At 47.7% G+C, this 72,089-nt stretch overlaps 1 protein-coding gene and 1 pseudogene across 1 annotated transcript; both read left to right on the top strand.

Moving 5' to 3' along the window:
- Positions 1–20,938: 20,938 nt before the first annotated feature.
- Positions 20,939–39,829, top strand: LOC109779785 (anaphase-promoting complex subunit 2-like; annotated as a pseudogene).
- Positions 39,830–42,032: 2,203 nt separating this feature from the next.
- On the top strand, positions 42,033–44,280 carry LOC109779777 (F-box/LRR-repeat protein At4g14103-like). Its single transcript, XM_020338402.1, has 4 exons — positions 42,033–42,932; positions 43,090–43,233; positions 43,830–44,067; positions 44,249–44,280. The coding sequence occupies exons 1-4, from the start codon at positions 42,033–42,035 to the stop codon at positions 44,278–44,280; spliced, it is 1,314 nt and encodes a 437-aa protein (XP_020193991.1).
- The last annotated feature ends 27,809 nt before the right edge of the window (positions 44,281–72,089 follow it).

Below are 72,089 nucleotides of genomic sequence, written 5' to 3'. Positions count from 1 at the left end.
ATCATGAAACTTCGGATCAAGTCACTACCAAACCTCGTAGGACGACGAGGATGCATACTACTTCAGAGTGGTACGTGATCCTGTCTTGGAAGTCATGTTGCTAGACAACAATGAACCTACGAGCTATGGGGAAGCGATGGTGGGCCCGAATTCCGACGAATGGCTCGAGGCCATAAAATCCGAGAGAGGATCCATGTACTTGATGGTCGTAAGGCTGTTGGGTGCAGATGGATTTTAAAAGGAAGACAGACAATAATGGTAAGTGTCACCATTAAGAAAGCTCGGCTTGTCGTTAAGATGTTTTCCGACAAGTTCAAGGAGTTGACTACGATGAGACTTTCTCACTCGTAGCGATGCTAAGAGTCTGTTGGAATTGTATTAGCAGTCTTGCAGATAGGATGTCAAAACATTGTTTCCTCGAAGATTTTCTTGAGGGAAGGTTGTATGTGATACAACCAGAAGGTTTTTGTCAATCCTGAACGATGCTAACAAGTGTGTAAAGCTCCAGCAATCCTTCTAAGGACTGGAGTAAGCATCTCGGAGTTGGAATGTACGCTTTGATGACATGATCAAAGATTTTGGGTTTATACAAAGTTTATGAGAAACTTGTATTTCCAAAGAAGTGAGTGGGAGCACTACAACATTTCTGATAAGTATATGTGAATGACATATTGTTGATCCGAAATGATTTTCTGGAAAGCATAAAGGGTTGTTTGAAAGGAGTTTTTCAAAGGAAGACCTGGATAAAGCTGCTTACATATTGGGCATCAAGATTTATAGAGATAGATCAAGATGCCTGATGATACTTTCAAAGAACGCACACCTTGACATGATTTTGAAAGAGTTCAAAATAGATCAGCAAAGAAGGAGTTCTTGGCTGTGTTACAAGGTGTGAGTATTGAGTAAGACTCAAGACCTGACCACAGCAGAAGAGAGAGAAAGGACGAAGGTCGTCCCCTATGCTTTAGACGTAGGCTCTACAGTATGTTGTGCTGTGTACCGCACATGAAGTGTGCCTTGCCATGAGTTGGTCAAGGGGTACAATAGTGATCCGGGAATGGATCACATGATAGCGGTCGAACTTATCCTTAGTATCTAGTGGACTAAGGAATTTTCTCGATTATGGAGGTGAAAAGGAGTTCGTCATAAAGGGTTAAGTCGATGCGAACTTTGACACTAATCCGGATGACTCTAAGTAGTAAACCGGATTCGTATAGTAGAGCAGTTATTTGAAATGGCTCCAAGTAGCGCGTGGTAGCATCCACAAGATGACATAGATATTCGTAAAGCACACACGGATCTGAAAGGTTCAGACCCGTTGACTAATAACCTCTCTCACAAGCATAACATGATCAAACCAGAACTCATTGAGTGTTAATCACATAGTGATGTGAACTAGATTGTTGACTCTAGTAAACTCTTTGGATGTTGGTCACATGGTGATGTGACCTGTGAATGTTAATCACATGGTGATGTGAACTAGATTATTGACTCTAGTGCAAGTGGGAGACTATTGGAAATATGCCCTAGAGGCAATAATAAATTGGTTATTATTATATTTCCTTGTTCGTGATAATCGTTTATTATCCATGCTAGAATTGTATTGATAGGAAACTCAGATACATGTGTGGATACATAGACAACACCATGTCCCTAGTAAGCCTCTAGTTGACTAGCTCGTTGATCAATAGATGGTTACGGTTTCCTGACCATGGACATTGGATGTCGTTGATAAACAGGATCACATCATTGGGAGAATGATGTGATGGACAAGACCCAATCCTAAGCCTGGCACAAGATCGTGTAGTTCGTTTGCTCAGAGCTTTTTCTAATGTCAAGTATCATTTCCTTAGACCATGAGATTGTGCAACTCCCGGATACCGTAGGAATGCTTTGGGTGTACCAAACGTCACAACGTAACTGGGTGGCTATAAAGGTGCACTACAGGTATCTCCGAAAGTGTCTGTTGGGTTGGCACGAATCGAGACTGGGATTTGTCACTCCGTGTAAACGGAGAGGTATCTCTGGGCCCACTCGGTAGGACATCATCATAATGTGCACAATGTGACCAAGGAGTTGATCACGGGATGATGTGAGTTACGGAACGAGTAAAGAGACTTGCCGGTAACGAGATTGAACAAGGTATCGGGATACCGACGATCGAATCTCGGGCAAGTAACATACCGATAGACAAAGGGAATTGTATACGGGATTGATTGAATCCCCGACATCGTGGTTCATCCGATAAGATCATCATGGAACATGTGGGAGCCAACATGGGTATCCAGATCCCGCTGTTGGTTATTGGCCGGAGAACGTCTCGGTCATGTCTGCATGGTTCCCAAACCCGTAGGGTCTACACACTTAAGGTTCGATGACGCTAGGGTTATAGGGAAAGTATGTACGTGGTTACCGAATGTTGTTCGGAGTCCCGGATGAGATCCCGGACGTCACGAGGAGTTCTGGAATGGTCCGGAGGTAAATATTTATATATGGGAAGTCCTGTTTTGGTCACCGGAAAAGTTTCGGGTGCTATCGGTAATGTACCGGGACCACCGGGAGGGTCCCGGGGGTCCACCAGGTGGGACCACCAGCCCCAGAAGGCTGCGTGGGCTAAGTGTGGGAGGGGACCAGCCCCAGGTGGGCTGGTGCGCCCCCCACCAAAGCCCAAGGCGCAGGGAGAGTGGGAGGGGGCAAACCCTAGGTCCAGATGGGCCTTAAGGCCCACCCTAGTGGCGCCCCCCCTCTCTTCCCCCCTTGGCCGCCCCCCTAGATAGGATCTAGGGCTGGCCGCCACCCCTTGGGGTGGGAACCCTAGAGGGGGCGCAGCCCCCTCCCCCCCTATATATAGTTGAGGTCTAGGGCTGCCCAACACATGAGTTTTCCTGTCTCTCTTGGCGCAGCCCTACCTCTCTCCCTCCTCCTCTCCCGCGGTGCTTGGCGAAGCCCTGCGGGATTGCCACGCTCCTCCATCACCACCACGCCGTCGTGCTGCTGCTGGACGGAGTCTTCCCCAACTTCTCCCTCTCTCCTTGCTGGATCAAGGTGTGGGAGACGTCACCGGGATGCACGTGTGTTGAACGCGGAGGCGCCGTGGTTCGGCGCTTAGATCGGAATCAACCGCGATCTGAATCGCTGCGAGTACGACTCCTTCATCCGCGTTCTTGCAACGCTTCCGCTTTGCGATCTACAATGGTATGTAGATGCACTCCCCTTCCCCTCGTTGCTAGATTACTCCATAGATTGATCTTGGTGATGCGTAGAAAATTTTGAATTTCTGCTACGTTCCCCAACATGCGCGAGCTTATTGCCCAACATTACGAGACAAAGTGCATTAAATGCGCTACTTAGGTGTCCATTAGCTTTATCGGGGACGGGAACGAGGCCCGTCCCGTCCGTCGCCGCTCCGGCTTGCTTCGACACGCGCCCAGGCCAGCGATGCGTGCAGCGCCATGTAGGCAGGCAGGCTGCTGAGGTGGCGCGATGGAAGGATCTTCACGAAGATCTGCATGCCACCACGCAGGTGCTTGCTGAGTTGGTCTGGAAGCCGCATGTTGCCACGCAGGTGCCTACCCAGCTGGTTGGGATGGCAGCTGCATGCGAACGGCGGTGGAGTCTTGGCTGGTGCGGGCCTGGCAGTGGCCCCGCTGATGCCCTCGGCAAGGGTCTTGCCGGGGGCCCGGCAAGGATCTTGTCGTGGCGTCGCGGTCGTCCACGGCAAGGCGCTTGCCGGGGGTTTTGTGGATTTCCTCGGCTAGGATCCCGCCGAGGGTTGTCGTATTCTGATCCTCATCTGATCTTGCGTGTTCATGATCTTGACGAAGATATGCATGCCACCATAGAGGCGCCTCCCGAGCCCTGGTTCCAATGTAGTTGGTTAGCTGGTGTTGGAACCCACGAGCTCAAAGGGTGGCCTGCTCTGCTGGCATCGGGCAAGTTGCCCCGGCAAGGCTCTTGCCGGGGCTACGGAGGCCGCCCCGGCAAGGGTCTTGCCGGGGGAGTCCACCTCACCCCTTTGCTCTCCTGTGTTTCTGGTCTTGGCGTTGCCTCGGTTGTCTTGCGCTTCAGCTTCTCTCCGGCTTCCCTCCTCTGCCCTGCTAGGTGTGGCCGTGGCGCGTGGCTCTGACTGCCCGTGCACAAGTAAAGGGGTCAAAAGGAGAGCCCCTACTTTTGTACACCGACAGGGAGTGATGTGCTTTGTGCACTTCACAATCCTATAAATGTGTGTACATGAGGAATACCACCTAGTTTTGATATTACAAGATTATCTAGTCTCTATGTGGTATGTCTTCTCGTGAGAAATTCAAATTCTAAATAGTCCATTAATTATCTCTTGTTGGATTCTTATTACCTGTTGTGAAGTTTTCTTTGGTATCACATTATGGGGGAGTAATGTGCTATGTGCAAATTACAAGCCTAGAAAATGTGTACATTTGAGATATTATCACCTAGAATTGATATTGTAAATTATCTTGTTCCTAGGTGGCATCTTAGCTCTACAAGTTGCAATTTGCTTTTGTTTTTGTTGTGAAGAAGATGATGGATATCTTTGAAATCTACCACCGGGAATTATTTCCAAATACTTGAAATTGGTAATCATTTATGTGGTAGAAAATGTTGATCATCTTTACATTGGCCTTTGCTTTTATTTACCTTATCTCTTGCCTAGGATTGTGTCAACTCTCATTGTATTCCATACCACTTGTGGATCTTGTTAATTCCTTGATCTTGTCTAGTGTTTTATAGATATAGTGAAAGTGGTGATCCCATCTTGTGCATTTTGTATTCAAATGCAAATTCTCTATAATGCACAATGCTTGGCGGAGCTATCCTATTTTTCTTAGAACGCTCACCTTGTGATCCTTATCAAGTGTGTGTTGGTGGAACGCAAATTGTTTCTTTTTGGTACTTTGTGCCATCATGAAACTTTGTAGAGCGTTTGGTTTGTTTGGAACCATTCTCTCTATTGGGAGTTCGACATCTTTCCTTTTACGTGTATCAATGGATATCTCATTCCTTGATGTATCTTTTAATTGGTATCTTCCAAGTGATGATTTCTCCATTTGGTGTCTTGTTCACTTGGTATTCCTTTTTCATTTGGTGTTGGTTCTTGAAAGTCTTTAGCATGCATTACTTCATGTATTTCTTTGGCATGCTTTCTTTCTTTGACCCAATATATAGGGGAAACTCCACCAAGTCTCAAATTGGATGAGATGTGCATGATATTTATTTTCATATCTTTGTGCACATATTTATGTGGAGTTTGTCCTATGTATTGGCGTTTCTAACTCTTTGGTCCCAATGAGTTTGGGTACCATTTTGTTTGTGATGATTGTTCTAGGAACAATTGGAGATGCATTGGATGCTCGGCTCACTCACAAGGAAGGTGGTGTCACCATGTGCTTATTGGAATCAAGCTAGGATGATCAATGAACTACTATCTACCTTCAATTGGTATCTACTACATCATTCCAAGGCTATCTCGGTAACAAGTATCATCATCTATGTCATGCATACATTTCTTGCATCAACCTTGTGTAGGTTATATCATGGCATGTAATTCATTTCATATTGTGATACTTATTTCCTTTCTCAAAGCATCCCAACGATGATCTCTTGTTGCTAGTTGTGATGTATTTGATGGAGGTGTGGTAGGAGTTCATTTATATAGAATAAGACCATATGTAGCCATGTGCTATGCTTTCAAGCAAACCTCTTGTTGGTATATTTATGAATTCCTTGTGGATATCCTGTTCTTTCCTTTGTGTAACTTTTTCGTGTGTCCATCCTTCTTTGTGGATTGATATCATCATGATTTTGATCTACCTAGAATCTTATACACTTGAGAGAAGCTACATCTCTAGTTGATATATTTATTCTTTCACGCCCACCTTTTTCCTTGGTGGTTTCGTGAAAGGATTTATCTTGAGTGCGGGTCTTATATCGTTGCACCTTGATGCACTCTTTTGTGGTGAAGATTCATTTTCTCTTGCTTGTCTTGATGAGGCTTTCCATTTCGTTTGGTATCCCTCCTCTTGACAAAGCCATCATTGTCTATCTTCACCATGGGTTGTCACAAGCTTTGGTTTTTAAGTTGCTTTTTGGAGAGCTTGTGAACCCATTTTCTAGTTGAGTGTGTGTGTGGGAAGGACATGTCTTGCACCTTGTATCTCATTATTTAAGACTATGTTGATGCTTAATGCTCATCCATATATTAGTCTTATCAAGTGCTTTGCCATGACTCACACACATCCTTTTGGTTGAGCCCATTCGTTAGTTTCCTTTTTACATGTTGCTCAACCATGTGCTTGTTGCAAGAGCTATGCCTTATCTCTTATCTTAGCCCACTTGCACTTGTTGTGAGTTTCTATTGATTTTGGGGGAGTGATGATCCTATTTTGTGCACTTGGTACCATAATGCAAATATTCTAAGTAGTGCACAAACCATGGGGAGCTTCACTAGTGTATTTAGAACACTCCGTTGCTCTCTTGCAAGTGTTAGGCTGAGATTTTTCTATTTGCTCTCTTGCACTTGTCGTGTGGTTCTAGTGATTTTGGGGGAGTGACGATCCTATTTTGTGCTCGTTGTATCCAAATACAAAACTAAATAATGCACAAAACATGGGGAGCTTCTCTAGTTTCTATATAACGCTTCTATGCTCTTATCATAATATCTTTTTTTCTTGTGGCTTGTAGGATCATTGGTTTAGTTGGTTCAATTGGTATCTTTAGATTGCTTGTTTCAATTGATATCTTTTGACTGCTTGATTGCTTGTTTCTCTCTTTGTTATGTCTTTTTGGCATATCATCCTTTTGCAATCTTTGGGTCCTCAATATAGTTTGTCTTCCTCCAAGTATTTATATTTGGGTATGTGTATTGCATTCCTCTCTTCTTGAGAAATACACAATTTATGGAGAAACACTTTTTTATATTGGCCTCCTAAGCTTTTTGCCCATTTTGGCAATCGATGCGGGGGAGAAGTTTCAGAGAGTTTTGTGGAGAAATTTACAAAGTTATTTCTTCTTGCTTTGGTTTTGTGCCTTAGCACTTGCATCTCATACGCATGCATTATTGGTTGTTGCATTGCATGGTGATGCATAATTCCTTATATAAACTCTCTTGAAAGTTATTGTCATCAATTACCAAAATGGGGGAGATTGAAAGAACATGTGGTGCCCCCATGTGTGGTTTTGGTAATTGATGACATTCTCTATGGACTAATGGTTGCATTGAGTTATGTTTGAAGGATTTGTCCACAGGCATTTCTTGAAGTCCACGTGTTGGTTTCAAGGAGTTTATGAGTTGACAAAGGTGCTATTAAGGAATTATCCAAAGATTGGTCATGTGAGTGTTGAGCTTATTGCAAGCATGTCTTGAAGAAGAAGATTGTGTGATCATTCATGTTTACCTTGAAGACATCATCCAAATGAATAGAGTTGGAAATATTCAAGGTTGATCAAGACTAAGTACAGAGAGTGATTCAAGTTGATCAACACACAAAGCATAGAAGATGTACCGAGAGGGATCAAGTGCGAAGGAAATATGCCCTAGAGGCAATAATAAAGTTTTTATTTATATTTCCTTATATCATGATAAATGTTTATTATTCATGCTAGAATTGTATTAACCGGAAACTTAGTACATGTGTGAATACATAGACAAACAGAGTGTCCCTAGTATGCCTCTACTAGACTAGCTCGTTAATCAAAGATGGTTAAGTTTCCTAGCCATAGACATGTGTTGTCATTTGATGAACGGGATCACACCATTAGAGAATGATGTGATGGACAAGACCCATCCGTTAGCTTAGCACTATGATTGTTTAGTTTATTGCTATTGCTTTCTTCATGACTTATACATGTTCCTATGACTATGAGATTATGCAACTCCCGAATACCGGAGGAACACTTAGTGTGCTATCAAACATCACAACGTAACTGGGTGATTATAAAGATGCTCTACAGGTGTCTCCGATGGTTTTTGTTGAGTTGGCATAGATCGAGATTAGGATTTGTCACTCCGATTATCGGAGAGATATCTCTGGGCCCTCTCGGTAATGCACATCACTATAAGCCTTGCAAGCAATGTGACTAATTAGTTAGTTATGGGATGATGCATTACGGAACGAGTAAAGAGACTTGCCGGTAACGAGATTGAACTAGGTATGGTAATACCGACGATCGAATCTCGGGCAAGTAACTACCGATGACAAAGGGAGCAACGTATGTTGTTATGCGGTTTGACCGATAAAGATCTTCGTAGAATATGTAGGAACCAATATGAGCATCCAGGTTCCGCTATTGGTTATTGACCGGAGATGTATCTCGGTCATGTCTACATAGTTCTCGAACCCGTAGGGTCCGCACGCTTAACGTTCGATGACGATTTGTATTATGAGTTATGTGATTTGATGTACCGAAGGTTGTTCGGAGTCCCAGTCTCGAAATGGTCGAGACATAAAGATTGATATATTGGACCATGTTATTCAGACATCGAAAGAGTTCCGGATAGTTTCGGATAAAACCGGAGTGCCGGAGGGGTTACCGGAACCCCCCGGGGAAGTAACGGGCCTTAGTGGGCCTTAGGGGAGAGAGAGGGCAGCAGCCAGGAGGTGGCGCCCCCCCCCCCCAAGGGGAGTCCGAATAGGACTAGGGGAAGGGGGCGCGGCCCCTCTTTCCCTCTCCTTCCTTCTTCTCCTACTTGGACTAGGAAAGGGGTTGCGATTCCTACTTGGAGTAGGACTCCCCCCCTTGGGCGCGCCCTCTAGGGTTGGCCGGCCTCCTCCTCCCCTCCTTTATATACGGGGGAGGGGGCACCCCATAGACATACAAGTTGATTGTTAGCCGTGTGCGGTGCCCCCTCCACAGTTTTCCACCTCGGTCATATCGTCATAGTGCTTAGGCGAATCCCTGCGTCGGTAACTTCATCATCACTGTCACCACGCCATCGTGCTGACAAAAATCACCCTCGACCTCAACTGGATCAAGAGTTCGAGGGACGTCACCGAATTGAACGTGTGCAGATCACGGAGGTGCCGTGCGTTCGGTACTTGGATCGGTTGAATCACGAAGACGTTCGACTACATCAACCGACTTACTAAACGCTTCCGCTTTCGGTCTACGAGGGTACGTGGACACTCTCTCCCCACTCGTTGCTATGCATCTCCTAGATAGGTCTTGCGTGATCGTAGGTAAATTTTTTGAAATACTGCGTTCCCCAACAAAGTGATCCCATGGTATGGTAGGCATTGTCCATTACGCTTTGTGTACTAACCCATGGTCTACGTGAGATTTCCATGTGGGGTTAGGTATGTTTCCATGGGCTTGCGTCAAGAGGAAGATATCATACAACCCATGAAGAGGATGACATCAAGTGGTGATCGTCATCAAGATTGCGGTGTGCAAGGTCAAGTGGAGCATCATGAAGAGATCAAGTGCTTGAAGCTTGCCGTCCATTGTGGTGTCAATGGACTTGTGAAGATGTGCCAAAGAGTGGCTCACCCATAGTGGAGTATGGGGGAGCAATCAACTAGTCTTCATCGAGCCAACGCAATCAAGAAAGGTCTTCCAACTTGAGGGAGTCAAGATCGTCATCATCTAGCTCAAGTGGACTATGTGCAAGGCAAAGGTTTGCCCTTGATAGGTTTTCTACTTTACCAGTCTCATGGTGGTAGTTGGGAGACCGGGTTATAGGATCGATTGTCGTACCATCAAGGGGGGCTCTCGATGAGTAGCTTGATCGTATCATTCGTAGAGAGTTCAAACCATTGCATCCTTGCATCATCTTTCTTGGTTCTTGTTTGGTAATTCTCGGTGAGTTTTAGAGCTTATGGTCATTTTCATGACAAGCTTGAGTTCTTCGAAAACGGAGTTCTCATGCTTCTTCTATGATGTTTTCGATGTTGGAGGTTATGCCGGTTCTTCTCTATTGGAGGTTTCTCTCTTCTATATATTGGCATACCTCCCCTGCCTCTTCTTACCATATCTAGTCGTTGTTGGATGCTACTCGTCGTTTGCTATCCAACAAGCTTGAGTTTGCTCATTTCGGAGCTCATTTGCAAGTGTTGTGACTGTTTCGGTCCAACCTGTTTCTTCTATTTTGCTTGGGCTATTTTGCAGCACCCAAGCGGTAGTACCGCTTAGTACCACGGTAGTACCGCTTGCGGTACTTCCGTTGTGGACTACCGCTGCCACTACCGCTTGGGCAAAGTCTTTTGTGCTTGTTTCTGTTGCCTATTTTCTCTAAGTTGTAGTAGAGCGGTGCGGCACTACCTCACTGGCAGATCTACTATTCGTGTTTTCTGCCTCCTTGGGCTGTTTTGGCCGTGCTAAGAGGTAGTACTGCTCCTCCAAGCGGTAGTTGTTGGAAATATGCCCTAGAGGCAATAATAAATGGTTATTATTATATTTCTTTGTTCATGATAATTGTCTATTGTTCATGCTATAATTGTATTGTCCGGAAATCGTAATACATGTGTGAATACATAGACCACAACGTGTCCCTAGTAATCCTCTAGTTGACTAGCTCGTTGATCAACAGATAGTCATGGTTTCCTGACTATGCACATTGGATGTCATTGATAACGGGATCACATCATTAGGAGAATGATGTGATGGACAAGACCCAATCCTAAGCATAGCATAAAAGATCGTGTAGTTTCGTTTGCTAGAGCTTTTCCAATGTCAAGTATCTTTTCCTTAGACCATGAGATCGTGCAACTCCCGGATACCGTAGGAGTGCTTTGGGTGTGCCAAATGTCACAACGTAACTGGGTGACTATAAAGGTGCACTACGGGCATCTCCGAAAGTGTCTGTTGGGTTGGCACGGATCGAGACTGGGATTTGTCACTCCGTGTGACGGAGAGGTATCTCTGAGCCCACTCGGTAATGCATCATCATAATGAGCTCAATGTGACTAAGGCGTTAGTCACGGGATCATGCATTGCGGTACGAGTAAAGAGACTTGCCGGTAACGAGATTGAACAAGGTATTGGGATACCGACGATCGAATCTCGGGCAAGTAACATACCGATTAACAAAAGGAATTGTATACGGGATTGATTGAATCCTCGACATCGTGGTTCATCCGATGAGATCATCGTGGAACATGTGGGAGCCAACATGGGTATCCAGATCCCGCTGTTGGTTATTGACCGGAGAGGCGTCTCAGTCATGTCTGCATGTCTCCCGAACCCGTAGGGTCTACACACTTAAGGTTCGGTGACGCTAGGGTTGTAGAGATATGTGTATGCGGAAACCCGAAAGTTGTTCGGAGTCCCGGATGAGATCCCGGACGTCACGAGGAGTTCCGGAATGGTCCGGAGGTAAAGAATTATATATAGGAAGTCAAGTTTCGGCCACCGGGAAAGTTTCGGGGGTTACCGGTATTGTACCGGGACCATCGGAAGGGTCCCGAGGGTCCACCGGGTGGGGCCACCTATCCCGGAGGGCCCCATGGGCTGAAGTGGGAGGGCAACCAGCCCTTAGTGGGCTGGGGCGCCCCCCATGGGCCTCCCCCCTGCGCCTAGGGTTAGAAACCCTAGGGTGGGGGGACGCCCCACTTGCCTTGGGGGGCAAGGCACTCCCCTTGGCCGCCGCCCCCCCCCCCCCCATCAGATGGATCTTGGTCGGCGCCCCCCCCCCTCCCAGGGGGCCTATATAAAGGGGGGGAGGGAGGGCAGCAACATCTCAGCCTTGGGCGCCTCCCTCTTCCCCTGCTACACCTCTCTCTCTCGTAGAAGCTCGGCGAAGCCCTGCCGGCATCCCGCTGCATCCACCACCACGCCATCGTGCTGCTGGATCTCCATCAACCTCTCCTTCCCCTTGCTGGATAAAGAAGGAGGAGACGTCGCTGCACCGTACGTGTGTTGAACGCAGAGGTGCCGTCCGTTCGGCACTCGGTCATCGGTGATTTGGATCACTGCGAGTACGACTCCGTCATCCACGTTCATTGGAACGCTTCCGCTCGCGATCTACAAGGGTATGTAGATGCACTCCTTTCCCCTCGTTGCTAGTATACTCCATAGATGCATCTTGGTGAGCGTAGGATAATTTTAAAATTATGCTACGATTCCCAACAGTGGCATCAGAGCCAGGTTTATGCGTAGTTACTATGCACGAGTAGAACACAAAGCAGTTGTGGACGTTGAGTTTGCCAATTCTTCTTGCCGCTACTAGTCTTATCTTGTTTCGGCGGCATTGTGGGATGAAGCGGCCCGGACCGACCTTACACGTACGCTTACGTGAGACAGGTTCCACCGACTGACATGCACTAGTTGCATAAGGTGGCTAGCGGGTGTCTGTCTCTCCTACTTTAGTCGGAACGGATTCGATGAAAAGGGTCCTTATGAAGGGTAAATAGAAATTGGCAAATCACGTGGTGGTCATACGTAGGTAAGAAACGTTCTTGCTAGAAACCTACAAACCACGTAAAAAAAAACTTGCAACAACAATTAGAGGACGTCTAACTTGTTTTTGCAGCATGTGTGATGTGATGTGATATGGCCAGAAGATGTGATGAATGATATATGTGATGTATGAGATTGATCATATTCTTGTAATAGGAATCACGACTTGCATGTCGATGAGTATGACAACCGGCAGGAGCCATAGGAGTTGTCTTTATTATTTTGTATGACCTGCGTGTCATTGAATAACGCCATGTAAATTACTTTACTTTGTTGCTAAACGCGTTAGCCATAGAAGTAGAAGTAATCGTTGGCGTGACGACTTCATGAAGACACAATGATGGAGATCATGGTGTCATGCCGGTGACAAAGATGATCATGGTGCCCCGAAGATGGAGATCAAAGGAGCATAATGATATTGGCCATATCATGTCACTATTTGATTGCATGTGATGTTTATCATGTTTTTGCATCTTATTTGCTTAGAACGACGGTAGTAAGTAAGATGATACCTTATAATAATTTCAAGAAGTGTTCTCCCTAACTGTGCACCGTTGCGAAGGATCATTGTTTCGAAGCACCACGTGATGATCGGGTGTGATAGATTCTAACGTTCGAATACAACGGGTGTTGACGAGCCTAGCATGTACAGACATGGCCTCGGAACACACGCAATACACTTAGGTTGACTTGACGAGCCTAGCATGTACAGACATGGCCTCGGAACACGGGGGACCGAAAGGTCGAGCATGAGTCCTATAGAAGATACGATCAACATGGAGATGTTCACCGATCTTGACTAGTCCGTCTCACGTGATGATCGGACACGGCCTAGTTAACTCGGATCATGTTTCACTTAGATGACTAGAGGGATGTCTATCTGAGTGGGAGTTCATTAAATAATTTGATTAGATGAACTTAATTATCATGAACTTAGTCTAAAATCTTTACACTATGTCTTGTAGATCAAATGGCCAACGTTGTCCTCAATTTCAACGCGTTCCTAGAGAAAACCAAGCTGAAAGATGACGGCAGCAACTATACGGACTGGGTCCGGAACCTGAGGATCATCCTCATAGTAGCCAAGAAAGATTATGTCCTAGAAGCACCGCTAGGTGAAGCACCAATCCCAGAAAACCAAGACGTTATGAACGCTTGGCAGCATCGTGCTGATGATTACTCCCTCGTTCAGTGCGGCATGCTTTACAGCTTAGAACCGGGTCTCCAAAAGCGTTTTGAGAAACATGGAGCATATGAGATGTTCGAGGAGCTGAAATTGGTTTTCCAAGCTCATGCCCGGGTCGAGAGATATGAAGTCTCCGACAAGTTCTTCAGCTGTAAAATGGAGGAAAATAGTTCTGTAAGTGAGCACATACTTAGAATGTCTGGGTTGCACAACCGCTTGACTCAGCTGGGAGTTAATCTCCCGGATGACGCGGTCATTGACAGAATCCTTCAGTCGCTTCCACCAAGCTACAAGAGCTTTGTGATGAACTTCAATATGCAGGGGATGGAAAAGACCATTCCTGAGATATATTCAATGCTGAAATCAGCGGAGGTGGAGATCAGAAAAGAACATCAAGTGTTGATGGTGAATAAAACCACTAAGTTCAAGAAGGGCAAGGGTAAGAAGAACTTCAAGAAGGACGGCAAGGGAGTTGCCGCGCCCGGTAAACCAGTTACTGGGAAGAAGTCAAAGAATGGACCCAAGCCTGAAATTGAGTGCTTTTATTGCAAAGGAAGTGGTCACTAGAAGCGGAACTGCCCCAAATACTTAGCGGAAAAGAAGGCCGGCAACACCAAAGGTATATGTGATATACATGTAATTGATGTGTACCTTACCAGTACTCGTAGTAGCTCCTGGGTATTTGATACCGGTGCGGTTGCTCATATTTGTAACTCAAAACAGGAACTGCGGAATAAACGGAGACTGGCGAAGGACAAGGTGACGATGCGCGTCGGGAATGGTTCCAAGGTCGATGTGATCGCCGTCGGCATGCTACCTCTGCATCTACCCACGGGATTAGTTTTAAACCTCAATAATTGTTATTTAGTGCCAGCTTTGAGCATGAACATTGTATCTGGATCTCGTTTAATTCGAGATGGCTACTCATTTAAATCCGAGAATAATGGTTGTTCTATTTATTTGAGAGATATGTTTTATGGTCATGCCCCGCTGGTCAATGGTTTATTCTTGATGAATCTCGAACGTGATGTTACACATGTTCATAGTGTGAATACCAAAAGATGTAAAGCTGATAACGATAGTCCCACATATCTGTGGCACTGCCGCCTTGGTCACATTGGTGTCAAGCGCATGAAGAAGCTCCATGCAGATGGACTTTTGGAGTCTCTTGATTACGAATCATTTGACATGTGCGAACCATGCCTCATGGGTAAGATGACCAAGACTCCGTTCTCCGGAACAATGGAGCGAGCAACCAACTTATTGGAAATCATACATACCGATGTGTGCGGTCCAATGAGTGTTGAGGCTCGGAGGATATCGTTATGTTCTCACTCTCACTGATGATTTAAGTAGATATGGGTATGTCTACCTAATGAAACACAAGTCTGAAACCTTTGAAAAGTTCAAGGAATTTCAGAGTGAAGTCGAGAATCAACGTGACAGGAAAATAAAATTCTTACGATCAGATCATGGTGGAGAATATTTAAGTCACGAATTTGGTACACACTTAAGGAAATGTGGAATAGTTTCACAACTCACGCCGCCTGGAACACCTCAGAGAAATGGTGTGTCCGAACGTCGTAATCGCACTCTATTGGATATGGTGCGATCTATGATGTCTCTTACCGATTTACCGCTCTCATTTTGGGGCTATGCTTTAGAGACTGCCGCATTCACTTTAAATAGGGCTCCGTCTAAATCCGTTGAGACGACACCGTATGAATTATGGTTTGGGAAGAAACCTAAGCTGTCGTTTCTAAAAGTTTGGGGATGCGATGCTTATGTCAAGAAACTTCAACCTGAAAAGCTCGAACCCAAGTCGGAGAAATGCGTCTTCATAGGATACCCTAAGGAAACCATTGGGTATACCTTCTACCTCAGATCCGAAGGCAAGATCTTCGTTGCCAAGAACGGGTCCTTTCTAGAGAAGGAGTTTCTCTCGAAAGAATTGAGTGGGAGGAAAGTGGAACTTGATGAGGTGATAGTCACCCCTTCCGAACCGGAAAGTAGCGCAGCGCGGGAAAATGTTCCTGTGGTGCCTACACCGACTGGGGAGGAAGTTGATGATGATGATCATGAAGCTTCGGATCAAGTTACTGAACTTCGTAGGTCCACAAGGACACGTTCCGCACCAGAGTGGTACGGCAACCCTGTCCTAGAATTCATGTTGTTAGACAACGGTGAACCTTCGAACTATGAAGAAGCGATGGCGGAACCGGATTCCGACAAATGGCTAGAAGCCATGAAATCCGAGATAGGATCCATGTATGAAAACGAAGTATGGACTTTGACTGACTTGCCCGATGATCGGCGAGCCATAGAAAACAAATGGATCTTTAAGAAGAAGACGGACGCGGATGGTAATGTGACCATCTACAAAGCTCGACTTGTCGCTAAGGGTTATCGACAAGTTCAAGGGGTTGACTACGATGAGACTTTCTCACCCGTAGCGAAGCTGAAGTCCGTCTGAATCATGTTAGCAATTGCCGCATACTATGATTATGAGATATGGCAGATGGACGTCAAAACGGCATTCCTTAACGGCTTCCTTAAGGAAGAGTTGTATATGATGCAGCCGGAAGGTTTTGTCGATCCTAAGAATGCTAACAAAGTATGCAAGCTCCAACGCTCAATCTATGGGCTGCTGCAAGCATCTCGGAGTTGGAACATTCGCTTTGATGAGATGATCAAAGCGTTTGGGTTTACACAGACTTATGGAGAAGCCTGTGTTTACAAGAAAGTGAGTGGGAGCTCTGTAGCATTTCTCATATTATATGTGGATGACATACTATTGATGGGAAATGATATAGAATTCTTGGAAAGTATAAAGGCCTATTTGAATAAGTGTTTTTCAATGAAGGACCTTGGAGAAGCTGCTTATATATTAGGCATCAAGATCTATAGAGATAGATCAAGACGCCTCATTGGTCTTTCACAGAGTACATACCTTGACAAGATATTGAAGAAGTTCAATATGGATCAGTCCAAGAAGGGGTTCTTGCTTGTATTGCAAGGTGTGCAATTGAGCACGGCTCAATGCCCGACCACAACAGAAGATAGAGAAAAGATGAGTGTCATCCCCTATGCCTCAACCATAGGGTCTATTATGTATGCCATGCTGTGTACCAGACCTGATGTAAACCTTGCCGTAAGTTTGGTAGGAAGGTACCAAAGTAATCCCGGCATGGAACACTGGACAGCGGTCAAGAATATCCTGAAGTACCTGAAGAGGACTAAGGACATGTTTCTCGTTTATGGAGGTGACGAAGAGCTCGTCGTAAAGGGTTACGTCGACGCTAGCTTCGACACAGATCTGGATGACTCGAAGTCACAAACCAGATACGTGTATATTTTGAATGGAGGAGCAGTAAGCTGGTGCAGTTGCAAGCAAAGCGTCGTGGCGGGATCTACATGTGAAGCGGAGTACATGGCAGCCTCGGAGGCAGCACAGGAAGCAGTCTGGATGAAGGAGTTCATTACCAACCTAGGGGTGATTCCCAATGCGTCGGGCCCGATGACTCTCTTCTGTGACAACACTGGAGCTATTGCCCTTGCGAAGGAGCCCAGGTTTCACAGGAAGACCAGGCATATCAAGCGTCGCTTCAACTCCATTCGTGAAAGTGTTCAAAATGGAGACATAGATATTTGTAAAGTACATACGGACCTGAATGTAGCAGATCCGTTGACTAAACCTCTCCCTAGAGCAAAACATGATCAACACCAGGACACAATGGGTGTTCGATTCATCACAATGTAACTAGATTATTGACTCTAGTGCAAGTGGGAGACTGTTGGAAATATGCCCTAGAGGCAATAATAAATGGTTATTATTATATTTCTTTGTTCATGATAATTGTCTATTGTTCATGCTATAATTGTATTGTCCGGAAATCGTAATACATGTGTGAATACATAGACCACAACGTGTCCCTAGTAATCCTCTAGTTGACTAGCTCGTTGATCAACAGATAGTCATGGTTTCCTGACTATGGACATTGGATGTCATTGATAACGGGATCACATCATTAGGAGAATGATGTGATGGACAAGACCCAATCCTAAGCATAGCATAAAAGATCGTGTAGTTTCGTTTGCTAGAGCTTTTCCAATGTCAAGTATCTTTTCCTTAGACCATGAGATCGTGCAACTCCCGGATACCGTAGGAGTGCTTTGGGTGTGCCAAACGTCACAACGTAACTGGGTGACTATAAAGGTGCACCACGGGCATCTCCGAAAGTGTCTGTTGGGTTGGCACGGATCGAGACTGGGATTTGTCACTCCGTGTGACGGAGAGGTATCTCTGGGCCCACTCGGTAATGCATCATCATAATGAGCTCAATGTGACTAAGGCGTTAGTCACGGGATCATGCATTGCGGTACGAGTAAAGAGACTTGCCGGTAACGAGATTGAACAAGGTATTGGGATACCGACGATCGAATCTCGGGCAAGTAACATACCGATTAACAAAAGGAATTGTATACGGGATTGATTGAATCCTCGACATCGTGGTTCATCCGATGAGATCATCGTGGAACATGTGGGAGCCAACATGGGTATCCAGATCCCGCTGTTGGTTATTGACCGGAGAGGCGTCTCGGTCATGTCTGCATGTCTCCCGAACCCGTAGGGTCTACACACTTAAGGTTCGGTGACACTAGGGTTGTAGACATATGTGTATGCGGAAACCCGAAAGTTGTTCGGAGTCCCGGATGAGATCCCGGACGTCACGAGGAGTTCCGGAATGGTCCGGAGGTAAATTATTATATATAGGAAGTCAAGTTTCGGCCACCGGGAAAGTTTCGGGGGTTACCGGTATTGTACCGGGACCACCGGAAGGGTCCCGGGGGTCCACCGGGTGGGGCCACCTATCCCGGAGGGCCCCATGGGCTGAAGTGGGAGGGCAACCAGCCCTTAGTGGGCTGGGGCGCCCCCCATGGGCCTCCCCCCTGCGCCTAGGGTTAGAAACCCTAGGGTGGGGGGACGCCCCACTTGCCTTGGGGGGCAAGGCACCCCCCTTGGCCGCCGCCCCCCCATCAGATGGATCTTGGCCGGCGCCCCCCTCCCAGGGGGCCTATATAAAGGGGGGGAGGGAGGGCAGCAACATCTCAGCCTTGGGCGCCTCCCTCTTCCCCTGCTACACCTCTCTCTCTCGTAGAAGCTCGGCGAAGCCCTGCCGGCATCCCGCTGCATCCACCACCACGCCGTCGTGCTGCTGGATCTCCATCAACCTCTCCTTCCCCTTGCTGGATCAAGAAGGAGGAGACGTCGCTGCACCGTACGTGTGTTGAACGCGGAGGTGCTGTCCGTTCGGCACTCGGTCATCGGTGATTTGGATCACGGCGAGTACGACTCCGTCATCCACGTTCATTGGAACGCTTCCGCTCGCGATCTACAAGGGTATGTAGATGCACTCCTTTCCCCTCGTTGCTAGTATACTCCATAGATGCATCTTGGTGAGCGTAGGAAAATTTTAAAATTATGCTACGATTCCCAACAGTAGTACCGCTTGTGCACGACCAGTGGGCATAACGGTTGGATTCGGGGGTGCCTATTTAAGGGGGCTTTCTTCCCCAATGGACCTTATCCTTTGAGCTCGCATTTGCCCCCCATTGTTGACCTTCTTTGAGCTTGCTATCTCTTCACCCCTCCATGGATTCTTTCTAGTTTTGGGGGGAAAAGAGAGAGTATATCTAGATCCACATTTTCACCAATCACTTTCTCCTCTATGTGAGGGAACCCCTTGGATCTAGATCTTGGAGTTCTTCGTGTTGTCTTCTTCGTTTTTCCTCCCATTTTCCTCCCTAGCATTAGTTGCTTTGGTGGGATTTGGGAGAGAAGGACTTGGGCACTCTGTGTGCCCTTGCTCTTGCATTTGGTGCATCGGTTTGAGTTCTCCATGGTGATACGTGGAAGTTACAAGTTGAGAAACTTATTACTCTTGGGTGCTTGGTACCCTTGAGCTTGTTCCTCTTAGGTGCTTGGGCGCCCTAGACGGTTGGTGGTGTTCGGAGCTCAATCATTGTGGTGTAAAGCTCCGGGCAAGCGTCGGGGTCTCCAGTTAGGTTGTGGAGATCACCCCGAGCAATTTGACATGTACCAGTGACCGCCCCCAAGGGTTGCCAAAGTGTACGGGTTCGGTGACCGCCCCCAAGGGTTGCCATTTGTACGGGTTCGGTGACCGCCCTCAAGGGTCCCTTAGTGGAATTACGGCATCTTGCATTGTGCAAGGGCATGAGGAGATTACGGTGGCCCTAGTGGCTTCTTGGGGAGCATTGTGCCTCCACACCGCTCCAAACGGAGATTAGCATCCGCAAGGGTGTGAACTTCGGGATACATCGTCGTGTCCGCGTGCCTCGGTTATCTCTTACCTGAGCCCTTTACTTATGCACTTTACTTTGTGATAGCCATATTGTTTCTTGTCATATATCTTGCTATCACTTATTGTTTATCTTGCTTAGCATAAGTTGTTGGTGTACACGGGTGATTCTAGTTGTTGTAGGTTTTGTGCTTGATAAATTAACCGCTAGGTTTATTCCGCATTTGTTCAAACCTAAACCGTAATTATTTTAAAGCGCCTATTCACCCCCTCTAGGCGACATTCTCGATCTTTCAAGTGATATCAGCAAGCGCCCACAGAGGTGAATGAATTGTCAAAGTTGCTGCTCATCTGTGCAAGCCCCCTGACCCATGTCTCATCACGCAGCTCCATGAAGACTGTCCTCCGCTTCCTAGAAGCGATCTTGTAGGGCTCAGGGGCGAGGCGGCGAAGGGCATCCGGCCCGTCCAGATGTCAGCCAAAAAGAGTGTTTCTCTTCAGTATGAAAATAGAAGTCGAGACCTGGAACAGCCCCGTCATCTGGAGCAGTAGAAGGTGATGAGATAGATTTCGATCAGAGTGACCTTTGCGGTGCCTGAAAAATGTTACTCCATTCTAACCAAATTAATTGTCGCAGCTCTAGTATCTCGAAAAGAAAAACATTGCAGCTTTAGTAGTAGCACAACTTTAATTCTCGTTTCAGTCCGGAAGCTCGGCCGGATGCATTTCATGGTCTTTTTTTTTTCTGAGGGAAGCCGGTGGCCGCCGCTAGGATGCATTTCATGGTCAGCCGATGGATTCGTGTGGCGGTGTGTGGGAGGAGAAATCACGTAAAAAAAAGATGGATTCGTGTGGGGTGCCTTGGCGCGGCCTGCTGGCACGGTAACCGCGAGCCCAAGCCACAAGCCAGCATCGCGCCGTCGTTGTTCGAACCGAATGGCCACGGGGTCCGACCGCACGCACACACCGAGAGAAGCCAAGCCACGACAAAACCAGCCAAGCCCACTGCCCACCTCGCGATTTTCTCCTGCCCACGGCGTGCCCCTTTCCCCCCACCCCACTTTCGACTTTGGAGCTTTCGCGCTTTCGCCTCCTTCCCGTTCCCCGGTCCCCCTCGCGCTCCTCTCTCGGCCGCGGCCGCGGCCGCCAGGCGATGCAGCTGGACGACTCCGACGGCGCCCTCGACTCGTGGGCCCGCTTCTGCGCTCTCTCCGGCGAGCTCGTCGGCGGCGCCGGCGATCTCTCCGTCGGCCCGCGCCTGGCGCCCGTCGTGGCGGACCTCTGCGCCCGCGGCCTCGCCACGCTCGTCCGCGACTACTTCCTCCACAACCTCGAGGTCCGCGACTCCCGTTCCTCTCTCCCTCCCTCACGCCCACACTTCATACTGCTCTGTGCCGCTACTTCCGAGTCGGACGGGTCGGGAACTTGGGATACACATTGCGTTGCGTGCTGGGTGTTCGCGAGAATGCCTGCGCCGAATCGCAGAGGCCGCAGTGTGGGAGTACGGGGCTGAGATCAAGGCCCCCGTGCGTGTTTGTGTAAATGCCCGTGCGAAATTCCGGAGAGCAATCAGCGTAGGGATGCGGGATTCGGGATTGGGCCAGTCTGCATTGGGTTTCTGGATGAACTAGCTTGCCCCCGGCTCTCCTCTTGGTATAAGAACGGTGGTTGCTGCTCTTAGCGTCTTAGGCCAGTTCTTCAGCACACTGAACTGTACATCTAGTTGACAGTTATGACTGGAAGCGTCACTGCAAATCTGTAATAGGCTAACATTGGTTGTTTTAGCAATGTGAAGTTCATGAGCTGCGCCAGCTTCATGTTTAACCTTGTCGCGGGAGCTATTCTCCTTGAATCGAAACATGAAACTGTACATGTAGCGAGTCAGGGATTTGTTCAAGTTGTAAATGTGATCCTGGTTGAATCCGCATCATGCTTGAACATCAACGAATAAGTCGTCTCCATTCCCTCAAACGCTCAACTCTGTTAATTTTTAGGACTCTGATATTTGGCACAGGTGTGCCATATAAGCAAAACTGCCACACCTCTCCTTCTTTCATTTTGAAGTACCACACGATCCCCCGTCCTTTAACCTCGCCTCCTCCCGAACGACCCCGCAGGCTCACCCGAGAAACCTGCTTCTCCCGCACATCTCGCGCGCCCACGCCCGAGAAAACTGCCACTTCTTCACGTCTACCACATGATAAAAAAAATATTGCACATGTGGGATTCGAACCCACACCTCCATGGCACCAAAGCGTGCCACCACAACCAACTCACCCTTAGGTATTTGTTGCTCAAATTAAAGAAACTAATCATTTTGACCCCTTTTTGTACAATTGTGTTATTACAGAAAAGTACTGAAAATTACCATGATTTCTCCTCAGGACAAAGTTACCATGGTATTCGTATGCAAGTTATCAGGCCTGTGTTGCGTAACTTACCGTGCTATTTATATAGAACCTACCAGGTACTATGTTTCAACAACTACACCCCTTTCAAAGTTACCACTGTGTTTTGTACACAAGTTATAAGGTCTTCGATGTGTAAAATACCGTGATACTTACACATAAGTTATTAGGGTATGTGTACATCAACCTCCCCCCGGTCAAAGTTACCATGGGGGATTGTACACGAGTTACTGGGCCTACAGTTCGTATATTATCATGGTACTTGCACCTAAAAACCTGGGTGTGTTTCGGTAGCTTTTTCCATAGGTCAAAAATTACCACGATGTTTTTGCGTAACTTATCAAGCCTATAGCGGGTCAAAGTGGGCCGTTTTTCTAGGCCAACCCACGAGCACGTGTGCCCCTCATGACACTAAACATTATGTGACTTTCCCGTGGCACATCATGTGTTGTGTTCATCCAAGAGGCCCCGCGTGCGAGGCGAGTGTATGTTGTTAACAACTTGTTTTCCTTTGTTAAAAAAGTTACCATCATGTTTATATTGCAAGTTATCGGTTATGCGGTGCTTATATTATCATGTTATTTACACAAAAATTATCGGGGATGTTTTGAACAACTTTTTCCCGGACAAAAAGTTATCATGGTGATTCTAGGTAACCTATTAAAGGCAAAACATGTGAAATAAATCCTGACGAGAGAATAATGCGGAGCTCCCACCCCGCCCCGCCTCTCCCACCTAGCTCTGCGTAGCCTCTCAGCCTCGCCGCCGTCGAACCCCCGCCGGTAGCCCACCTCCTCCCTCCCTCCCCTGCCCTCCAGCCCCATGGCGTCCCCCTGCGCTGACTCCGCTGACCGCGGCGTGACCCTCTCCGACGAGCGCGTGTCCTCCGGCGACCGCTGGCTCGACTCGGGGAGCGAGTCCTCCGCGCGCTCCTACTGCGAGGTCGTGCGCCGCCCCGCGGCTCCCCCTGCGTCGCCGGCACCCCTGCCTCCCCCTGCGTCGGCTCCTCACCGTCAGCCCGCCAAGACCCGGCTCGGCCCCCGTTCCGAGGTGCACCGCGTCTCCGGCGCCACCACGGTCGACGCGGACGGTTTCCAGCAGCCAAGGCGCAGGAACCGCCGCCGCCGCCCACGCCAGGTCGACGCGCCCCGCTCCCCGCCACGACGCCCGCGCAGCCCTTCCCCTGAAGAGGTGGCCGGACTCTGTTTTCGGTGCCTGGACCCCGGCCATCGCGTGCGGGACTGCACCAACGAGATCCGATGCCGTCGCTGCCTGACTTCCGGCCACGACTCCCGCTCCTGCGACACCCCCAGCCAAGAAGCGGAACGCGGCCCCCGCTCTCAGGGCAGTTCCCGGCGGACCGACGCGGCACCCCCCCGCCCTCAGGCCGCCATCCTGCTGCCACCTCCCCGTGTCACTCCGGCTGCACCATTGCCCAACGCTCGCCCGCTTGAGCCAGAGCGCGTCATCGTGTCGCACACCGTGGAGATGGAGGAGGCGGAGCGGGTCCTTGCCCGCGCTCTGATCGCCTCGGTCACGGGCAATCGCCCGCAGGTCTCCGCCGACGAGGTCGCCGCGGCGCTCTACGATTCATTCGGGCTGGTCGAAGGGGACTTCACCGTGCACGTCCACCACCCAGAAGACTTCCTGATTCTTTTCGGATCTCAGCCCGCCATGGATCGTCTCGCCGGCGAGCACTTCATTTGCACGCCCCGCTTCTCCCTGTCGATGCGCCCGTGGAGCAAGCTGGCCCACGCAGGCTCCGGCAAGTTCGAGTACCACGTCGAGCTCGAACTCCGTGGTATTCCCGCCCAAGCCTGGCACCTCTCCGCCGCCGAGCACATTCTCCGGAGAAGCTGCTGGATCGAGCGCCTCCACCCCCACACCCGCTCTCGCGCCGACCTCGCCACGTTCCGGCTATCCGGACGCACGCACGACCCGGCAGGCATCCGACGCGCTGCCGCCTTGGAGGTGGTCGAGCAAATCCCCGCGCGTACCAGCTCCGACGCGCCATCCATCAGAACGCTCACGTTCCCGATCTCCATCGACATCGTCCGCGCCGAGAAGATCCGCGCCACGCTTCCTCGCGCTCCGGCAGCACCGGGTCCTGACCCGGATCGAGGCGCCGGAAACGGCAACGACGAAGGGCCTGGCCAGGGCCCTGGCCGTGCTCGTCGACGCGGCCGCAAGCGCCGGCGCTCGGAGACGTAGCCTGCCGGCCGCATCGATGGCATGGCGGTGGACTGCCTTGGATGGCGCTCCGGTGACCTCACCACCCGCGCGGACGGCCTGGCCATGGCGACGGGCTGGCCTGCCCCACCCGGCACGGCAATGCGTACGGCCAGCACGGCGCGGCATGGCATGATGCCCTGGCCTGGTCAGCAAGGTGCCCCACGCCGCCGTCATCGCGCCAGAAAAGGAAAGGGTAAAAGGAAAGCAAAGAGCGCTTTGCCCGTGGGCCAGGCCTGCAGCGCTGATGAAGCCCCAGTGGGCGCGCGACCAGGCTCATCTGGGACAGCTGGCGACCAACCATTGGCACTGGCGGCCACGAACCACCCCGGTATTTCAAATCCGGCGGCCGCCCTGCCTGAGGACGATCACGCGGGGCCACCAGCTGCCATCCCTGCCCCCTCGGATCCCTTGGCCACCCAGCCCAAGGACGATTTGGCGGGGCCACCTGCAGCCGCTCCTGCCCCCTCGACCTGTCGGGATCTGGCCGGGCCTAGCGAACTCCCTGGCCTGCATCAGTCCTCGCCAGCGCTGACGCCCACTTTGTCGGGCCAAAGTGGCGTATCCCCCGCACCTGCTCTAGTGGGGGCGCCAATCCCGTGCGGCGACCAGGTCTCGACCCCGTCGACCCCGTCCGCGCGCGATGGATTGGACCGCGCGGAATCCGCGCCTCGCGCCGCATCTCCCGCCCGCGCTGTTTCGCCCTCTCCGGTGCCGCGGGCCCCGCCGACACCCATGCAGAATCCTGCGGCCACCGCCACTCCAGGGCCCGCCACGACCGCCCCGGCCAACCCCGAGTAGACACGTCCGAGCGTGCATGGGTCTGGGACTGGCTGTTTCGCCTCCCCACCTATCATCATGCGCTGATCGCGCGGGACTCCTACCGCTCGCTCGTGGACGCTGGGAGACTTCCTAGCCGCTGCCACCAAGGAGATCAACGCCGCTTTGCCGGCGCCCGGGAAGAAACCTCGCCGCCCCCTCAACTTCGCTCCTCGCCGTGGCCGCTCTGCCTCAGCCACGCCCACGACTGCTGCTCCCCCCACGGCCGCCAGACGCGCACAAGTGCAGGTCCTCCGCACACTCGGGATCGTCGGGACTAACCAGACAATATCGGCCGCTGAGATGAAGGCTTACGATGATCTGTTTGCGGCACCCATCCCGATGTCCGTGCTGTCGGCTATCGCCGCGCTGGTCGATCGCGAGATCCCAGCTTGCTTGGCGGGACAGCTGACCGCACCGGCGCACGTCGACCCGGTGTGCGTGACTTAGGTCCACCCCTAGACGTAGCCTCCCGTCGATCCAACCTCCATGGATCACGGCCTCAAGGTAGTTGCATGGAACGTCCGCGGTCTCAACGCCCGGGCGCGGCGTCATGCCATCCGCACGCTGCTCGACACGGCCGGCGCCTCCATTGTATGCTTGCAAGAAACGAAGATTGAGTTGCTCTGCTCGTCCGTCGTGCTCGACACGCTTGGCTCGGAGTTCGACGATTACACGTACCTCCCGGCGCAGGGCACACGCGGCGGCATACTCCTCGCGTGGAAAAGCAGGGCCGTCTCCATCTCGGACCCCCTGTTCACCAACAACGCCATCTCGGCCCGCGTCGCTACCGCCGGCGGCACGCCATGGTGGATCACGATCGTATATGGGCCACAGGACGACGCGGCCAAGATCGCCTTCTTGGAGGAGCTCCGCGAGATTAGAGCGGATTGCCACGGACCGTGGATGCTTTGCGGCGACTTCAACCTCATCCTCCGCTCCGAGGACAAGAACACAGACAACGTCAATTGGCGCATGATGGGAAAGTTCCGACGCCTAGTCAACGACCTCGCGCTCAAGGAAGTCTACCTCAACGGGCGTCGGTACACATGGTCGAACGAGCAATCGCCACCGACCCTCGTGCACCTCGATCGCGTGCTATGCACGTCGGACTGGGAGGATGGACACGGCGAATGTCACCTGACTTGCTTGGCATCCGTCGTGTCAGACCACGCGCCTCTACTGCTGGACTGCGCCCCCGCTCCTACGCTGCACCGCAGGTTCCATTTTGAGGAACATTGGATGCGCCTAGACGGATTTCACGATACGGTGGCTGCGGCTTGGGTCTCCATTCATGACCCCGACCCATTCTGCCGCATAATGCTGCGCCTCCAGGCCACGGCGCGCTGCCTGACTAGTTGGAGCGCCAAGGCTGTAGGCAACGTGAAGACTAAGCTGGCCATTACTGGCGAGCTCATTGCACGCTTCGACAAAGCTCAGGAAGACCGCATCCTCACCCCCCCGGAGGACTGGCTGCGCAAACAGCTCAAAGTCTCGTACCTTGGCCTCGCCTCCCTGGAACGGACGATCGCCAGACAACGCGCTCGCATCGCCACCCTCAAAGACGGCGACGCCAACACCGCCTTCTTCCACCGGCAGTGCACGTTCCGAAGGCAGAAAAATCGCATCTTCCGCCTCTCCGCGAACGGCGCTCTCCTCACCGACCACGGCGAGATGGCTGAGGCGGCTTTTAGGCATTATGACGCGCTCCTGGGCACGGCTGCCGAGCGCGAACACACGGTGGACCTGACGCAGCTCATCGAGGGGAGCGACCTGTCCGACCTCGACGCGGCCTTTAGCCCAGAGGAGATATGGGACGCGGTGAAACGCCTACCTGCGCACAAGGTGCCCGGGCCTGACGGATTTAACGCCGAGTTCCTCCGCGCGTGCTGGAGCATCGTGAGGCAGGACTTCATGGACGTGTTCCAGCAGCTCAAAGGTCGTGGCTTCTGCAAGCTTAACCAGGCCCTGCTCACTTTGTTGCCAAAGCGCGTCGACGCCCTGGAGTTGCGAGACTTCAGCCCGATATGCCTCATCCACATCGTGGCCAAGGTTTTCGCCAAGGCCCTCTCGCTCCGGCTCGCACCAAAGCTTGATCACCTTGTCAGCCGCAACCAGAACGCATTCATCACCGGACGAAGCCTCCACGACAACTTCGTGCTTGTCAGGCAATCGCTCAAGATGCTAAGCCAGCTCGGGGCACCCAGGGTGATGCTCAAACTCGACCTCACGCGCGCCTTCGATTCCATATCCTGGCCGTTCCTCTTTGAGGTTCTGCGCCAATATGGGTTCGGGAGTCGATTCCTCGAATGGATCGCCATCCTGCTGTCCTCGGCGAGCACCCGGGTTATGCTTAACGGCGTGCCAGGACCTCCGATATGGCACAAGGAAGGGCTGCGTCAGGGCGACTCCTTGTCCCCACAGCTGTTCGTGCTCGCGGTCGACACACTTGGCCGGCTGATTTCGCGCGCCCACGAGACCGGCATCCTCAGGCCGCTGCACCCACGTTGACTGATTCCGGCTATATCTCTATACGCCGACGACGTCATGCTCTTCTGCCATGCCACGGAGAGCGACGTGACCGCCGTCAAGGAAATCCTTGACCTGTTCGGAAGAGCGTCGGGCCTCAAGGTGAACTACACCAAGAGCTCAGCCACCGTCCTGCATGGAGACCAGACCACCCACGAGACCATTGCCAGCTTGGGATGTGCAACTGCCGCGCTCCCGGTCACCTACCTCGGCATACCTCTGACGGTGCGTCGCCCTTCCGCGGGACAGCTGCAGCCCCTCGTCGACAAGGTCGCTGGACACCTACCCACCTGGAAAGCGTGGCTGATGAACCGGGCCGGCAGGCTGGCCCTGGTCAAGTCCGTCCTCTGCGCCATCCCGGTGAACCAACTGCTTGCTTTCGCCCCCCCGAAGAAGACGCTGTAGCAGCTCGCGAAGATCCAGCGAGGCTTCCTCTGGGCCGGACGAGCCGCCGCCAACGGCGGGCACTGCCACGTTAACTGGCGTCGCGTCAGTCGCCCCCTCGCCCTGGGCGGCCTCGGGATCCATGACCTGGAGCGGACTGGCCTCGCGCTTAGACTGAGGTGGCTTTGGCTCTCGCGCACAGACGCGGAGCGCGCCTGGCAGGGCTTGGACCTCCAGTTCTCCAGCAGCGAGCGTGCCTTGTTCTTCGCCTCCACATACATGTCCATCGGCAATGGCATGAACGCTCTGTTCTGGGAGGATCGATGGCTCAATGGGCGCTCGGTTGGCGAGCTCATGCCGCTGCTATACAAATGCATCAACACGCGCCGACGCAAAGTGAGAACGGTGGCCGAAGGTCTCAACGGCAACACATGGGCCCGAGACATCCAAGGTGTCACGCCCAATATGCGACCCTATCCGCGAGGAACTCGAAGGTCCCACCAAGGATAGACCCGCATATTGAAACGCTTTTGCAAGGTGGATATCATTACATCAACATTACATAATAGTTGGGGATACATACAAGGCATACAAATGCCGCAAGAATACATCAATACATCATACATAAGATCAACATCCGACTACGGATGAAACACAAACAGAAGCTCAAACGACATCCACCCTGCTAGCCCAGGCTGCCGACCTGGAACCTATCCCCTGATCGAAGAAGAAGCAGAAGAAGAACTCCAAAACAAGTAACATCGCTCTCGCGTCATGATCATCGCATAACCTGTACCTGCATCTGTTGTTGTAGTAATCTGTGAGCCACGAGGACTCAGCAATCCCATTACCATGGGTATCAAGACTAGCAAAGCTTAATGGGCATGGAAAGGATAAGTGGTGAGGTTGCAGCAGCGACTAAGCAATGTATGGTGACTAACATACGCAAATAAGAGTGAGAAGAGAAGCAACGGAACGGTCGTGAAACTAGCAATGATCAAGAAGTGATCCTGAAACTACTTACGTTCAAACATAACCCAAAAACCGTGTTCACTTCCCGGACTCCGCCGAAAAGAGACCATCACGGCTACACACGCGGTTGATGCGTTTCAATTAAGTCAAGTGTCAAGTTCTCTACAACCGGACATTAACAAATTCCCATCTGCCACATAACCGCGGGCACGGCTTTCGAAAGATAATACCCTGCAGGGGTGTCCCAACTTAGCCCATTATAAGCTCTCACGGTCAACGAAGGATATTCCTTCTTTCGGGAAGACCCGATCAGTCTCGGAATCTCGGTTTACAAGACATTTCGACAATGGTAAAACAAGACCAGCAAAGCCGCCCGATGTGTCGACAATCCCGATAGGAGTCGCACGTATCTCGTTCTCAGGACACACCGGATGAGCTAAGTGTACAGGTACCGACGTAACCCAAGTTGCCAAGGGATGGTCCCGCACGGTGCTCTAGTTTGGACCAACACTTAGACAAGCACTGGCCCGGGGGGGGGAGGGGGGGTAAAAATAAAGATGACCCTCGGGATGCGCGACTCCCAAGGGAAAAAGGCTAGGTGAGTTAAATGTAAAACCAAGGTTGGGCCTTGCTGGAAAAGTTCTATTCAAAGCGAACTGTCAAGGGGGTCCCATAAATCACCCAACCGCGTAAGGGACGCAAAATCAAGGAACATAACACCGGTATGACGGAAACTAGGGCGGCAAGAGTGGAACAAAACACCAGGCATAAGGCCGAGCCTTCCACCCTTTACCAAGTATATAGATGCATTAATTAAATAAGAGATATTGTGATATCCCAACATAAACATAATCCAACATGGAGCAATCTTCATCTTCACCTGCAACTAGCAGCGCTATAAGAGGGGCTGAGCAAAGCGGTAACATAGCCAAACAACGGTTTGCTAGGAAGGGTGAAATAAAGGTTAGAGGCTATCATGGCAATTTGGGAGGCTTGAAAAACAAGTGATAGGTAGCGCAGCATAGCGATAGAACGAAGCAACTAGCATAGCAATGATAGTAGTGAGATCCAGGGTAACGGTCATCTTGCCTGAAATCCCGCTAGGAAGAAGAACTGAGTCCATGAAGAAGATGAAGCCACGAAGACGAACGAATCCTCACGATCGCAACGACACGGGAACTATCGAGAAGAAGCACACAACATGGTAAACACACCACACATGAACAAGGCATGATGCTCAACCAAGTATGATGCATGACAAGGCTATATGATGCTACTCATGGCAAGAGATGATGCATACAAGAGCAGCACATCAAAGCAAGTTTAAATGAGGCCGGAAACAACATATAACAATTCCGGTAAGTCCTCATATGCAAATTTCGAAATTGGTCCAGATCTGATTAGAACACAATGTTGAAGTTGTTAAACAGCAAATTAAGATGCAACAAGATGATCTACACGAAAATCTAGTCAAGTTACATATAAAGTTCATTAGATTCGAAGCTATGGCCTAGAAGATATGAGCAACACAAGATAAACATGACATTGATGCAAAATGCATTCAAACATCAAGCAAACACCTCAAAACAAGGATGCAACATGATAAGATGAAACTACATGCAATTCTAAGCAAGTTTCATATAGAGCATACTCAAAACGGAGCAACGGTTCAACACATACAAATGAAACAAGTTTAAAGGACAAAATGTCCAAAACAGCAACTACGCATCTAGCAAGCATCAAAACAATATGCTACAACACCTCAACATGAAAACAAAAGGCATGGACGTGATGTATAGGTAAAGCATTACAAAACACGAGCACTGAGCTATCCCCGAAAACCACTAGAACATGCTCAAAAGGACATGGGAAGATTACAAATAATAACAGTTTTACAGACTTGGCAGAAATCACTGGACATGGCAGAAATAATATCAGGTTGCTAAGTTTAGGGCTATCAAACAACAGGCTACAGGAACAGATCATAGATACCCAAGGCATGGAATGAATCTACTAATTGCATAGAACAAAAGTCCCTTACTGGTCACGAGCCAAAAAGGCACAGAAGATATGATGGCACCCATGTAAACATAGCAAGTTTCATAAACAGATTCAGACTTAGCAGAAAAACTGAGCATGGCATAAACAGACTTATGAAGGCATCTTTGCGGGCTCAAATCACTCATCACAAAGCATTTCATGGCATGTGAAGGCAACCAACAGCAAGATGACATAATTATGAAGCTAAGCATGTCAAGAGCAAGTTCATAGGGTGCATGGATCACTAGCAAAACACATGTCAAAACTGAACTTCATGTTAACAGGCTGACAACAACATTATTTAGCAATTTTGGAGCAAGATTACAACAAGCTATTGCACGATATAAATGCAAACAAGGGCATGAATGGATAGAGCATAACATGTATAACAAAACATCCTTAGTGAACATCTTCAGATTATGCATAGAACTCATGGTAACAGCAGGTTTACATGGCATCACAATTTTACAGCTACAGACTTAGCAGAAATGACCAAGTCACAGAAATCAGCAACATCATGGAGCCTACTTTGCATGCTTGTGCTAGTCACCACAGAGATCACAAAAATACAAGACAAGTACTCCTGTAAAGATGGCATGATGTAGATCAAAACACATGTAGAGCTCATGCTCATAGGATGCACACAAAATGCAATGAAAAAGATAAATCAGCAAGTTCTGTTAAACTACAACAGACAACATCATATAGCACTCTTGCAACAATGATTAGGGCATCAAGATGAACTCAAACAAGCATGGTACAATGGATTGGAATGAAGAGCATCTCATGATGAACATTTTGATATATAATGCATGCAAAACGGAGCAGTATGCAAATAGTTATGGTGTCTCAAACATGCACACATGAAAAGATTTCAGGGAAAGACTTAGTAAAAAAACAACCTCGAGGAAAAGGCTGGACGGGGACGTGTGGGGACGGAGCGGTTCGGGATGGCGCAGGCGCCGCTTGGATCGGGGACCGAAGGGGTCCCGGGACGGCGTAGTGCGGATCGGAGGCGATGAGCTCCGGCGAGCCCGCGGCGGCCGGAGCGAGCGGGGAGACGACCGGAGGAGGCCGGGGCCGACCAGATCCGGTCCGGCCCGGCCGGATCTGCGGCGGGGCGAGCTGGAGGCGGCCGGCGGCGAGGAAGGAGGCGGCGGCGCGGAGCTGCGGCTCCGGCGCGGGAGGCGGGGCGGCACACGGCGGCTGGAGGCGCCGGGCGCGATGAAGGGGAGGCGCGGGGCGGCGCTGGAGAGTCGGGGCGCGGGCACGCGCGGAGGAGGCGCTCGGCTCCGGCGAACGGGCGGCGGAGCACGCGCGGAGGCGGCGGGCTGGCGCGGGCGGCGGCGATGGGCCGGGAGGGCCGCGGCCGGGCCCAGCGGGCCTGCGCGGTGGAGACGGCGGCGAGGACACGTGGAGGATGCCACTGGCTGCGGGCTGTGGGCGGCGGTGGGATTTCGTCCGGCGGCGCGGAGGGAGGTGGAGCTAGGGTTCATCCGCGAATTTTCGGGGAGGGGCACATATTTATAGGTAGAGGGAGCTAGGAGAGTCCAAATGAGGTGCGGTTTTCGCCCACACGATCATGATCGAACGACCGAGAGCATGGAGGGGGTTTGGATGGGCTAGTGGGCTGTGGTGGAGGGGTGCTGGGCTGCAAAGAGAGAGGGGTTTCGGGCTACGCGGTTAACCGTTGGGGCATTAAACGACCTCCAAATGGAACGAAATTTGACGGGCGGTCTACCGGTGCTATACCAAGGCCACTCGGCAAATCTCGGGCCATTCCGAGAACGTTTTTCTCCCGCTCACGAAACAAGGTCTGAGAGGGGCGACGGGCGTGGCGAGTGGTTGGGCTCAGAACGGACAACGGAGAGAACCGGCGGGACCCGAACGGATGCAAGTTTTGAAAAACATGCAGATGAAATGCCGATGATGACATGGCAAAATGCAACACGCAAGCAAATGACAAGGCAACGACGACGAATAACTGGAAGACACCTGGCGCATCGGATCTGGGGCGTTACACAAGGCGTCCTTGGCATTCATGAGATTGGTCAGTACCTGCAACTTTGGCAGCTCAAGCAGCAGGTCACCCTCCACGACGCCCCTGATCGCCTGATATGGATGTGGACGGCGAGTGGCACATACACAGCGCGGTCTTGCTATGAGGCCACCTTCCAGGGATCCCTACAATCCTACTTTTGGAAGCTGATTTGGAAGGCTTGGGCCCCCCCTCGGGTCAAATTCTTCCATTGGCTCGCCGACTTGGATCGATGTTGGACTGCTGACCGGCTGGCCCGCCACGGATTGCAGCACTATCCGCGCTGCCTGCTTTGCGACCAGGAGCCTAAAACGATGCAACACCTCATGCTCCACTGCCCCTTCTCCAGGCAGGCATGGCACGAGACTTTTGCATGGCTACGCATACCGGCGCCAATCCCCAACCAGGAAGCTTCACTCATGGATTGGTGGCAGCACGCCAGGGACGGCACTCCGCACGCACAACGCAAGGCCCTGCAATCCGCGGCACTACTCGTACCATGGTTGGTCTGGAAGCATAGGAATAGCTGTGTATTCGACAACGCGACGCCCTCCCTAGGCACTCTGGTAGACCGGATCAAGGAGGAGGCCGGCTCCTGGGCCAAAGCAGGAGCGACAGGTCTTAGAGTAGTCCTGCCCCCCTCATGGGATGTGCACTGAGCATTGTATTCATCTGCTGTTTAACCGTCCTAGGACGACTGTAACAAACTCCCCACCTTTTCAATGAAAAGAAACGCAAAGGTCTTTTGCGTTTTCTCGAAAAAAAAGGCAAAACATGTCAAAAACAATATTTCCCTTAGCTTGTTCAACAATGAGTGTCATAGGTGAGGTGGTTAGCTCCCTTTGTTGATTACCTGCAGACCAGTGATCAAATCCCAGTCCAAGCATTATTTTTGCCTGAAAATCGGGAAGCGCGTGGGGCCATAATTGACGATTACGAAAATTAGGAAGTCACGAGCGGGTGTGCCCGATAAAATCGGGGAGGACGTGCGGGAAAGGAAAGAAATCGGGAGGGAGATCGGGGAGGATGTGCGGGAAAGGAAGGAGATCGGGAGGGCGGTCGGAACTGACGGCGCTGGATGCGTGTGGCAGTTTCGTAATCTGCCACACGGTTGCCATTATACATATTTCGTAATTTTTAATGTCAGAACTCAAACTCTTAACAAACAACCCAAAAAGTTTCTTAGCTGTATATTGCTAATCTGAGGTGACTTTGAAAACTGTCGGTGCCATTTCCATTTTCTGGGAACCCTCCCTGTGGCATAAGCCATAAGAGGAGTTTCTTGTGGGGGTATACCACCAAATGCAAGAACCAGTAGTGTAATAGTGTGTACAATTGGATTAGCCAAGTAGCCCTATTGCAGTGGCTGATTTGATTTACGAACTTTCTTTAGCTTTCTGAAGTTTTTGGTTTCTTGTTTCATTAGTTGGTAAATGCAGATAAACGAGCTGTGTATCCTAATAAGCTATAGCCAGTGAGGCCATAAACCTTGAAGCTTGAGTTATCCCATATTATACACTTGGCACGATGAACTACTGATACTAATACTTGCTTCCAGTTATATTTGTAAAGACTCGTTGCTTCTGACTCCCCTTCTGTCATCTGTGTATGAGGTAGTTAACCCGTCTTCCTTCCATCCATAATTTAGTTAAAAAAGAGAAAGAGATAGATAAAATACAGGGGTTAGGTAGGTTGTATGCTCGATCATCCCTGTAGAATAAGGGTATTTTTGCCAGACTGATTAGGCAGACATTGGTCTAGCTACCTCTTTTGCAGAATCAGTAATGAGAGGCTGCAGGATAGATCTGCAACCATAATGCTTGTTATTTACTTACCTCTGTTGTTCCTTCAGTTGTAGTTGAGTTAGCAACGAGTAGCAGGCACCCAATCTTGAGATGCCATATTAGTTGATGACTTGATGCTAGCCTGTTAGCTTTGCTAAATTTCTCAACTTGCACTAGTACATTGTTTCTGATAATATGGATTTTTAATTCAACTTCACTTGTTAACCCGCCCCTGTGCAGGAAACATTTAGAAACAATGCAGTCAAGATGTTCTGGCAGAAATTTCATCCCTATAGCAGTTCTTCTGCAGTAGAAAGAATTAAATTCTGTGTAAGTTATGGAAAACCTAGTTATTGTTTGTTCAAGGCCTTTGTTTACAGTTTTCATTTTTCTTCAGAGTTGGAGTCTATTTTGCTTATACAATCAGGACGCTCGCTCATGCTTGACATTTTACAGAGATTCTAAATGTCTATTTCAAGAAGAAACTGGAAGAACTAAATACCATGGTGGATGCATCTGATGAGAATGACCAACTTGCTAGTAATGAACTTTATGGAAGGAGCAACGTTTCTGCTTGGGATTCTAAAATGGACATTGATAGTCAAGAAGCAGTTATTTCAGAAAGTTGTAATTTGGTTAAGAACATTGGAAAAGTTGTTTGTGATCTTAGATGTCTTGGTTTTACATCTATGACCGAAGATTCTTATTCCTCTGCAATAATCTGGCTTTTAATGGTCCATACACCCTACCTACTCCATCTCTTATTTTGGCATAGATGCCCTTGAATTTCTGGAAGTAACCTTAATTTATTCTCATCTGCAGTCTAAAGTTTATGAACTAGCTGGTGATGATTACAGAATCCCTGTCCTTGGGTCTGTCAAGAAGTGGATTCAAGTATCCGTTCATATCACCATCTTGTTGAGTTTATCCATTTATAAGCATGACTATTTCCATGTCAATTTCTTCTTTATATATCAGTATATCACATGCTTTTGTATTATGCTCAGCCAACTTAAGTAATTGAGCTTGCCAAGATTAAATTATTCTTTGTATGCTTAGTCTGTTATGCTCAATCTTCAGACTGGAACAGAAATGCACTGTTTATGTATGAGAGCTGTCACTGCAGTGCACCTGTCAATGTCCAGGATCAACTTCAGAACATCTATGCTAATGTTCTTGCAGTTGTTTTATATCTATTTTTAGACCAGTTCTTTAACATGTCAGATTAGCAGATAGAGATCTTGTTATATTGTTATAATTGTTCTGGGCTTATTGAATATGATACCCAGCTTATAGTTATATATTCTCCATGGATGCTGATGCTGCATGTTACGCACCTCTTCAGCTTTTACACGTAACAGTGTTAAGAAAACTTTTGGGTCTTGTCAGGTTATTCCGTCTTCAGTTTATATACCTCTCCACTAGATGATGCTTTACTCTCAGGCTTGTGCTGACAATTTTTTTGGTTCTTGTCAGGTTGTTCCTCTTCAGTTTTTGCATGCCCTTTTGACATATCTGGGGGACTGTTGACTATGACAGTGGATTATCTGGTCTGAAATCGCCCTTGGCCTCACGCCCTTCTTCCTTCCCAGGGATCGGTGTTCCTTCTGAAGCACTTCTAAGGTGGCACATGCGCCTTGAATATTTTGCTTATGAAACCTTGCAGGACCTAAGAATTGGCAAACTTTTCGAAATTATAGTAGATTACCCCGAGAGGTTAGCCATTTCTCTCTATATGATGATGTTAAGCATTTAAATAGCACTGAGATTTGAATATTGATTTATATTCTTGAATATTTTTCTCACTTCTGGAAGTGTAGTTTTTAGCTACTTGATCCATACAACTTCTAGCTACTGTCCCTGTATTCTTGCAGCTTATCCTCATTTAACTGAAGTGCAATATAATTAGACGCTTAGAGCTTATATATCATGCTCTAGGTCATCTAGTTATCGCTTCACTAATGTGTATTTGATGATCTGTTTTATCCACCCTGAACCAAGGATCTTAATTTCCTTTCATGTGTCATACTCTTCTTTCTCTCTCCTTGTTTGCATGCTTAGGTTTAATACAGTATGTTGACAGTCATCTTGAATATCTGATTCTATTTTATGTATTACTTTCATGTCTCATGTCACATGGACCCCATTCTCTTGTTACTTTGCATTTCTTCTTAACTTGTGCAAAATTTTAACATCTGGATGCTTTTTGGGGCATGGATGAAGTTCACCCGCTATTGAAGACCTAAAGCAGTGTTTAGAGTACACGGGTCAACACTCTAAGCTTGTTGACTCATTTATCTCGTCATTGAGATATCGCTTGCTTACTGCTGGTGCCTCAACTAATGACATATTGCACCAGTATGTTTCCACTATCAAGGCACTGCGGTCGATTGACCCCACTGGTGTATTCTTGGAAGCGGTTGGTGAACCAATTAGGGATTATCTGAGAGGTAGAAAAGACACTATTAAATGCACAGTGACAATGCTAACTGATGGATCTGGAGGAAACACAAGTGGGGAAAATGCTGGTGATAATCTTCTTGAAGAATTGAACAGGGATGCTGAAAACCAGGAAAATGCTGACTATGATGATCATACAAACATTGATGAGAATCAAGCTTGGTTGAATTCTGAAAGGTATGATTTATTCATTACATTCACCATAACGCCTGTTAATCCTTGAGCCCTTAGGAAAGTTTGCTTCTCTAAGATCGAGAATTGCAGTTCCAACTTTGCAGCTGGGCGCCTGATCCTGTTGAAGCAGATCCATTGAAAGGCAGCAGGAGTAGGAGGAAAATTGATATACTTGGGCTGATGGTCAGTATAATTGGCTCAAAGGACCAATTGGTCAACGAATATCGTGTAATGCTGGCCAAAAAGCTGCTCAGCAAATCTGATTTCGATATAGATTCCGATATCCGCATGCTGGAGCTTCTTAAGGTTAAGGCTAACTTTTATATTGACCCATACTTAGTAATGTTTTAAATACGTATGATTGGACTGCATGTGATGCATCATGCCTTCGTTGTAGCCTTTAATTTCTCATGATTATGTTGTTTTGGCAGATTCATTTCGGTGAGAGCAGCATGCAGAAGTGCGAGATTATGCTCAATGACTTGATTGACTCGAAGAGAACCAACTCAAATATTAAAGCATCATTATTAAATGCACCTGGAACTGGTACCATTCAAATACTGCATGTTGCTTCAGAAACCATCAACTATCACTGCACCTGCATTTGAACACTTATTTTTTTCTATGGTAGTTGCTGGGCAAGAGGAGGCAGAAATTTCTCATGATGTTCTTGATGCTACAATAATTTCTTCCAACTTTTGGCCACCGATTCAGGTATTGCCAGTAAGCTTTTATCTAAATCATGGTGGTACCCCCTCCCTTTTCATGCTTTGGATGAGTTATTGCTAATGACTCGGGCATTTCAATTAATAATATGCTATATGAATTATGAGACAGTGGAGCTAGGAGCGTAAATTGGTAAAATGTGGTCCGTATTGATTGGCATGCTATCCTGCTGTACAAAGATATATGCACTAACACTAACAAGTAATTTGTTTTGTTGTAAAAAGAACAAGTAGTAATTTGTTTTGTTGTAAAAAAAAGTACTCCCTCTGTAAAGAAATATAAGATGTTTTAGATCACGACTTTTTAGATCACTAAAGTAGTGATCTAAAACATCTTATATTTCTTTACAGAGGGAGTATTTTGTTTTGTCAGAACTGTTTATGCCATCAAATCTTCGTACCAACTTTCTGTCAGTGTGCCATCTTCAAATCTTGGTTGTTTCGTACATACAACAATTCCTAAGATTCAGTTTCTGTCACCATTCTTTTTTAATATCTGTTATTTAACCGCATAATTTCCAACATCAAAACTTCCCTCCTTTTGGGTGTGAGGGCACACAGAGTTGAAGATGAATTCCTCACCAATGCATGTGGTTAATTTCTAGTTAATCTGATGGTCTGTGTTAGTTGATTTTAATAATATGCTTAATAAGATTATGGTTTGCTTACTGAAAGGTTGAACCATGAGCTTTTGCTGTTTGATCAACTCTCTTGATTCACTAAATGTCTATATCTGCCAGAAGATCTTGCAGTTCCTGCTTCAGTTGATAAACTGCTGTCTGATTTTGCACAAAGATTCCATCAGATAAAAACTCCACGGAAGCTATTGTGGAAGAAAAATCTAGGAACGGTCAAGGTTTGATATCGAATTTGAAGTTGATGGGTAAGGTTGAAGAAATATCTCTTACGAGCTCTCTTTTCATTTCCAGTTGGAACTGCAATTTGAGGACAGAAGTACGCAGTTTACTGTAGTACCTGTGGAGGCTGCAATCATAATGCGGTTTCAAGAGAAACCAAGGTAATATCAATTTGTCTTCCTGCATATCTCTTATGTTCTCATCTGACTAAACTCATCAAATATTTTCAGCTGGACTTCAAAGGCACTTACTACCGAAATCGGCATACCTGTAAACTCTCTCAACAGAAGAATAGGTTTCTGGACAAGCAAGGCGAAGTCAAAATACTTTTATTGTTTATGTGCAGTATGCTGTTACTACCTTTTGAACTCCTTTACTCATTCACGATCGTCAATATCAGTGTTAAGATTGCTTTATGCTAAAGAACTGTTAACTATTCGTGACATTACTAACAATGAAATGGTACTCTGAATCCTTTTAAGTATGTTTTTTTTAATGTTTGCGCCTCGGTAGATTGTTGATAGTCTTTGGATCAGTGGTCCGCACAAATCATAGTTTTTTTTTTTAATTGGAGTATAAACATATATGGAGTATATGATACTCTAAACATGACATGGTACTACATTTCTTTACAAATGGTTCCCTAGCAAAGTTCTCAACCATGTCCTGCCTCATAAGCACATCTAAGCATTTCATACTACTCCCTCCGTCCCAAAATTCTTGTCTTAGATTGTTGATAGCATGTCTGATGTCAACAAAAACAGCATCGTGAACGAAAGCTGCAAAGCGTTTCAAATGAACGAGGATGAAGGTGAAAGTTCTGTTGCATCCGTTGAGGAACAACTTAAGAAAGAAATGACAGTCTATGAGGTTTGACTTCGAGCAATCTCATCCTTTCTCTGTAATGCTCAACATACTTGTTTCTCCACTCCCTGTTTCTTAGTTCTCTGTGATTTGACCATCATTTTACTCATCTGGATGCACTGCAGAAATTCATCATAGAAATGTTAACCAACTTCGGCAGTATGACAATGGACAAAATACACAACACTTTGAAGGTAGACACAAAATTTAAGAATCTCGTCCACTTCATGTTTCTATTATTAACATATTTTCTACTCATCGATTTCTTCTAACATTACTCGTTCCAGATGTTCTAGTGGGTTGGGGATACCACTGCCCTCCTAACCATTCAAGCACACGTTGGTTCAGGCAGGGGATATGCCTTCGTTTTTTAGGTTTATTCCTAGTTAATCCGCCCGTAGGTCGGTCACTCGCTCAAAAGAAAAAAAAAATTGCTACAATTTTTTGCTCTCTGTTCTATTAGACTTTACGTATTTAATATAAAAAATGTGAAAACCAAAAAGGTTACAAATTTGAAAAAGTTCAAGAACGCAAAAAGTTTGTGATTGTGAAATAAGTTCTTGAATTCAAAAAGAATTTACAAACTTGGAAAAAAATCACAGTTTTAAAAAAGAACACAAATTTGAAAACTTTCATGAATTTTAAAAATAATAGCGAATTTGAAAATTACATGAATTCAAAAAAGGTTTATGAATATGGAAATAGTTCACAAACTTGAAAAAAAAAGAATTTTAAAAACATTGTGAATTTGAGAAAGTCACAATTAAGAAAATGTCAGAAAAAGCAAAGACCAAACGGATAGAAAAACTTAAGCCCAAAAAACACCAAAAAAAACCCAGACCCAATATAATCAGAGGGAACCTTCTAGAAGATTTCCAAAATCGGTCTTGGAGAGACTAGTATGGGTCGGCCCGTGGGCCGAAGGACCCTGTGTGTTGAGTTCCAACATGCTAACGACACCTTAACGACACCTTAAGCCTTGAATACGAATCGGCCTTATCCTTGCATACAGACTATTGAGAAAGCAAACGCCGATCGACCTAACCAAATTAACTCTCTGTTCCTTTTGTAAAGAAAATACCTCTTCTGTTCCGATCCGATATGACGGAGGCAGCCCTAGCGATCCGTGGATCATTTAGTATCAAAAAATAGAACCATTCGAGCATTGTAGCATTTTGTCTTTGGTGCATAAACACGAAGAAAAATATCGCAACCTCAAACAACCCATGCAACAATTTTGTGCGTGCGTGCAACAAATCTGTAATGGTCACAATAGAAACCGCTATGATGACTATGTTTGACACTAGGCCCTTTTGATCATCCAATAAAATACAGGATTTGGGGTTTGTTCCAGCGGCTTTTAGATAACTTGTGGGCAGCTCCTGTTGTGTCACTAGCATCCATGACACTCTCATTATGATTGCAGGACGCTCCTGTTGTGATTACAAGAGGGGACAAATATGGAAGGAACCAGAAGGGAATGCAACACAATCACAATGGGAGTGTTGTGGATGATAGTGATGGACGTCAAAGGCGGCACAGTTAATAATGGCAAAGCAGAGAAGATGAGGAAGTGCAACACTTGAAATTCAATCGCAATCGCCCACTGATGGCCAGAAAAATTAGAAGTACAGTACAATATTTGAGAGTTGGAGATAAATACGACTTTATTAGAGACAAAATAGGTTTAAACAACTTTTCTTGTACTCCGACTCTCCGTGCCTCTCCCCTTTTATGTATTCTTCTATATATAAATCTCCACGAGGGTAAGCGCTTCTACATATTCCAGCTGGTTTTATACAACTTTCGGACAGAGCCATCGTGACTATCATATCATGGCGGCGACAAGTAGCGAAGCCGTGCAGCAGGACGATAGGCTGGGCAAGCTGCCCGACGATATCCTTGTTTCCATCCTAGAGCGTCTGGACGACCTACGATTCGCCGTGAGAAGCAGCATCTTAAGCAAGCGGTGGCGACACCTTCCCGGCATGATCTCTGACATCGATTTGGACGTCTGGTCCTTCGTCAAGCACGACCATGATGAGGATAGACGCAACACGGGGTTGCCACAGGCAGTGGAGAGCGTGCTGGCACACCAGAGCCGGCACAGCATCGACCGCCTCGCCGTGCACTTCTTCTTGACGGACGACTCCGCCCGCATCTTGCGCGCCGTCGACGACGCCGTGTCGAGCGGGAGGCGTCAGGTGACCTCCGTGGCGCTCTCGATCCTCGGAGAGAAGCCCGACGTGCTCTGCGACGCGGGCGACATGCTCAGGCACGCGGCGCGCCTCCTGCCGTCCCTCGCCGCGTACCCGAGCGCGTTCGCGGGCCTCGCCGACCTGCACCTGGAGAGCGTTAGGCTGGGCGAGTCCGATGTCCCCCGCCTGCTGGGCGCCTGCGGCAAGCTGGAGCGCCTCGCTCTGCAGAACTGCGACTCCGGCTTGCGGACGGTGCTGCGGCTGGAGCACCCGCGGCTCCGCGAGCTCGACGCCGTCTTTTGCGGCTGCGAGGCGGTCGAGCTGAGGTCGCTCCCAAGGCTTGAGCGCGTGACCTGCACCCAATGGATGCCGTCGAAAAATCTACCCCCACTTCTATTCGGCCAGGTTCCAGGGCTCGAGGCCGTGACATTCACTAACGCTGCCATGGGTGGCGACAGGGCTCTCGGATTTGGGGAGTTAGTTGGAGACGCTGCTGCGACCCTCCGTGAATTAGTGCTTAACTTCCTAAATGGAAGGGTGAGTTGTTGCTGGTGTGTGTTAGTGTGTGCTATGTGTGTTCCATAGTACAACCTCAGTTACAAAATAAATGTCGTGGTTTTAGTTCAAATTTGGACTAAAACGAGTAATTTGCGAGGGCTGATCTGTGTTTTCTTATACGTTTTATTTTGTGCAGGTTTGGATCCAACCTCAGGAGCCGGTTCCTCTCATGCAGAATTTGATGCATGCTAGCTTTCATAATATTAGAGAACAATGCGATCTCACTTGGACAATGCTCATTTTGAAATCTGCACCCCACTTGAAGACTCTTGGTGTTACGGTAATTCGCATTTGAACTAAAACTACGACACTTATTTTTGTATAGGAGGGACTATATACTTTTTGAAATAGTAATAGTTGGGATCTCTTATCCGTCAGTTGCCTGAAAAGGTTTTATGGATCGGTGGATTTTCACATACTACTCATCTTTCTCATTTAGTGGACTCGCCATCCAGCCCCTGCTTAACTGCCTACCACCGCCGCCTCGCAGCCACGAGCCACCTTCGCCGCCGTGCTGTAGTAGCCCCCAACCACCCCCTAACCCCAAGCCCCGCTCTTCTCCAACGTCGTCGAGCTCCCCTGAACTCGCTGGTAGCACCGCGGCCTCGCCGTCTCAGGCTAAGGCGCAAGGTGCATGAGGAATCAACTCATCCAAGTAACATTTTCAGGCAACTGATTTTAGCAAATCCAGTAATAGCTTCACTTGGAATCTTTTTGACGAATCTAATTGGTGCTTTGCTTTTGCATGTTTCGTTTCGAATCTGATATTTATTTTGATTTCCATAAACATACAATTGAATTTGTCGATTTGATAATTGTTCTATACATTCGACACTTTTATTTACTAACCACAAATTTGATGTGTGTTACACGCAGGTATCGAACCATAGCTGTGGTGACACCGACCCAGAGGATGCTGAGATCATAAGGCGATTATTTTCCCAGGAAGATATTATACAGTGGCAACCTTCTTATTTCAAGCACTGTGACTTGTCTATGCTCGTCATTCATGGTTTTCAAGTCCAAGAAAAATTCATGAAGTACATAAAACGTCTCATGAAAGTGGCAATAAATTTGGAAGAGATGTGTTTGTTGCGCGATGAATGCAAGAACTGTGAGTTTACCAATCTCAAGGATATCCGCAGACAGATAAGGAGAGGGACTCAACGAGAAGACAGATTAACGACGGAAGATTCGCCCCAATCAAAGTGACTTTTTGAACATATATGTTTTGTGCAACTTTTTTTTTGGCAAATGCATGTTAAATGAGAACCATACATTGGCTGGATTGTTAGGGATTGTTGTAAAACCAGCCCACAAACTTTAGCGTCTTTTTATGTGGTTAAAGAGGAAATATCATGTCATTGTGGGGGCATTCCTATCAATAGAGAGCTCCATGGTAACTTCGTCAATCTTGAAGCTTATCGACACCATTTTTTAGTTGCAATAGATCATTGATCGAGACGTTACAACAATGCCCGCCCATTTTGGCAATTGAGTGAAAGGAAATTGCATAAAAATATACACATAACATGAATGATAGGATGATTATATTCATGAGAATTCATTTTTATCATATATACAACAAAATAATATTCGCAGGAATTATGGCAACAAAACATGGATTCATGAGCATGCCTAGTTTTGATTATTCCAATCTTGAGCAAATAAGAAGGATAATAATAAAGAAATCTAAAGGACCCCGATAAATCCGAACGATTATCTAAAACGATGGCAACATATAATAGAATTCAAAAGGTCTGATTTACATATAATTAACATCAGCTTGAGGAAGTGTCATTCTAGTCTATATGAAGCACATTATGCTGAGATAGTACTGCATGCAAGGTATTAGAGCATCTACAACCACAATCGGCATATCCGAGCCCCTATATGCCCGCGGTCTGGATGCGCCCGCTGACAGTGACTGGGCAGTCCTCATTTATCTATGTCTACAACCGTAGTTCCCATGCCCGCATCCAAATCCATACAATGCATGCAACAACATAAAAACACGTAGATCAACATCACAAATAAGTTCATCAGACAGAGAAAAATAGATAGATTCGGTTCGGGCATAGATAGTTCATCGGACAGACTTAATTGGACCCAAAATAGACAAAGTTCATCGGATTAAACTTAGATACAAATAAACAAAGACAATGCGGAAAGGCGGATCACCATTTCTCGGCCGGACCCTCGAACTTGCGGTCATCGGCGCGGCGGTCCCTCTCCTCCGTGTAGGCGTAAGCAGCAGGAGGATGATCATCGATGAGATGTAGCCGGAGAGGCAACGGAGGTCGTGCTCCTGCTCCTTCGCGTGGTGTGCAACCATGGCCTTGACGGACTCCTTCTCCCTCACAAGGCGCTCCGAAGCTTCAATCCGAAGCCAGAGTGCGTTCGCATTTTTGCGCCGGAGGCGCTTACCGTACGTCTCCGCCGAGGTCATCGAATGGCATGACCTTGCGGAGGTGCTGCTCCTCCTGGCCGAATCCTTGGTATGGAGCTACCGGGGGGGGGGGGGGGGGGAGGGGGTCCCACCGTCACCCCTGGTTAGATGCCTCATGGAGCTATATATATACTATCAATAGGGCAGATGTATAAATTTAAAACCATGGTTATGATTTAACAAATTGTACATACAGTGAGATAGTAACAACAAGAATTAATGTAAAATTTGGAGAATAGCAAGGAGCATTGTATATGGCTTATTTTTCTCTTGCTAATTCTAACAAGCTTCAAAAAAAAATCTAACAATATTTCTCTTATCATGGATAAGATTTAGCCCTTCAGTACGTCACCATGATTTCTTTTCCATGAAAGACAAAATCATGTTTATTACTTATAGTTGACTACTCCCTCAGTCCCATAATGTAAGGCCAACTCCAACGACCCCATCCGGACGTCCATTTCATCCGGATTTAGTCTATTTGGGTCGGCAAAACGGACGTCCATGTCCGGTTTGGGCTGTCCATGGATCTGTGCCCCCAACGCGCGGCCGTATCCCAAACATTGTCCGTGTTGAACCCAAAAAAAATCCCAAAACAGGAATTGCAACTTATAAAACAACAAAAAAGGCATTGCAAAATAGCTTAAAACATAAAATTAATTAAACGGTCCACGTCGTCTTCGTCACGACCCGCACATAGTACTTATCAGTTCAAAATTTAAAAAAGCATAAAAATGTAGACCTGCCACCCGCCTGCGTCACCGGTGCCGTCTTCAGGCGCCACCGTCCTCGTTGTCGTCGTCCTCGGTCAGGTCGATGTAGGGAGGCGGCGTCCAGAGGTGGGGCGGCGGACCCCAAAATGGCCCGGCATCTTGTGTAGGCAGCGGTGGTGGTGAGCACAGCGCCCACGCCCCTACGGGTGCTGGTGGTGGCGACGACGGCGGGCTGCATGGGAATGACCACAACTGCCGTATAGCGCCTTATTCCACACCAGAATGGGCGGCCGGTCCTCCATCACCTCCTCCTTCACCTCCTTCTTACCGTCCAGCTCTGGCATGTAGACGTGCCCGGAGGCCGAGAGCGCCAGCATCTCCTCCAGACCCACCCAGTGCGTCTCCTGGCTCCGCTTGTACTCCTTCTCGGAATCCTCCATGATGGCCCGCACCAGCCGCTTCTCCTCCTCGACGATCATGGTGGAAGCTGGCAGTGGGAGCGGCGACGAGGAGGGAGAGGGCGTTGGCGTGAGGCCGCACACTCTGGATGGGCTCGACACGCATACACGCGACGCGCGGGGCGGGCTACGAGCACGGACGACAAAGTAGGTTTGCTGGCGCATGTTGTGCTCGTCCTGGAACCATGTGTCCGCGAGTCAACATCGTAGCGTTGGTCGGCGAGGTACTGGTGCGGAATGTGGGCACGCCGGCGGGTGATCTCCTCCAGCGAGGGTGCGGCCGCTCGCTCGCAACGGGGGGGGGGGGGGGGGGGGATTGGCACCCGAACTGGGCTCAGATGCTACCCATTGGGAGGTGGGCATCGGACCACAGCAACGAGGTGCCAGTCTGCCAGTACCGGCGGCAGATGTCCGCCTTGACGTATGGCCGAAAGCGCGTCGGAGCCGCAGGAAGGGAGATCGAGAATGACGCTGGTGAGGTGGAGTGGGTGCACACGCTTCCCGACGAGGCGGACGACGAGCCTACCTCGTGGTCGTGCTTGGCCTTCTTGCCCGGCACCCACTTCTAGAAGCCCATCGCGACGACCGACAGTGAGCGAGGTGGGGCGGCGCGGCTAGGGTTTGGTGTCGGGCATGGAGGGAGCAATGGAGTGGGGACGGTGTGGGGAAGTGGAAGTGGACTGCCCAGTCCACGACTTCGCCATAAAAAAGGACGCCCGGGAGCGGTTGGGTGGCTGACCGACGGGCCCGTCCACTCGTGTGGATTAAATGGGGTTGGAGGGAGTTAGTTTGACGGCCAACACGCTGGCCCGAGGCAGACGGCAAGAGGACACGTGCACGTCCGTTCGTTGTCCATTTGACCGCAAGGCCGGATCAAATTCGCGCCCAAGATGAATCGAGACGGATCAGAAACGGACATTTTTTGTAGATGTGGTCGCGCGTTGGGTCGTGCCATCTGTCTGATTAGGCCAAAACAGACACACCCTGACCGGATGGGGTCGTGCGTTGGAGTTGGCCTAAAAAGTGTAGTGTCAAAAAATGTCTTACATTATGGGACGTAGGGAGTAGTATTTTGTTATCCTATACGACTTGCTTTTGTTGTATGACCAGCAAAATGTTCATAATGCAGTTGCTTCTCATGGCACATGAGAAGATGAAGCAACTCAGCTGATGTCTCATTGTCATGTACAAACTCATGCATTTGTTCATTCCAGTTTGCTATTTGTTGCCAAACTGTGAAAAACTACTAGAAATTTTCTTGTGCGGGATGATTGAAAGTGTGGTAAATTCCGTTCTTCCTTGTATGTGATATATGAACCTGAGAAGTTTTTTTTTTTTGCGGGGAAACCTGTGAAGTTTCATCATGTTAGAAATTTGAAACTGTGATACATTTTATTCTGTGGGAAATTTTACTCTTCCCTGAAACTGTGACCAACAATGAGATTGGTCAGAACACTGAAACTGGGCGTGGAGTGGAGTCAGCAGCCGATGACCCCAACATGTCCCAGTTTTGAACGTGGAGCCAGCAATCGATTTTGGAGGAGTGAAGAGATTCCAAACAGACTCAAAGTTAGGGGGGAGTAGCAATTTGGAAAGGCGAAAGTAGGTTCTGAATCTGAACCTAGTTTAAGTTGGATATTTCTTTCAGTCGTGCCCTGCCCTATCTGAATTTACATGAGCTTAGAACCCGGCCTTCTCGTCACAACGCCGGCCGGCTTCATCTCTGGACTCTGCTTGGCTTCCTGTTTGACTACCAGCAGGAGAGGACTAGCGCAACGGCAAGGCGCTCGAGAGCAACCAAGCGTACACGGTGGAGGGCGACGAGCTGTGCCTGTGTCCTCCAGCTTTGGTATGAGAGGACGCGGACACATTGATCGTGGCTCCGGCTGCAGGCTTTGGACTGCAGCGGCTCGCCGTGACACATCGATCGATCGCATCATTAACTTTGGACTTGGAGCAGCCCATCCCAGACCCAGAAACGGGAAAACAGTATCAGGCAGGTGCGGCTCTCAACATCTCACAAGGAACAGCAAGATAGCATAAGCTCAAAAGCAAACGGTGATTAAGTTAAGCAGCACAAATGGCAATCCGTAATACAGTACTACTACTACCCAATAGCCAATGATAACATGTTCCAATTCGATAGCATAATCTCAAAAGCCGAAAGGACTCTTCCGCGGGCGAGCGTCGCGACGCACGATCCCCGTTTGTTTAACCCAACGCTTGTTCTTGGTTCGTTGCTACGTATGCGTTGCTATAGTAGGGTTTTTTGTTGTAGTGTAGCTAGCCACCATGCTTCATTGATGTACTCGGCGGGAAAGATGGTCTTTCGTGATTTGACGACTCATTTAGCTGCTTCGGCGCTACGACCGAGGAGGACTCAGAAAACGCACCGTAGGACGTCCCACGTCTCGGCAAGGAAGAATATATGCGTGCACCACCCCGGAGGACCCAGAAACCGCGCGGTAGGGTGTGCCACGTCTCGGCACGAAGGAAAAATGTGCGTGTAAAATTATACTGTATCAGACGTACTACCTATGGTTCAACCTCGGGACCCAGCCAGTCGGTTCAAAACACCCCACTAGCCACACAGCTTCATCATGCTAACGTGGCACGGAGGATAGGTGTGGTTAGCTCCATCTCGACCAGCCACAACGTCTCTTGTTCTAGGCGATTCTTTTATTTTCCAAGCTTTTTTTAGTTATAATAACACGACGGCAAGCTAGCGCCGCTCTGCGTGTGTGCCCGTGCGTCTAAAGGTTAGACGATGGAGAGGAGAGAGAGATCGCAGACCTGCGACCCACTAGTAAGTGAGTCAATGGTCATGCACGTGTTGACGAGCCACTCCCTCTACTCTACTCAACGTAATACTATATAAAATCAAGTTATGGGACAAAGCCAACAACCGTTGTTGTTCCTGGCTATCGACTTACGCTTTGTAGTCCAGGTTGCCAGTTTGAATCTCATCTTTCAGATTTATTAGTTTTAGGTCCAAATTTGATCAATGACAAGTGGGACCCCGTGTGTTGTTCCGATATTTTAGTGTAGGATGGTTTTTTTGAACAAACATTTTTCGCGGTTAGACAAGTAACGGCACGAGTTACATGTATTTTACAAGTTTACGGACAAAAATGACAGCGGCATAGAATATCACATACACCCCGCAGCTTAGATGCTATGGTGATACGAGTTTTTACATCGTTGGAACTGAGATCCAATGGCTTGGGAGTAGTCTTTGTAATTATGCGCAATTTCCAAACTCTCCAAGTTTTTTTTTCAAATAAAACATTCAGGCCTCGTGTCTGCCGCTGCATCTTGGGTCCAACGGCTCCCCGTTGCTCATATTATGTGCTCCCCGTAGCTTAATTAGCCGATACGGTGATACGAGCATCTAGGTCGTATGATCTGTGATCAGATGCCACATGCGTAGTACTTGTACTTTCTGCGCAATTCCCAAACTCTCTCAGGCGTATATTGCAAAAACATTCAAACCTCCTACTGTGAGCCGTTAGGTCTCCCTGAACTTGTATCACCATAGAATCTACGGTGCGGGGCACCTCATATTCTCCTGTGTGAGAAAACATCAGGTGCTCTCGCAGCTTGGACGCTACGGTGATACGAGCTTCGAGGTTGTTTGATCTGAGATCCAATGGCATCTGAGCAGTCTTTGTGCTTGTAAGCAGTGGCCGAACTCTTTGGGGGCTTTTCTGCAAAAAAACATTCGAACCACCGAGGAGTTGTTGGGTCACAAATCCAACAGCTCTGAAGAGCTTGTATCACCAAAGCATCTAAGGTGTGGTACCACATGATATTCTTACATACAGGAGAATATGATGTCCTCCTTCATCTTAGATGCTACGGTGATACGAGCTTCGAGGTCGTTGGATATGGGATCCAAGGGCATCTGAGTAGTTTTTGTACAATGTGTGCAATTCTCAAACTCATCAAGGTTTCCTGTAAAAATATTAAGATATCCTGTGAGCTGCTATATCTCAGATCTACAAGCTCCAAGTAACTCGTATCAGTATATAGCATCTAAGGTGTGGGGGCACATGATATTCGCCTGGGGAGGAGGGGGGTGCAGAACCAATCGGTGTTTGGGAGGGTGGGGACAAATATAATCTATACAATCCTAAACACAGCTTCACAATTTTATCTAAGGTCGAGGGGTTAACCCCCGACAATCTACATAGCTTCGCCTAAACACAACATTTGCATGTACTGTAGCACTAGACTTAATATTCATATTTCAGTTTCCTGTTCATTTTAAATATTGAATTGAGGACCATGCATGTCTTACATTTACTCCCTTCGTTCCTAAATATTAGTCTTTTTAGAGATTTCAAATGGACTGCCACATACGGATGTATATAGACATATTTTAGAGTGTAGATTCACTCATTTGCTCCGTATGTAGTCACTTGTTGAAATCTCTAAAAGACTAATATTTAGGAACAGAAGGAGTATTTTTGAATTCTTGTCATACATGCATGGTTTGGAAAAATAGATGCACTATACTTATTGGATTGTTGTTGTTGTTGTTGTGTGTGTGGTCATATGCTTGATACATACAAAATTTTCTCACCACCATACCGTTCATCTTTTAAATTTGAATTTGCAATGAAAAAACTTACTAGGGATACCATGAAATGTGAAATCCACGTTGAGATCACTATATCACATACTCACTCTAATTCAAGAACTCGTCATAAACCAATTACCACATTGAGATTACTATTTGCAAGGAAAATACGGGCATTGTAATACACATAGATTCGTTCGGCAATTTAAAAGATTCATTTCGTATACTCGAATGGTAGAACCCAACAGCGTACCAGCCAGACCTTGGCTCGTGTTGATCCAAAAAAAAACCGGGCTCGTGTCCTTCTGGTGGCGTGCGTGGTATGCACATTAGCCAACCCCAACCAGTCGAGCCTCCGCGTTTCGAGTCGAAATATCTGGCGGCCAGAATTCCACCCCTAGGAAATTCCCCTCATGTCCCCGGTCCATAGTGACTACCGATGAACAATGGAGGAATGCTTTAGTAACTAGACAACGTTACCTACCGTGCCGAGCACAGTTCAATTCCCTCGGTCGCCGCTACCCAAGATCACCCGTCAACTGCATTGCCTAGTACTAATAGGAGTACTACACCAGGATGAGCACAGAATTGAGCCCTTTTGTTCATGCCTCGTACTTGACTTAATATATCAGGCAATGCACTGATACAGAGGGATTATCCTTTTACTCTGCATATATAACTTGTCTGAAGTCTAACTAAGCAAAATGTTTGACCAAATCCTTTCTTAGGAAATACAACAGGAAAGATGTATCACTTAAAAATTTATTGCATGATGCAGGTTATGATATTGTTTCGAATCCTGGATTTTAAATTTCAGAAAATCCAAAAGTGACCAGAAATTCATGAAACTGAGCATGGTCATGTGATATGCCACAAATATTCCTACGTATTTTTTCTTCAATTTGAGACAGGTTGCTTATGTGAAGTTGCACAAATGAAGAGCCAAGGTATTTTAGAACAAAGACCTGTCACGTTAAGGCGAACGTTTTCACTATTGAAACCGTGGGCGTTTACGTGCCGCCACGAGTCCCGCTTCTCATCGGCACGTGCCGTCCGAGCAAGCGTGTGAGTCGACGGGAGGCGTGCGAGCAGACCGCTGCTCAGGCTCACCGGGAGGCGAGCCCTTTGACCAGGCTCCGCCGCCCACCTTCGTCCCAACAACTCCCACTTTTAATGTCGCCGGCGCCGCAGTTTAAAATCAACCCTGCACTACCCGGTATCGCTACCATCTTCTCTCTTCCTCTTTGATTCTCCTGTCGTCTACCTCCAACCAGCCTGACCTAACCGTACGCCATGCCGCATCACGATGGTCTGCCCTTAGTCTTCCAGTTTCCCGAGGAAGACACCCAGCCGGAGTTTCAAGAACACAAGGCGCTTTGGGACAAGCTTGAACCGGCCTTGCGGGAAGACGTCGCGCCTGTCCCGGCTCCCGTTCTGGCTCCCGCCGCCCCGACTGTGCCAGCGCCCATCCCTGTGGCATTGATGGGCTGGGAGCCGCACATTGTCGTCGAGCTTGATGCCACGGGGTTCCACGAGGTCCCCGCCGACTTTCAAGCGCCCGTGCACCCGCCAGCGCATGCGCCTGCGCGTGCACTGACGTGCGCGCCCGTGCTGGTGCATGTGCACGCGAATGTCTCCGCCGCGCTGTTGCCAGCGCCTGTCCCTGCGCGGGTGCCAGTGCCCCCCTCAGTGGCATGGACGGCCGTCGTCGATCGCTTCCTTGCACCAACGCCAGACACCTCCTCCCGTCAGTTGACTCGCTCCTGGAGATCGAAGTCCAGAACATTGTGGCCTTCCTTGAAGCTAGGGCCAACGTCCAGGAGTACGCCAACAATGGCGCAAGACGCCGCCATCGCCGTCGGTCAGTGGCCCGACGACACACAGAGCACAACAGAGGAGCCACTTCCCACCGGAAGACGCCCCCGCCGCCGTCGCTTAATCTAAATTTGCCATGAAAAACGTTCGGATTGTCATGCTTAAAATCCGAACGTTTATCATTTCAGTTTATTTTAGATCAATCTTCGTATGAATGTAAAGTTGGAGTCAGACTGAATGAAATCTATGGTTTGATCGATTGAATGTTCTGCTAGAGCCGTATCAAATTAAATATAAAACGTCATCAAGCCACATGTATTCCTTCTCATCCAATGACCTAGACTGCTTCAATGTCGAGCGCTCAACACGTTTAGCGTGCAGTTAATTTCATGCCAAAAAATAGTGCTAATCACATAATAACATGCAAATAATATCCTACTTAATATCCACATGCACTTAATATACTTCCAAATTAACGTGCATTGCACGTACACATTGACTAGTACTACTAGTATGTGAAATTGGTGTTGTAACTTGTGAACGCGTCCAGATATGGTCAACGGCAACATCGCCCGCGAGTTCTTTGTGTTTGCTCGTGCGTCTAAACGCAGAAGGGGAGGAGAGAGAGAGAGAGCGCACATGGAACCCACCAGTAAGTGAAGGCGAATAGTACTACGTGCTAACGAGCCGGTCCCACTAATGTACTAAAAATAATATTACATGTTATCCATTAAATAGGCTGTGGTAATATAAAAACATTATATGAACAAAGGGGGGTATAACAAACATTGCTGTTCTACGTATGTTGCCTATTGACGTGCGGCTTGAAGGCCCTGGTCGCATGTTCGATCCTCGTCCTTTATTTTTTAATTTGTATATGGGTCCAAATTTGTTTCATGATAGGTGGGCCCCTCGGTGTGTAGTTTGTAGCACTTTAATTTGCGGGTCGAAATTTGTTCCATTCCACGTGGACTATCGGTGTGTAGTTTTGTAGCTTATTTGTAATAATTAAATAGAACAACAGAGTTTTTTGCAATAATACCATGGTGCGACGTTGAAGGCGAGAAAGGACGTGCGAGAGAGCGATGACCGAGCCAGAGGGAAATCAATTGGGGGAGGTGCGGGGGTTGCAACGGTGTTCGGAGTAGTTGTGGGCCGAATGCTACGAAAATATAATCTAAACCCACCGGAATAAATGCCTACACAAATTAATCCAAGATTTGAGTCCCCCTCGCAATGTAAATAGCTCCGGCTTTGCGAGGGATGGAGAGGTAGCTTCAATGTGTGGAAGATACGGCGTGAGAAAGCGAGGTCAATCAAGAGACATATAGATAGAGAGACAAAGTGAGTGTGGTCCGACATTCATTGAAAAGATATATATGCTCTGGAGAGATATTGTCGGATTGATCTTTTGGGAAGGGTGAGGGCTGTAAGATAGAGCTTGAGAGATGATCCAGCCATAGACATGTAGATATATTTTGTGCGTTGGAGGAAGCAAGGTCAATCGATTACATATATAAAGGGAGAGAGATTGAGCGAGTGTGGGTCGTCGTGCGATCGAAACAGTGAGATGGGTTGGAGAGAGTGACCTAGATAGACAATATGCATGAGAGAGTATACAATATGAATATGTCGATTTGGGCTCAAACATGGAGATATATCGTTTGTGTCTGAGAAAGAGCGAGGTCAATCGAGACATACAAAGAGAGAGAGAGAGAGAGAGAGAGAGAGAGGAGAGGGAGAGAGCGAGCGAGCGAGCGAGAGAGAGAGAGAGAGTGAGTGTAGCCCACCATGAGGTCGAAAGAGTGGGGGTGGCTTGGATGGACTAACCTAGATAGACAATCTGCGTGAGAGAGTATAGAGTGTGTTGATCGAGGCCCGAACAGGGAGATATATCATTTGTGTGTGAAAGAAAACGAGGTTAATCGAGACTCAGATAAAGAGAGCGAGATTGAGCGAGTGTGGCCCACCGTGCGGAAGAAAGAGTGAGACAGTCTCGAGGTAGTGACCTAGATAGACAACGTGTGTGCGTGTGCACGAGAGGTTGGGGGCTAGATAGGCAATGCATGTATCTAGCGAGAGGGTGGGAGGGAGAGAGAGAGGGAGAGAGCTCTACATGGGGTGCAATGGCGGGTGTGTGAGGTAAATACATTTGGTAACAGAGTGGAAAAAAGGGGGTTGTGTAGTTGAGAGAGTTAGAGATCGAAACATGGAGAGAAAGAATGAACGTGTGTCGGAAACCAATAGCCTCCTAAGGTGGTTAGGAGAGGAAGATTGACCGATACAGGAAGTATGTAGCGTGTGTGCCGAGGGGGGGTGTGCTAAAAACAACATTTGAATGTAGATTGTATGAGACTTAATATCGATGTATCAATTTCGTGTACATTGTAAGATTTGAAGTAAGGACCATGCATATGGGTAATTATTTCGAATTCGTGCCATATTAGGTTTGGAAAAGTTGACATTGACTCGATTGTTGTGCTATTTTGTAGGTCATATGTTTGAATCCATCCAAAGTTTTCTCACTACCACGGTGTTCATCATATACATATGAATTTGTATTAAAAAAGTAGCATGGATACCGTGAAATGCGAAATCCACGTTAGAATTGGAGATAGCTATGCGACACACACTCTAATTCAAATAACTAATTATGTGACACACACTCTAATCAACGTTAACGTGGATACCGTTTCGATTTTTTATTCAAATAACTCCTCATTAATTAATTTATAGTATCTCGTTTCGAATGACTAATTATTTGCAAGGAAAACACGAGCATGGTAATACATACAGATTCGTTTGCAAATGAAAGAAGATTCGTTTGCATTCTCAAATGTAGGCGCACCAGGCAGACCAGGGTCATGTCGTGGTGGTCGCGTGTGTCCTACAGACGCTTAGCACCCAACCACCCACCCCCTCCCTCCCCCCCCAAAAGAACGACGACAAAATAAGTTTGCGCTTCCACGTTTCGGATTGAAATATCTGGCGGCCCCAATTCCAGCCCTGCAAAATCTCCCTTCTCCACCGTCCCCTTCCGCGCCCAGATTGCTCAAATCCCTAATTTGCCGCCAACCCAAGCAAAGTTCGAATCGCCCCTCGTCTCGTCTCTTTCCCCACCTCTGTGCCAAACGACGACGACGAAGACGGCGGTCGTGCTTCACCGCCGTACCGGAGCTACCTCATCTACGCCCTCGTCCACCACACCGGGTGGTCCACTGACAACGTCGGCCGCCGCAACCGACGTGCCTCACAGACACCGACTTCCACCGCATCAGGTGCTCTTCACCCACGCCGTCTCCCACCTCACCAGGGCTACTTCACCGACCACATCGTCGCACCTCCGCCCCCCGAGGCCGTTGGGGCTTCACCAACGGTCTCGTCCACCGCATTGTAGCGCTCCGCTGCCACTCAAGATCTGCATCCGTGCGCGGCCAGCCAACGCCAGCGCATCACCCTCAACGGCTCTGAAGTGACCCGCACTCTAGCTAGGCGAGCATGCCCAAACGCCGGCCCGAACTAGGTATCCACACATCACTCCCTTGTGCACTATTCCGACGATTTTTGGATATCCTTTCACTGCTCTCTTAGCTTACACGCCTATGCAATTCTGACTTTAACTCTTGTTTCTTCTGGAGATATCATCTAAAACAAGCAAAACCATTTTTTAGCGAAGCATGACGGTGCTACGGGATCTGGTACACATCCTACACACCCGTATAACCTTGTAAGTATCTGTCCTCTGGTACAACAGCAAGGTCAATTCCTCTTATTTGATCAACCATTCGCCGTGTCAAAAATGCAGAGGGGGATGCAAGGAGCACAAGGCCTGCACATCCAAGCAAGTGGTTTTTGGGAATCGTAGCATAATTTAAAATTTTCCTACGCTCACCAAGATGCATCTATGGAGTATACTAGCAACGAGGGGAAAGGAGTGCATCTACATACCCTTGTAGATCGCGAGCGGAAGCATTCCAATGAACGTGGATGACGGAGTCGTACTCGCCGTGATCCATATCACCGATGACCGAGTGCCGAACGGACAGCACCTCTGCGTTCAACACACATACGGTGCAGCGACGTCTCCTCCTTCTTGATCCAGCAAGGGGGAAGGAGAGGTTGATGGATATCCAGCAGCACGACGGCGTGGTGGTGGATGTAGCGGGATGCCGGCAGGGCTTCGCCGAGCTTCTACGAGAGGGAGAGATGTAGCAGGGGAGGAGGGAGGCGCCCAAGGCTGTGTTGTTGCTGCCCTCCCTCCCCCCCTTTATATAGGCCCCCTGGGAGGGGGGGGGGGGGGGGTCGGCCAAAACCCATCTAGGGTGGGGGGCGGCGGCCAAGGGGGGTGCCTTGCCCCCAAGGCAAGTGGGAAGCCCCCCCCCACCCTAGGGTTTCCAACCCTAGGCGCATGGGGGGAGGCCCATGGGGGGGCGCCCAGCCCACTAGGGGCTGGTTCCCTTCCCACTTCAGCCCACGGGGCCCTCCGGGATAGGTGGCCCCACCCGGTGGACCCCTGGGACCCTTCCGGTGGTCCCGGTACAATACCGGTAACCCCCAAAACTTTCCCGGTGGCCGAAACTTGACTTCCTATATATAATTCTTCACCTCCGGACCATTCCGGAACTCCTCGTGACGTCCGGGATCTCATCCGGGACTCCGAACAACTTTTGGGTTTCCGCATACACATATCTCTACAACCCTAGCGTCACCGAACCTTAAGTGTGTAGACCCTACGGGTTCGGGAGACATGCAGACATGACCGAGACGCCTCTCCGGTCAATAACCAACAGCGGGATCTGGATACCCATGTTGGCTCCCACATGTTCCACGGTGTCGAGGATTCAATCAATCCCGTATGCAATTCCCTTTGTCAATCGGTATGTTACTTGCCCGAGATTCGATCGTCGGTATCCCAATACCTTGTTCAATCTCGTTACCGGCAAGTCTCTTTACTCGTACCGCAATGCATGATCCCATGACTAACGCCTTAGTCACATAGAGCTCATTATGATGATGCATTACCGAGTGGGCCCAGAGATACCTCTCCGTCACACGGAGTGACAAATCCCAGTCTCGATCCGTGCCAACCCAACAGACACTTTCGGAGATACCCGTAGTGCACCTTTATAGTCACCCAGTTACGTTGTGACGTTTGGCACACCCAAAGCACTCCTACGGTATCTGGGAGTTGCACGATCTCATGGTCTAAGGAAAAGATACTTGACATTGGAAAATCTCTAGCAAACGAAACTACACGATCTTTTATGCTATGCTTAGGATTGGGTCTTGTCCATCACATCATTCTCCTAATGATGTGATCCCGTTATCAATGACATCCAATGTCCATAGTCAGGAAACCATGACTATCTGTTGATCAACGAGCTAGTCAACTAGAGGCTTACTAGGGACACGTTGTGGTCTATGCATTCACACATGTATTACGATTTCCGGACAATACAATTATAGCATGAACAATAGACGATTATCATGAACAAAGAAATATAATAATAACCATTTATTATTGCCTCTAGGGCATATTTCCAACAGTCTCCCACTTGCACTAGAGTCAATAATCTGGTTACATTGTGATGAATCGAACACCCATTGCGTCCTGGTGTTGATCATGTTTTGCTCTAGGGAGAGGTTTAGTCAACGGATCTGCTACATTCAGGTCCGTATGTACTTTACAAATATCTATGTCTCCATTTTGAACACTTTCACGAATGGAGTTGAAGCGACGCTTGATATGCCTAGTCTTCCTGTGAAACCTGGGCTCCTTCGCAAGGGCAATAGCTCCAGTGTTGTCACAGAAGAGAGTCATTGGGCCTGACGCATTGGGAATCACCCCTAGGTCGGTAATGAACTCCTTCATCCAGACTGCTTCCTGTGCTGCCTCCGAGGCTGCCATGTACTCCGCTACACATGTAGATCCCGCCACGACGCTTTGCTTGCAACTGCACCAGCTTACTGCTCCTCCATTCGAAATATACACGTATCCGGTCTGTGACTTCGAGTCATCCAGATCTGTGTCGAAGCTAGCATCGACGTAACCCTTTACGACGAGCTCTTCGTCACCTCCATAAACGAGAAACATATCCTTAGTCCTTTTCAGGTACTTTAGGATATTCTTGACCGCTGTCCAGTGTTCCATGCCGGGATTACTTTGGTACCTTCCTACCAAACTTACGGCAAGGTTTACATCAGGTCTGGTACACAGCATGGCATACATAATAGACCCTATGGCCGAGGCATAGGGGATGACACTCATCTTTTCTCTATCTTCTGCCGTGGTCGGGCATTGAGCCGTGCTCAATTGCACACCTTTCAATACAGGCAAGAACCCCTTCTTGGACTGATCCATATTGAACTTCTTCAATATCTTGTCAAGGTATGTACTCTGTGAAAGACCAATGAGGCGTCTCGATCTATCTCTATAGATCTTGATGCCTAATATATAAGCAGCTTCTCCAAGGTCCTTAATTGAAAAACACTTATTCAAATAGGCCTTAATACTTTCCAAGAATTCTATATCATTTCCCATCAATAATATGTCATCCACATATAATAAGAGAAATGCTACAGAGCTCCCACTCACTTTCTTGTAAACACAGGCTTCTCCATAAGTCTGTGTAAACCCAAACGCTTTGATCATCTCATCAAAGCGAATGTTCCAACTCCGAGATGCCTGCACCAGCCCATAGATTGAGCGCTGGAGATTGCATACTTTGTTAGCATTCTTAGGATCGACAAAACCTTCCGGCTGCATCATATACAACTCTTCCTTAAGGAAGCCATTAACGAATGCCGTTTTGACGTCCATCTGCCATATCTCATAATCATAGTATGCGGCAATTTCTAACATGATTCGGACGGACTTCAGCTTCGCTACGGGTGAGAAAGTCTCATCGTAGTCAACCCCTTGAACTTGTCGATAACCCTTAGCGACAAGTCGAGCTTTGTAGATGGTCACATTACCATCCGCGTCCGTCTTCTTCTTAAAGATCCATTTGTTTTCTATGGCTCGCCGATCATCGGGCAAGTCAGTCAAAGTCCATACTTCGTTTTCATACATGGATCCTATCTCGGATTTCATGGCTTCTAGCCATTTGTCGGAATCCGGGCCCGCCATCGCTTCTTCATAGTTCGAAGGTTCACCGTTGTCTAACAACATGATTTCCAGGACAGGGTTGCCGTACTACTCTGGTGCGGAACGTGTCCTTGTGGACCTACGAAGTTCGGTAGTAACTTGATCCGAAGATTCATGATCATCATCATTAACTTCCTCCCCGGTCGGTGTAGGCACCACAGGAACATTTTCCCGCGCTGCGCTACTTTCCGGTTCGGAAGGGGTGACTATCACCTCATCAAGTTCCACTTTCCTCCCACTCAATTCTTTCGAGAGAAACTCCTTCTCCAGAAAGGACCCGTTCTTGGCAACGAAGATCTTGCCTTCGGATCTGAGGTAGAAGGTATACCCAATCGTTTCCTTAGGGTATCTTATGAAGACGCATTTTTCCGACTTGGGTTCGAGCTTTTCAGGTTGAAGTTTCTTGACATAAGCATCGCATCCCCAAACTTTTAGAAACGACAGCTTAGGTTTCTTCCCAAACCATAATTCATACGGTGTCGTCTCAACGGATTTAGACGGAGCCCTATTTAAAGTGAATGCAGCAGTCTCTAAAGCATAGCCCCAAAATGAGAGCGGTAAATCGGTAAGAGACATCATAGATCGCACCATATCCAATAGAGTGCGATTACGACGTTCAGACACACCATTTCTCTGAGGTGTTCCAGGCGGCGTGAGTTGTGAAACTATTCCACATTTCCTTAAATGTGCACCAAATTCGTGACTTAAATATTCTCCACCATGATCTGATCGTAAGAATTTTATTCTCCTGTCACGTTGATTCTCAACCTCACTCTGAAATTCCTTGAACTTTTCAAAGGTTTCAGACTTGTGTTTCATTAGGTAGACATACCCATATCTACTTAAGTCATCAGTGAGAGTGAGAACATAACGATATCCTCCGCGAGCCTCAACACTCATTGGACCGCACACATCGGTATGTATGATTTCCAATAAGTTGGTTGCTCGCTCCATTGTTCCGGAGAATGGAGTCTTGGTCATCTTACCCATGAGGCATGGTTCGCACGTGTCAAATGATTCGTAATCAAGAGACTCCAAAAGTCCATCTGCATGGAGCTTCTTCATGCGCTTGACACCAATGTGACCAAGGCGGCAGTGCCACAGATATGTGGGACTATCGTTATCAACTTTACATCTTTTGGTATTCACACTATGAACATGTGTAACATCACGTTCGAGATTCATCAAGAATAAACCATTGACCAGCGGGGCATGACCATAAAACATATCTCTCAAATAAATAGAACAACCATTATTCTCGGATTTAAATGAGTAGCCATCTCGAATTAAACAAGATCCAGATACAATGTTCATGCTCAAAGCTGGCACTAAATAACAATTATTGAGGTTTAAAACTAATCCCGTGGGTAGATGCAGAGGTAGCGTGCCGACGGCGATCACATCGACCTTGGAACCATTCCCGACGCGCATCGTCACCTCGTCCTCTGCCAGTCTCCGTTAATTCCTTAGTTCCTGTTTTGAGTTACAAATATGAGCAACCGCACCGGTATCAAATACCCAGGAGCTACTACGAGTACTGGTAAGGTACACATCAATTACATGTATATCACATATACCTTTGGTGTTGCCGGCCTTCTTTTCCGCTAAGTATTTGGGGCAGTTCCGCTTCCAGTGACCACTTCCCTTGCAATAAAAGCACTCAGTTTCAGGCTTGGGTCCATTCTTTGACTTCTTCCCAGTAACTGGTTTACCGGGCGCGGCAACTCCCTTGCCGTCCTTCTTGAAGTTCTTCTTACCCTTGCCCTTCTTGAACTTAGTGGTTTTATTCACCATCAACACTTGATGTTCTTTTCTGATTTTCACCTCCGCTGATTTCAGCATTGAATATACCTCAGGAATGGTCTTTTCCATCCCCTGCATATTGTAGTTCATCACAAAGCTCTTGAAGCTTGGTGGAAGCGACTGAAGGATTCTGTCAATGACCGCGTCATCCGGGAGATTAACTCCCAGCTGAGTCAAGCGGTTGTGCAACCCAGACATTCTGAGTATGTGCTCACTTACAGAACTATTTTCCTCCATTTTACAGCTGAAGAACTTGTCGGAGACTTCATATCTCTCGACCCGGGCATGAGCTTGGAAAACCAATTTCAGCTCCTCGAACATCTCATATGCTCCATGTTTCTCAAAACGCTTTTGGAGACCCGGTTCTAAGCTGTAAAGCATGCCGCACTGAACGAGGGAGTAATCATCAGCACGCTGCTGCCAAGCGTTCATAATGTCTTGGTTCTGTGGGATTGGTGCATCACCTAGCGGTGCTTCTAAGACATAATCTTTCTTGGCTACTATGAGGATGATCCTTAGGTTCCGGACCCAGTCCGTATAGTTGCTGCCATCATCTTTCAGCTTGGTTTTCTCTAGGAACGTGTTGAAATTGAGGACAACGTTGGCCATTTGATCTACAAGACATAGTGTAAAGATTTTAGACTAAGTTCATGATAATTAAGTTCATATAATCAAATTATTTAATGAACTCCCACTCAGATAGACATCCCTCTAGTCATCTAAGTGAAACATGATCCGAGTTAACTAGGCCGTGTCCGATCATCACGTGAGACGGACTAGTCAAGATCGGTGAACATCTCCATGTTGATCGTATCTTCTATACGACTCATGCTCGACCTTTCGGTCCTCCGTGTTCCGAGGCCATGTCTGTACATGCTAGGCTCGTCAAGTCAACCTAAGTGTATTGCGTGTGTTCCGAGGCCATGTCTGTACATGCTAGGCTCGTCAACACCCGTTGTATTCGAACGTTAGAATCTATCACACCCGATCATCACGTGGTGCTTCGAAACAACGAACCTTCGCAATGGTGCACAGTTAGGGGGAACACTTTTCTTGAAATTATCATAAGGGATCATCTTACTTACTACCGTCGTTCTAAGCTAATAAGATGCAAAAACATGATAAACATCACATGCAATCAAACAGTGCCATGATATGGCCAATATCATTATGCTCCTTTGATCTCCATCTTCGGGGCACCATGATTATCTTCGTCACCGGCATGACACCATGATCTCCATCATCATGATCTCCATCATTGTGTCTTCATGAAGTTGTCACGCCAACGATTACTTATACTTGTATGGCTAACGCGTTTAGCAACAAAGTAAAGTAATTTACATGGCGTTATTCAATGACACGCAGGTCATACAAAATAATAAAGACAACTACTATGGCTCCTGCCGGTTGTCATACTCATCGACATGCAAGTCGTGATTCCTATTACAAGAATATGATCAATCTCATACATCACATATATCATTAATCACATCTTCTGGCCATATCACATCACATAGCAATTGCTGCAAAAACAAGTTAGACGTCCTCTAATTGTTGTTGCAAGTTTTTACGTGGTTTGTAGGTTTCTAGCAAGAACGTTTCTTACCTACGTATGACCACAACGTGATTTGCCAATTTCTATTTACCCTTCATAAGGACCCTTTTCATCGAATCCGTTCCGACTAAAGTAGGAGAGACAGACACCCGCTAGCCACCTTATGCATCTAGTGCATGTCAGTCGGTGGAACCTGTCTCACGTAAGCGTACGTGTAAGGTCGGTCCGGGCCGCTTCATCCTACAATACCGCCGAAACAAGAAAAGACTAGTAGCGGCAAGAAGAATTGGCAACATCAACGCCCACAACTGCTTTGTGTTCTACTCGTGCGTAGTAACTACGCATAGGCCTGGCTCATGATGCCACTGTTGGGAATCGTAGCATAATTTAAATTTTTCCTACGCTCACCAAGATGCATCTATGGAGTACTAGCAACGAGGGGAAAGGAGTGCATCTACATACCCTTGTAGATCGCGAGCGGAAGCGTTCCAATGAACGTGGATGACGGAGTCGTACTCACCGTGATCCAAATCACCGATGACCGAGTGCCGAACGGACGACACCTCCGTGTTCAACACACGTACGGTGCAGCGACGTCTCCTCCTTCTTGATCCAGCAAGGGGGAAGGAGAGGTTGATGGAGATCCAGCAGCACGACGGCGTGGTGGTGGATATAGCGGGATGCCGGCAGGGCTTCGCCGAGCTTCTACGAGAGAGAGAGATGTAGCAGGGGAGGAGGGAGGCGCCGGCCAAAACCCATCTAGGGTGGGGGGCGGCGGCCAAGGGGGGTGCCTTGCCCCCCAAGGCAAGTGGGAAGCCCCCCCACCCTAGGGTTTCCAACCCTAGGCGCATGGGGGGAGGCCCATGGGGGGGGCGCCCAGCCCACTAGGGGCTGGTTCCCTTCCCACTTCAGCCCACGGGGCCCTCCGGGATAGGTGGCCCCACCCGGTGGACCCCTGGGACCCTTCCGGTGGTCCCGGTACAATACCGGTAACCCCCGAAACTTTCCCGGTGGCCGAAACTTGACTTACTATATATAATTCTTCACCTCCGGACCATTCCGGAACTCCTCGTGACGTCCGGGATCTCATCCGGGACTCCGAACAACTTTCGGGTTTCCGCATACACATATCTCTACAACCCTAGCGTCACCGAACCTTAAGTGTGTAGACCCTACGGGTTCGGGAGACATGCAGACATGACCGAGACACCTCTCCGGTCAATAACCAACAGCGGGATTTGGATACCCATGTTGGCTCCCACATGTTCCACGATGATCTCATCGGATGAACCACGGTGTCGAGGATTCAATCAATCCCGTATGCAATTCCCTTTGTTAATCGGTATGTTACTTGCCCGAGATTCGATCGTCGGTATCCCAATACCTTGTTCAATCTCGTTACCGGCAAGTCTCTTTACTCGTACCGCAATGCATGATCCCGTGACTAACGCCTTAGTCACATAGAGCTCATTATGATGATGCATTACCGAGTGGGCCCAGAGATACCTCTCCGTCACACGGAGTGACAAATCCCAGTCTCGATCCGTGCCAACCCAACAGACACTTTCGGAGATACCCGTAGTGCACCTTTATAGTCACGCAGTTACGTTGTGACGTTTGGCACACCCAAAGCACTCCTACGGTATCCGGGAGTTGCACGATCTCATGGTCTAAGGAAAAGATACTTGACATTGGAAAAGCTCTAGCAAACGAAACTACACGATCTTTTATGCTATGCTTAGGATTGGGTCTTGTCCATCACATCATTCTCCTAATGATGTGATCCCATTATCAATGACATCCAATGTCCATAGTCAGGAAACCATGACTATCTGTTGATCAACGAGCTAGTCAACTAGAGGCTTACTAGGGACACGTTGTGGTCTATGCATTCACACATGTATTACGATTTCCGGACAATACAATTATAGCATGAACAATAGACGATTATCATGAACAAAGAAATATAATAATAACCATTTATTATTGCCTCTAGGGCATATTTCCAACAGTGGTAACATGGACTTGTACATGGAACATCCCAAGTGCAAGCAGAGCTGCAGTGAGCCTGTACAACGAGCTAGCATAAGTCCCTGCATTTCATTTAATTCGTACTGGCCTGCGTGTATGATTTGTGTGCAGTGGCGGATCCACGAATTCAAGTTACCAGGGGCGAACATTTAACTTAAAAAATATGAAGGCACTTGCACTCCGGAAATCAACATAACTTGAGAAATGTGAAGCTACATGCACTTTGAAAACCAGCTAATGATCCAAAGTAGTTCAGATGATAAAACACTAAATGATGCAAGCACCAAAAAACACAAAATGCAACATGGTGTACAAGGACTGCTAACATGGTCTGTACCTGCTTGAATTATCCGTTCTCTGGCTGAAAATATCAAAGTGTAATTGCACCTATAACCAGTGCGCAAACTGCATATCAATATATCTATCCCGCACAAGTATGCCAATAGTTTCAAACAACAGATTAGAAAAGTATTTATGCTACGTTGTCATGATACGGGGACTTTCTGGTAGATGGCCTCGACGTTTCCTGAAGCCATGAAAATGTACTATAATTTGGTTGTCATCAATGCCTGCAAATCTCTATGTCTCTCTCAACATAGCAGATCATCATTAGACACTAAATCCTTCAACGGGAGCTTGCAAAATGCTTGGATTAAATCCCTCATTAGACACTATATGTTCATCACCAGGAGCATGTAAAATGTTTGCATCAAATCCTTCGTTAGTAGTCTGTTCATTAGACACTTCAGGCTCAAGAACAACATGAGCTTGTATGTTTGCATCGGAAACTTGATTAGATACATCAGATTCAGTCAGTTCAGTATTGATTGGGGGAGTTATAAAATAAGCATAAATTGGTTTCATTTTCTCATAGATTCCCTACATACAAGCAGTTTCACAACACCGTCAGGTTTAACTATTGGCCAGAAATTGAACAATTGAATTAGATATAATCAGGGATGTGATGTACCTGCTCGTTGCGCATGCTGCTCTTGCAAGCTGCGACTGTCCGTTTGCGCAAGCTCGATGCCATGCCCGTGCTGCCGCCGCTGCCTCCCACGCAAGCTACACCCAGGGCTGGGTCTTCATCTTCTTGTCCTTCCATTCGCTTGAAGCCCGGCGACCGCCCTCCAATGAGGGCACGAGGAAGTGCTGTGTTGGTCTGTCCAGCGGCGGCTAGGTTAGAAGCGAACCAGACTGGAGGCTGGAGGGAACGAATTGGGATTTTTCCTGCTGTCGATCGATATGGGAGCCACTCGTTTGGGCCGCGAGCCTGCTATTGGGCCTTCCTTGCACTTACGTTATTGGCCCATCCAAATTAAAATGTTTTTCTTCATTTTTTACATTGTCTGCTCGTGCGTTGGGACGAACATAACTAGCCTGGGCCAACCTAGACGACTCAAACTAGGTGCACACTTTCCAGCCACCCGAGGCAGCCGCCCATACCAGCCCCTATGGTGGCATCGCCCCTTTTTGTGTGTATGATTGGGGTAGTGAAAAATATTATTCCAGTGGCGCTTTTGATTTACTCACAGAATGGTTGAATTGCTTGTTTCTATGAACTGAGTTCGCCAATAATGTGAAGGATGCCAGTCTTTTCATCCTATTGTAGATTGCTTAGATCTCGATATGCCAAATGTAACCACATGAAATATACCGGAAAAGCCAGTGTGATGTGTGTGGCTACAACTAGTCTGACTACACGTCCTCATATAACATATCAAGGACGCACCATCTTACCAGATTAACCATTCAACTTATGAAAGTGCAACTATCCCTGGGTGGTTTTGGTAATGATTAACAACATATAGCTCACTGAACTAATGCCATTACAAGATAAATATTTCAGGAAAGTTCAATGATTGGCATGGCATGGATAAGGAATGTGGACCCCTCAAAATGCTAAGGACAAAAGATTGGCTCAAGCTTCAAAGTCCAAGACTCTACATTTTACTTTTAGTGATCCAAGATCACATTGAGTCCATAGGAAAAGCAATACTATTAAAATGGGATGAGGTGTTGCTTAATGGCTTGCTTGCTCAAAGTGCTTAGTGATATGCTCCAAAGCCCTCAGCCACTTTCTCATATCCACATATGTCCCAAACCAAAAGTCAAACTCGGCCCCACCGATTTGATCCATCCGGCGCCACCGAGTTCATTTGACATAGCCACTGCCAGAAACCCTAGTCTTTTCGGTCTCACCGATAGGGATCTCGGTCTCACCGAGATGGGATTGCAAACTCTCTGTTTCCCTTCATAACGTTTCGGTCTAACCGAGATGAGCGATCGGTCCCACCGAGTCTGCAATGCTAACTCTCTGTTTCCTTTTCGTAACGCTTCGGTCCCACCGAGAAGAGCAAATTGGTCCCACCGAGTTTGCCTGACCAACTCTCTGTTTGTCTATTACCAAAGTCGGTCCAACCGAGTTTGAGTAATCGGTCCAACCGAGATTACGTTATGCCCTAACACTAATGATATCCGTCCTACCGAGTTGACATGCCGGTCCCACAAAAAATCCTAACGTTCACATTTTGAACTAAATCGGGTTGACCGAGTTTTCTGATTCGGTCCCACCGAGTTTGGTGATTTGTGTGTAACGATTAGATTTTGTGTGGAGGCTATATATACCCCTCCACCCACTCTTCATTCATGGAGAGAGCCATCAGAACGTGCCTACACTTCCATTACCCATTTTCTGAGAGAGAGCCACCTACTCATGTGTTGAGACCAAGATATTCCAATCCAACCATATGAATCTTGATCTCTAGCCTTCCCCAAGTTGTTTTCCACTCAAATCATCTTCCCACCAAATCCAATCCTATGAGAGTGAGTTGAGTGTTGGGGAGACTATCATTTGAAGCACAAGAGCAAGGAGTTCATCATCAACACGCCATCTATTACCTTTTGGAGAGTGGTGTCTCCTAGATTGGCTAGGTGTCACTTGGGAGCCTCCGTCAAGATTGTGGAGTTGAACCAAGGAGTTTGTACGTGCAAGGAGATCGCCTACTTCGTGAAGATCTACCCTAGTGAGGCAAGTCCTTCGTGGGCGATGGCCATGGTGGGATAGACAAGGTTGCTTCTTCATGGACCCTTCGTGGGTGGAGCCCTCTATGGCCTCGCGCAACCGTTACCCTTTGTGGGTTGAAGTCTCCATCAGCGTGGATGTACGATAGCACCACCTATCGGAACCACGGATAGAAAATCTCCGTGTCTACATTGCGTTTGCTCCCTCCAAACTCCTCCCTTTACCTTCATATGCAATTGTTTTACATTCCACTGCTATATTCTTAGAATTGCATGTGTAGGTTGATTACTTGATTTGTGCTAAGTTGCTAAAATCTGCCAAGACTTAAAATTGGGAAAAGGCTAGATTTTTATTTGGTCAAGTAGTCTAATCACCCCCTCTAGACATACTTTCGATCCAATAATTGGTATCAGAGCTTTGGTCTCCATTTGCTTTGATTTCCATAGCTTTTGGTGATCATAGCCTTGGTTTCACAACCTAGGAGAGTATGGCATCTAGCGAGGGAAATTACCACCGTAGAGGTCCTTACTTTGATGGTACAAATTTTGCTAGTTGGAAGCATAAGATGAAAATGCATATTCTTGGACATAACCCCGCCGTTTGGGCTATTGTGTGTATTGGCTTTCAAGGTGAATTCTTCGATGGGAGAGAACCAAACCGTGAAGCTACCGCGGAAGAGTTGAAGATGCTGCAATACAACGCTCAAGCTTGTGATATCCTCTTCAACGGATTGTGCCCCTAAGAATTCAACAAAATCAGCCGCCTTGAGAATGCAAAGGAAAATTGGGATACTTTGATTGACATGCACGAAGGTACCGACTCCGTCAAGGAATCCAAATTGGATGTGCTTCAAAGTCAACTTGACAAGTTCAAAATGAAGGATGGTGAAGGTGTCGCTGAAATGTACTCTAGGCTTGCTATCACAAATGAGATTGCCGGCTTAGGAAGTGAAGAGATGACCGAAAAATTCATCATCAAGAAGATTCTAAGAGCCTTGGATGGAAAATATGATACCGTGTGCACATTGATCCAAATGATGCCCAACTACAAAGATCTAAAGCCAACGGAAGTCATTGGAAGAATTGTTGCTCATGAGATGTCACTTAAGGATAAGGAAGAGCTTCACAACAAGTCAAGTGGTGCTTACAAAGCCTCATGTGATGCTCCCACATCATCAAGTGAGAAACAAACCTTCAATGAAGAATTGAGCCTAATGGTGAAGAACTTCAACAAGTTCTACAAGAGTAGAAGCAAGGAAAGAAGTTGCAAGTCAAGACCCTACAATGACAAAAGATCTTCTAGTCGTGAACGAAATTGCTATAATTGTGGAAGACCCGGACACTACTCCAATGAGTGTACGGCTCCCTAAAAAGAAGAGAAGATTCTCCCAAAAGAAGAAGTAGAAGAGATGAATCACCACCAAGAGACAGAAGGAGTAGAGATGATCGTTATGAACGAAGACCCTCTCGGAGAAGCAAGGATTCGGAAAGGAAGGATAAATCATCGAAGAGCTACACAAAAATAAGACATCAAGCTCATGTTGGTGAATGGGTATCCGGCTCCGACTCCGACCATCACCCCGAAAGAAGCTATCACTCCGACTCCGAATATACTCAAGATGAAGGTGTTGCCGGTCTAGCACTTGTGTCAACCAACTCCTACGACATATTTGACTCACCAAATGAAGGAATTGGAAGATGCTTCATGGCTAAAGGCCCAAAGGTTTCACACCCCGAGTATGTTGATTTCAATAGTGATGAAGATGACTTGTTAGGAGATGATGATTTACTTGTTGACAACTCTAGTGATGGATACTATGATGAAACGTCAATTAATCATGCTAATCAAGATAAAACGAATGACAATGATAAGGATAAGATTGAGCACCTAACTAAAGAACTAAACACTCTTAAGTTAGCTCATGAAACTACTTTGGAAGATCATCGTCAACTTTTAAAGACTCATGAGAAGCTACGCTTTGAAAAGCTCAACCTTGAGCAAGAGCATGAGTTTTTAAAGGCAATCAATGATGATCTTCGCAAGAAAAGTTCTTCTTACATTGCCAAGCATTTACTCTTAACAACAAGAACAAGAAAGATTCTTCCTCTAGTAGTAACAAGAATCATGCTAAATCCAATGTTGTTGCTTCTAGTAGTTCTCTTGATTCCACTAATGATTCTCTTAGCCAAGTTACACTTGAGCAAGAAAACAGCTTATTGAAGGGAATTATAGAGAAAGGTGTTTACAAGAGTCTTGCCGAAAGTAAGCAATTTGAGGAAATTGTACGCAAGCAAGGAAGGCACTGGAAAAATCAAGGTGTTGGTTTTGAACGAAAGTTCAATGCCAATGGAGTTGAGTGGGAAGAAGATCAATACCCCAAGACGAAGTTTGTTCCTCAACAAGAGAAGTATGATCCTACTTCTTTCCAAGGAACACAAGCTCAAGATGATCTTCCACCACAAGACCACAAGCTAAAAGGCAAGGACAAGCTTCAAGAGAAGATTGATGCAATTGAAGAAGCTCCTAAGGCCTTGGTCAAGTGGGTACTCAAGACTACATCAAGCTCTACTTCATCAAGTTCCACTACTACCCCAAAGATTCCCATCAAGATGATGTGGATCCCAAAGAAGAAGAACTAGAGAGTTCTTGAGGGTGACTCCGCCAATATACTTCACTCATATCATTTTGGCAAGGACAAGTGCAATCAACTTCCACATCTTGCACTAATTCAAGGAGTCACAAACCCTCTTGTTGGTAAGACAAGGGACAAGGTAACCCAATGCTTTCATGGACATCATCTTGTGTGTGCATCACTCTATGTCTATGGATATTCTTGCTTGTTCCTTGTGGGACTAACCCGTGTAGGTATTCAAAGTGCAACTCACTCCAATGGATTGCTCCTAATGATCAACAACATTGAGCATTCACATCTTCAACACCTACATGAAGTCATCATCGACAAAACCCAAGGTTAGTTCATCCCTCTTAGGGGGGATCTCACATCTAGGGGGAGATTTACTCTAATCAATTGAGCTAAAGCAACTCTAATGATGTGAACACAACAATGCTTTATGTAAAAGTGGTAACCCCACTTGTGCTTAAACGATGAGTATGACCTATGATCAAATGTTCTCATTTGACTCCTAAGTCATATACTCATATATAGATGACCTAGTCATCGCCAATTGTTTGATAGATGCTAGAATTGGTTGTGCATTCTTTGACACATATTTCATTTGTCATTTTATTGTGTGAGCATGTTGGTTGCATATTTTACTCATTCGAGGACATCCACTTGTTGCTTTGATTGTTTGGATCTTTTTCTTTTGACAAGTGGATGGACAAGAATGCCTAAGAACCTTCTCTAGCTATCTATGCTTTTCTCGTCTCAAACTCTATTCATGCTACATCACAAAGTTTGATCAAGTCAGATTCAAACCACTCTGTGTGAGGAGCACTTGGAGTCCCCCGATTCGTCATAGACTTAAACTTCCAAAACCTCTTTGTGCATTTCGGTCTGACTGAGAAATCCATTTCGGTCAAACCGAGTTCACTAAG

The sequence above is a fragment of the Aegilops tauschii genome, chromosome 2, assembly GCF_002575655.3.
Source record: "Aegilops tauschii subsp. strangulata cultivar AL8/78 chromosome 2, Aet v6.0, whole genome shotgun sequence".
Lineage (NCBI taxonomy): Eukaryota > Viridiplantae > Streptophyta > Magnoliopsida > Poales > Poaceae > Aegilops > Aegilops tauschii.
The sequence above is the reverse complement of the archived record's forward strand: the minus strand, read 5'-3'. Positions and strand labels throughout refer to the sequence as shown.

Coding starts and splice junctions, on each gene's coding strand:
- LOC109779777 (XM_020338402.1), top strand. CDS start 42,033: ATGGCGGCGACAAGTAGCGAAGCCGTGCAGCAGGACGATAGGCTGGGC. Junction 42,933..43,089: donor TTAACTTCCTAAATGGAAGG/GTGAGTTGTTGC, acceptor TATTTTGTGCAG/GTTTGGATCCAACCTCAGGA. Junction 43,234..43,829: donor TGAAGACTCTTGGTGTTACG/GTAATTCGCATT, acceptor TGTTACACGCAG/GTATCGAACCATAGCTGTGG.